We start from the raw sequence: 66773 nt of genomic DNA, 5'->3' as shown, positions 1-66773 counted from the left end.
GGGAATAATATCAAATTAAGGTAGATCCCTAATACTTTGAAACTCTAAAATACCTTTAGAAAGTCTTTAGTTTTTGTCATGGGATCAAATAGTTGATCAGTTAGAACTTCAGAGTACTGAATCTGTTCAGTTTAATATTTCAGTTAGTATTAGACCTCACTGAAACATAAAATCTACTCAACAGTATATATCACACTGTATTTTAGGACCCTGGGTTATAAATTCTTAAAATAATGGTAGAATTTGAACTGAACAGATTTTGCTGTCATTCTAGTCTGTTTCAGATTATCAGCCCAAATGAAAGGGGAACATGACAGAAATAACCAGGAAGTGACTTAGAATTAGTTCTGAGTTAATGGGGTGCTTGGAGTATGAGAATGGCTGACATTCCTGGCACTAGGAGCCTGCTCACTCAACAAGGACCAGGTGCCACTCAGCGAGGGCCTGATACCAATTGACAAGGGCCCAGTGCCACTCAACGAGGGCCTGATACCAATTGACAAGGGCCCAGTGCCACTCGGCGAGGGCCTGGTACCAATTGACAAGGGCCCGATGCCACACAACGAGGGCCTGGTACCAGCTGACAAGGGCCCGGTGCCACTTGCGAGGGCCTGGTACCACTTGACAAGGACCTGGTGCCGCTTGGCAAGGGCCTGGTACCAATTGACAAGGGCCTGGTGCCACTCGGCGAGGGCCTGGTACCAGTTGACAAGGGCCTGGTGCCACTCGGCAAGGGCCTGGTACCAGTTGACAAGGTCCTGGTGCAAGTCGGCCCGAGAAGCAGGTGCTTCCTTGTGTTTGCAGCCTCGGAACCAGGATCAAACCCTGCCCAACAGACTACACTGGATGCCCTGGGTTTTGGGCCTCTTGTGTGCTTTTACTCTCTTGTGATTTTTATAATGGATTATTTTTGTGTAAAAAGTGTTTTCTGATGGCTGCATTAGAATAAAGACGGGTATGCAGTCCTGTTTTGCTTTCTCTTGGTCTCCGCAGAGGGCATGAATGAGAACACTGCTGCCCTGCGGGGTCCTTGGGGAACCTGTGTTCTCCTACCTCTCCAGTGCTCCCTTAGCTCAATTGGGAGATAATGGAAACTTAACTGGAATCCGAAAACTCAGACTATGGGTACTATTTTTAAAATAAATACTGCTAATTAAAATATGTAGTAGTCAAAATGTGCCTTCTGAAGATGTGTTCTGAAAGAAAGGAAGCCTGTCACTGTGCTGTGGGTGTAACTTTCATAAAATAGTTCTTACAGTATTTTAAGAGTGCTGTATTAATTATTATAATGGGTAGCTTAGTAAATTACTACTGTTGTATACCCTAAAATTAAAATAGTTTGAAATATTTTTACATGTTTGAGGATGCAGTAAAATTGAATTATTTAAGATATCACAAGTCAAAATATGTTAGCTGTATTTTGTAAAGTTTCATGAGCATAATTCTCATTTAAATATTGTATTTTTAATGAGTATATTTATATTAATAAACATAGTAGACTAAGGGCAATAAAAAAGATTGTATGAAAGCTAGATTTCTCCTGGATGTATGTATATGAAATATTTAGAATGTTTGTGAGCACATAGACATTTGTAAATGGTGCCAGACCATTCTTTTCTTACTTATTAGTAGTATGGTTTAATTCTTTATAATTCCAAGAGAAAACATTGAAACTGGAACTTTTCTAATCAGAACATTTTGATTTTATGTAAGCATGTGCTGCCTTCTCCAAAATTTATCAGAAATTGAAGATTGTGGGTTTTTTGCAGACTTGAAAATAATTTAATTCACATACAAAACAGGCGAAAAAAAAACATTTTAATGGAAGGTCCTATGCTGGCATTAAAACCTTACTCAAACCGCTAGTGAATGTTCTTGAATCACATTGTGTCTTGCATCCTTTTGCAGATCCACGAAGAGACAAGGCAGTGTCTCAGGATTCAGAGGCTGCCTGCCTTTCCCGCGCTGCACAGGCAGCCCCACCCAGCACAGCAGCCCTAGGCGGGCTCCCACCCTCCCACGCCACCCTTACAGGGTGCAGGGGCCCTGTGACTAACCAGCAAATTGTAAATGTGACTTCCAGGCCTCACAGTAAAACTCACCACCACAATTCACAGTTCTCTTGACTTGCCACTTGGGTTTAAACAAAGACTTTCCCAAACAGAAGCTGCCAAGCAGTGGGCTGGCCACTGGAGAAGGCTGGCAGGAGAGGCTCCTGACCACATTGGATTGGGATATGGCGAGGCAGAGGTACTTCCTGTCAGGCACTACAATTTTGACTTTCATTGTTACTGTGGCATTGTCTGTCCTTTTCTGGGCATTATAATGTAAGTAGAAAAATACAAATTATAATAGAAGTCAAAAACTAGTAATAGTAGGCAAGATGGCAGCGGCATTTGAGGCGTTGATAAAATCTCCCCAAGTCCTCACTGAGCAACAAGGATGACAGAGCAATATAGTGACACCATCTTCACTGAAACCCGGTGACTTTCTTTGTGAGTCTTGGAATATAAGTAATTCAGGTTCAAACCATGGAGAGCAACTGCAAACTCCTAGGCACGGCAGCTGGAGGGGCCAGCAACTCTGGAGGAGTGAGCAGAGACAAGATAAGGGAGATGGGATGGTCTCAAGATCCATGAAGTGAGAATTTGGCACCATGTAATCAGCCCCAAAGCTGATGTCATGTCAGAAGTTGCCATTAAACCCAGAAAGCAGAGCCAGAGCTGAGAGGGCTAATCAGCATTCAGCTGGCAAGCGAGTGGCGGGATGTCAGGAAGGTCTGGGGGTGCTGGGCAGTCACCAGTGAGTGCACACATGGCCGTACTGTGGGACACCCTCTGAAATAGGTTGCACACCAGCAGGGGAAGGACTTGGGGTAGAAGAGAGGGCATTCAGATGTGGATAGAAGAAGGGAACAGATGGGATTATTTGAGAAGTACTAAAGGGCAGGTAACACACAAATCATGTGGCAATGCTTTGTAGTGACCACAAGAGAGAACTCTAGATCCATGAAGCTAGTAGCATGATCCTGGCCCACCTCACCTTCTACATGGCAACCTTTGATAAAACTATTGGAGGAAAAATAAAAGAAAACCCACCTTATTTAAGCATGAGTGCATCTAACCATATGCTGTAAGAGGATTACAGCCTGCATAGCTTGCCCACAGCAGGTGAAGATATCTCAGGAGCAGCTATGAAGCGGAGGAAGAGTCATCCATGTTTTCAAACATGCTGAAGAAGTTTAAGAAAGCTGTAAAAGAGATGGGCAAGTAACAGAAGGAAATAAAATGAGAGCTGACAGAGCTCAGAAGGAATAGCAGAGTTGAAAACATGTTTCCAAAATAAACTAAAAGGAACCCAAGAGCAAGCAGACAGCAAACATATTCACAAAAATCTGACAGTAAAAACATCACACTGGGTGTTAAGAAATCTAAGGTTTCAGTACATATTTTCTATCACTGCTGTGGTAAGTTACCACGCACTTGCTGGTGTACACCAACCCAAATGTTGGGATTCTTGACACAGTTCTCATGGAGCTGAACTCCATTCTTAGTGAGGCTGTGAGACCCTCTGGAAGCCACAGGTTGCAGTCCCCTTCTGCCAGCTTTTTGAGACCGCTCACTGTCGCTGCCTGCGAGGCCGGCAGCAGTGGGTGGTGTTCTATTCTGCCCGTGCTACTTGCTTTGATGCTGACTTCTGCCTCACTCTCGCACTGACCTGAGTAGCTAAGTTCTTATGATACATTCACTGGCCTCAAATATTGGGCACTCACTGTATGCCAGAGTCTCAAGAATGCAGTAGGGATACAACAGTCAGTGAATTGTGCTTTCAGTTCTTGGATTTTTCAAATACTGATGCCCTACCACACCCACCCACTCATGCTTACTCTACTATCATTAGAAAAAGAAACCATTAAATTCCTAAAAAAAAAAAAAAGACATTTTCGTATTTGACAGGCAGAGTGACAGAGAAGCAGAGAGATCTTTGATTCACTGGGTTACTACCCCAATGACTGACAGCTGAATCTGGGCCATGTCAAAGCCAGGAGTCAAGCACCCTATTAAGACAGGTTCAGTTAAAATTTTTTTGGAAAGAATATTTCATTGGTTTTGCTACATACTTCATTTTGCAGATACATCAGCAATTAAACAAAATACTTAATTTCTATTGAAAAATTCATCATGGAAGAGAAGAAAGTAACAGAATGAACAGAGAGCCATGGCAGCAGGAAGGGCACTCACAAATCATAAGCTGATGTTGTCTGTGCAGCGTGAGCTGAGAGCTCCCTCACTCCGGGGTCTCTGCCCCAACCTCATCCATGAGTTTTGCTTATTTAGCCCTTTCTAAATGATGATACGTGTTTTGATTTTCTTTTTTAATTTCTGAAGTGCACAATTAAAGGCTGTATATATTTATGATGTACAATATGATGTTTTAATTTATGTAGACATTAGAGAATGACAGTCAAGCTAGTCAACATGTGCATTATTCACAAACTTGTTTTTCTGATGAGGAAATATAAACTCTCTCAGCAATCTTCAGGCATGTTGTGTGTTACGTTAGCAGTGGCTGTCATACTAGGCTCTGTGTCCTTGAGCAGCATCGCCCCCAGGCTCTGTGGAAGCCATTGTCCTCAATGCTTTAGTGAGGTGGAATGTTTTTATACTCCAGAGCTAAAGAATTCACCTGTTTGCGTATTATCACACTTGACATACTCTCTTCCAGGTTCCTTTACATCAAAGGCAGGAATTCTTTAAAAAACAACAACAACAACAGCCGAAAAAAACTGTGTTTATTTACTTAAAAGCGGAACCATAGAGAGACAGAGATAGGATCATCCATGCACTGATTCCATCTCCACATGGCTGTGATGGCTGGGCTGAGTTGGGCTGGAGCCAGGAGCCTGGAGCTCCATTCAGATCTACGTGAGTGGCAGTGGCCCAAGTGCTTGGCCCATCTTTGGCTGCTTTTTCAGGGCATTAGCAAGGAACTGGATCGGAAGTGGAACAATTGAAACTTAAGCCGGAGCCAATGCGGGGTGGTTGGCATAACAAATGACGGCTTCATCTGATGCATCACAGTAAGTGTTTCTCCTTTTTGGTATCTCATGGTGGCTTTAGTCTTCGTTTTCCTGGTGGCAAGTCATACTGAGCATTTTTTTTTCCTGTGCTTATGGGTTTTGTATGTCTTCTTTTCAGAAAGGTCTATTCAGGTTCTTTGTCTATTCAAATTATTTGTTTAGTTACTATTGAGTTGCCATTTCTTGAACAGCTAGTAGTAATCCCTTAGCAGACATATGACTTGCAGATGGCACCTCCTCTTCTGTGGGTCGTCTCTTCATCCTGTGTGTCCCTTTTTGCACAGAAGCTTTTGGTTTAAATGTAACCCTGTTTATCTATTTTTGCTTTTGTTGTCTCTGCTTTATTATGTTCATCAGACTTACCCAGATCAATACTATGGAACTTTTCTCTGTTGTTTTCTTCCAATAGTCTGACAACTTTTCACTGTCTACCATTTTGAGTTAATTTTTATATATAATACACAATTTGGGCCTAACAGTCTTCTGCGTGTGAACATCCAGTGTTTCCATCCAGAACACCATTTATTGAAACAAGTGTCATTACCCACTGTATGTTTCTGGTCTTCTTGTCAAAAATCAGTTGACCAAAAATGCATGGATTTATCCCTGGGATCTTTAGTCTGTTTCCATGGTCCTCAAGTATGTTTTTATGCCATTTCCATGCTGTTTTGATTTTCATAATCTTGCAGTAGTGTTTGATGTCACAGATGTGGTTGATACTAAATAAGCATGAAATCTCAGAATAAAATATGTATATCACAGCAAAGTTCTATCTGACTCAGAATCGTTTGAGCATTCTTGCACTGAAGTGGGCTGTTTTAGTTTTGGCCAGTACTTCTCATTTGAAGATCCCTTCATGGAAAGTGGACCTAAGTCCTAGCTTTTAGTTCAGGTTCTTTCCATCCCTAAAGGTAAGAATCTAAGGCTTATATACAAATATAGTGCACAAATGGGAGCAGGATTTACTTAAGACGGAGACCGGCTATCCACTTATGTGAGTTAGGCTACCCCGCAAGGAATACACCTTTGATGCATGCAGCAGAGACACCTGTGAGGACAGAGTGTGTGGCAAAAGGCCAGAGAAGAACACGTATGTGTGGTTCAAAGCCCAGATGAAAGTGAAGGGCCTCTCCCACGTGCTCGGTCTATTTAATGAGATTGGGCATGGTGCCCTAAGTGAATACACAAATGGAGCAGAGTTTAGTGTCCATAAGGCTTTCTGGAAGTTTTATAGCATTTAAACTGTCCATGTAGAGTTTGACTTCCATGTGGCCATCATGGCTACTTTTTCTTCCTGGCAGCCAGAGACAAAAATGGATCATGGGAAAATGGTCATACCACATAGACAAGTAAGGGAATTGAGTAACAGTGAAGGGATGGCAGAAACTGTGACCCCAGCCACCTGCTCCTACCTAATCTTCCTGTCTCATTCCCCATAGACCAAAGCAGGAAATATATTGCAAAAACACATTCTGTAAAAAACTGATTCCTAATCAACATCATTTTATGTAGTAAATGCATTCTAACAATTTCAAAAAATATGTCAAAAGGCCCTCAAGAAAAAAGTTTTGCATTTTTATTCTTCCAAAAAGCAACGTAAATAAAGTTACCACTTGTCATTTCAAAATGCTGCAAACCTACGTGCCAAATATTGTCTATAGTCAATAAATAGTAGATATGGACAAGTCCCTTTAGAGTTTGGAATAAGAACTTGAGTTTAAATCCCGATTCTACCTCTTCTTGGAAAATGTCCGTGGACAGATCTTGCCATCTCCCATGCCAGCTCTTCCTCCCGTGTGAGAATCATGAGGTTTGCATCAGGCTGAGAGGAGGTGTGATTTGTGGAAAATGTGGCACAGTAGCTGTTGTCAAGGTGTATTGAGAGGAGGAAGGAAGGCAAACTTGCTATGTGTATGGCCTTCAAGTGTCAATTTCTAGCTTGGCTACCTTTCTTAGAGTATTTTAACACATGTGGAATCTTAAAGCTATTTTCCTGCGTTTTTACACTGTATGGGGTTAATTGGACAATCATCCAAACTTGCATCCCTGAGAAACTGTGCACCTTTTCCAAAGACAAATGCCTGGCGCCTGGGTTGACCTGGTGACGTGTTAGGCTGGCGGTAGGTACTCGTGCTTTGGTGTGTTACCTTGTGGTCTGTGTTTTTAGGCCTGAAAATTGAAAGCATGTGACTTCAAAGGCAGCAGCTCCTCTCTGTAAGCAAGGGTTTGTGCTGACTGTTCCGTTGACTCTGGAACTCTGGCCTGCTCCCCGAGCTCGGGTTCCCCCACTCCTGGCTGCCAGGGAGGTCTTGCGCCCTGCAGCAGCAGCAGCCACAGCACTGCTCTCCCTTTCACAGGAGTTGGGAAGCGTCTAAGGCTGATGGAACCAGTGTAACCGGATGCTTGTGCCCAAGGGTGGACACCACTGCTTTTTTTTTCTTTTAATCTCAGTGCGGCTTTGGAAACATTCCAGAAAGTTATCCTACCCTTCAAAGGTTTGTTTTAAATTGTAGTACTTAAAGGTAATCAGGAATTGCTTTTAAACCAAAGTGCTGGCTTAAAGCAGGGTGGCAATTGTCCTGGCATAGCTTCCAAGCAGTTTAACATCTTGCTGTCTGGCTGGCTCTCAACATGCTGCTTCGTGTCCTGAATCTTACCAACCAGCATCCCCTCTCTCTGTCTTGAGGGCAGATATGATTAAGCAGGACAAGTCCTCATGGATGTGATGGAATGAAGCTCATCATGGAATGAAGGCCTGAATAGAGGCTTGACCCATAATTTGGAGCAGGTAATTTGTGCTTCATAAGCACATATATGTACGTGTGTGTGTGTGTATACTTCCTTGGTCAACAACGCAACCAGATGTAAGTCCCTTGTTGGCCAAGTGCTCCATGTTCTCCATGCTCTGTCTCCTCTGCATCCCGGTGGCACCTGCCCCTGCTTCCTGGTCTGGGAGCAGGGGCAGGTGTGATTGCCCTTGTGATTGCTGTACTCAGCCGCCTCCATATCCCCTAACTTTTTTTGCCCTTAGGAGTGCTAAGGTCTGAATGTCTCCTCCTGTCTCCTACTCACCCCCCCCAACCAAAAAAATCTGGCCTGGAAATCTGATTGGAATTGTGACTACACTAAAAGGTGGGGCCTGTGGCTGGACTAAGAACTCTGTCCGTTCAGGCATGGGTGAATACCACTGCTGTGGGAGTGGTTTGCTATGGTGGCATGGGCCCCTGATAACAGGCTAAGCTCAGGCCCCACACATCCTGTCTCCTCTCCCAAGTCCTCGCTTGCCCTTCTGCCATATTAGGAGGCAGATGCCACCACCATGCTCCTGGACTACTTCCTCTCCTTGGGTCCACACTGCCTCCCCTGGACTTGCGGGTGGAAAGATGGAAATGGCTCTCTGCTGCCAACAGCCCTCCAGTGATGCATGAGCCCTGAGTGGTTGACCTTATCCTTGCCCATACTCTAGCAGAATAGTCTGTTCATGAAACACCCTTCAATGTCTGGGATGAAAATGCCATCTCTTCCCTGCCAGGATGCTAAGAGTCACACATGAGCTCTCATTGAATTCTTGTCATTTTCTGGAAGCAATATGTGTTAGCCCTCTTGCAGTATACCTGAGAAAGTCCCAGAGGCATCCGGAGTTGCGTGCAAGTCGGAGGGAGCACTCTGAGTCAAACCTGCTGTTCTGCCCTGGTGTCACTCAGCTGCCCTGGATCGCACTGCACGGTATACGACTCCCTCTACAATTACCAACATGGTGGCTCAGTGCCCCTTTCCTTATGAAAAATACTTTGCAGGGAGGATGTGCCCTGGTGTCATGACATAGCAGGAAAGATGCCTCTGCTGCAGGCATCCCATATAGGCTCCGGTTTAAAACCTGGATGCTCTACTTCTGATCCAGCTCCCTGCTTATGGCTTGGGAGAGCAGTGGAGGATGGCCCATCTTTGAACCCCTGTGCCCACATGGGAAACCCAGAAGAGGCTCCTGGCTCCTGGCTTCAGATTAGCTCAGCTCTGGCCAGTCTATGTATTTAGAGAGTGAACTAACAGATGGAGGATCTCTCTCTGTCAGCCCCTCTCTCTCTTCCTCCTTCCTTCTCTTTAACTCTGCCTTTCAAATCAAAAATAAATAAAAATCTTCTTAAAAATATTGTGAGAAAAAAATACTGGGAGGAGAGAAAATTATAATAATCTGAGTTGAAGATCTGCACTGGCTGTGTCTGATTCTGGAGTTGGGCAGCACTTCATTCCACAAAATAGGATCAGTGTTCCAACGAGCAGGAAGCAGGAGCTGGTTTTATAGCAGAAAAGCTCTGAAGTAAGGGAAATACACATAAAAGGTGAATCGATCCTTTCAAGGTTACTTTCCTTGTAGGGCGGAGACAAAGACAACAGTGAACGGTAAGTGGTTGGTTAACATTGGACTTGCTGTTTCTGCATGAAGATTAAGGCAGAGGGAACTTGGCGATGCCCTTGGCACCATGGCTGGGAAATCGTGATGTTTTTGGAAAGGTCAGATAAACAGACTCATTTCAGTTTGGTGACACAGAACGTGAGTGAATAGCTCCCATTTTGATCTTCAATGCAACACGACGGCCTTTTGTAATTTTCATTGTACCAGACTTTGCAAACCTCTCTGGTTCTTATAAACAAAACTCACAGATTATGTAATCTGCTGAAACACCTGATTCTAAATAAAAAGGCTGAAAAAGGAAAGAGTTATAATAAAAGACATACTTGATAGATCAATATCCCAGCATGATCACAGGGCTAAGTTAGAATGAAGCCCTTGTCAGAAACAAATCCTTACAAGGAGTACATTCGGATTTAAGGTGTGTAAGGCAAAACTATTGTTTTCTTCACATCTGACATTTTTTTGCGACCAGGGAGGGCTAAGATAGGATATTCTGGTAGAATCACTGAGCTAGATTAGACTTTTGCTAACAACCATTGCCCCACCCACATTCTGCCCTCCACCTGCTCGGAAGTGTATGCCTGCTTTTCTACCCTTTGCTTTAGGGCTTGGCCAGGTGGGCTGCTTGTGCCACTTTGGCTGAGAGCTGACAGGAAGAAAATAAGGCTTGAAATGCGGTGTCCAGTGGGACTTGCTTGTTGCTGTCTCTGCCACTATCATGAGAACTTCTTGGGGACATTCATTGCTCATTCACCGCAGGTCCCACAATGAGACATGTGGTGTAGGCTGGGCCCACCAAGCCTGGTGCCTGCCAGCTTACCATGCCCGAAGCAGCACCACCCAGCTAGCCCACTGAGGCATGATAAGAGTGGCATTTGGCCTTGGTGTGTTATGCATAGATGCAGTAGATACAGGCTGTTGGTCACGTGAATTCTTCACAATGATGAGTGATTTTTTTAAACCGAGAGAAACACAGTATAATTTCCTCTTGATAGACATGGAAGTTGCATTCCTGGGATGTTGAGATATTTAAAATACACAAGGGTACAGGGTCCCAAGGTTTTGGGCCATCCTCAACTGCTTTCCCAGGCGACAAGCCAGGGAGCTGGATGGGAAGTGGGATAGAGAAGTGGAGGGAGATAGAGTCTTCAAATGCTCTCTGGGCCATGCCAAAGCTGGGAGCTAAGGACTCCATCCAAGGCTCTCACACGAACGGTGGGAGTATAACTTCTTGAGCACTCACCTACTCTCTTCCAAGTGTACGTTAGCAGAGATGGGGTAAAAGCCAGGCACCCTGATAGGGGCTGCAGATGGCCCACTGTAAGTGTTAATTGTAAAGGTGACTGTATTCCTGGAAGTCTGGAATCTCCAAAGAGATATCTGCATCCTGTTACTAGCAAAGCTCCTGTTTCCTGAAAGACCAGGAAGCAGGCAGGAGATAGGGAGAACCTTGGTGTTTTTAAATGTACAGGAAAGACAGCTACCTTTGAGGCATGCTATTTTATTACTGTCTTCATTGAAGTGATATGATCAGGACCCCCAAACCTGTACGTTGTAAATTCCTATCACATGCTTTCTGTTTTGTGTCACTGCTAGCCCCTAATGTACTTGCTCACTGTCACTTAGCTTCTGATTTCTTACTATAAAAACACCATGATTATTTCATTCGGGGCGCTTTTTGCTTATGGCAAGAGGTTGCCCTTGGACTAGACAATAAAATCATCTCACTCGCCTTGGATTCTTGCTCGGATTCATTGAATCCCAGTACCCACTTGGGAAACTGAGGCACCCTGGTAGGGGCTGCAGATGGCCCACTTGGTTTCTTAGCCTCTGTACTACCAGCTAGACCACTGCCTGGACCAGGGTTGACCATAAGTAACTGAGCCTGAGGAAGGGGAAACCACAGAAAAAGGGGTTCTACTGCGTTTATACAAGGACCCCAATTCAACGGAGTGTCACATGGTATGATTCTAAGTAGACATGAATCTTTGAGGACATTGTTGATCCCATTACACGTGGCATTCTACTTGTCAGCAGACTCACAAGAGTATAGCAAAGGTTCGAGGAAATTTCCCATCTGGTAATCCCATCCCCCATGCAATTTCTGAAGTGCCTGCATGTTTATCTCAAGATTCCAGTTCTACATGTTTACAAGGTATAGTTACTTTCACACACATACATGTATACTCTTTCCTACACCTGTTCCTGGCTCTCACACCAGACGGTTACACTGGGCAGCAAGGAGAGCCAAGGGGCTCTTGGTCCCCAAGAGGCTGGTGTTCCCTGTCTGCAGGCCTGTAGGCCACTGTCCACCTCATTTCCGTTTCTGTGAGAAACAGTGAATCGATCTCAACAGCTTAGCAAATGGTGCCTTCAGCTTCAGGATGTTGTTGGGCCAGCGGTGTGGTCCCCCGCCCCCCGCCCCGAGGTGACACTGTGTCTAAGTCCTTCCCCAGCTGACTGTCATAGCTAGGGCTTTTCACAACTGGCTTTACTGTCAAAAGTGAAAGCTGAGGGGTGGGCATTTGGTACAGTAGTCAAGATGCATCATGGGACACCCACATCTCATATCATGGCTCCTAGTTCAAATCCTAGTTCTACTGTAGACTCAACTCCAGTTTCCTGTGACATTAACCTTGGAAGGCCAAGTGAGGGCCCAAGTAGTTCGGTCCTTGCCATCATTTTGGAGAACTCGGTGGTGTTCTAGCTTGCAGCACGGGCCTGCCCCAATCCCAGCTGCTGCAGACACTTGGAGAGTGAGCAATGGGTGAGCTCTGCTCTCTGTCTTAACTCAGCAAAAACAAATAAGCATTTTAAAGGTGAAAGAAGGATGAATGTTGAAAATGAAGGGCTTGAAAGCAGAGAGGACTATAGGGAAGTAGCATTTCTCAGTTCGTTCACACGACATTGAATGTGCATGTTAACTGTGTGTGTGCTTCGTTAACTCCTTCAATAATAGGAGATATATGATGATTTCCTCATGTAAACCACCCATGCATGTGACACAGTTTAATTACTTTGGGTAGAACAAAGTGTTGACAGTAGACTTAATTTTATTATTCTTTTTCAAGTTTATCTTAGCTCTTCCCATGCCTTCCTACCTTGCTGGAAAGTCTGCCAAGCTGTATCTACCCAACTTGTGAGGAATGGAGATTTTTACTGTTTAGTAAAAAAAAAAAAAAAAACAACAACAACCACGCTCTCTATGTTTGTGAAGATCTTTGATTTCTCTTTAGTCAGCATTCTGTAATGTTCAATTCACAGGTGCTAGATGTGGTGGTAGATTTCTTTGAGCAGCTGTCAATGGTATTTTTGCTTTAACTCTAATGTTCACATGATTATTGTCAGTATACAGAAACGCAATGCGTTTTTGCATGTTTATTTCATATCGCTCAACCTGGAGGATCTCACTTTAGACTGCAAGTTTTAAAAAAATGTAGCATCTTGAGAATTTTCTTATAGACAATTACATCATCAGTACGTAGAATGGCACTGGGGTGCTGACTTAAGTCCAGCTGCTCCACTTTTTGTTTTTATTGGAAAGTCAGATATACAGAGAGGAGGAGAGACAGAGAGGAAGATCTTTCGTGCATTGATTCATTCCCCAAGTGGCCACAATGGCTGGAGCTGTGCCGATCTGAAGTCAGGAACCTTGAGCCTCTTCCGGGTCTCCCACACGGGTGCAGGGTCCCAAGGCTTTGGGTTGTCTTCAGCTGCTTTCCTAGGCCACAAGCAGGGAGCTGGATGGGAAGTGGAGCTGCCAGGATTAGAAACGGCACCCACATGGGATCCAATGGCTGCTAGGCTAGGGCGCCGGGCCCTCATCGGCAAGTAGAAAGGCGTTCTTTCCTATGCACAAATGTCAAGGGCACAGCAATTATGTGTGTGTGCATCCTAAAACCCATGTCCAACGTTTAGAGAACACGATGGCTGTGGCTTTGACAAAAGGAGGCCGTTTCTATCATTTCAGCTATGGTGGCCGTCCCTGCATTTGTCAGCTGCTGCTGCTTGATAATGCATCCCTTTTAGATATTAATGCCCGACCCAGCATTGGTTCTGATGGGTCACGCACGCGTCCGAAACAGTGGGGCCCAACACCAGGCATCTCATCTCCCGGCTCTGACATGTGACCTGCGAGCCCAACCGCTAGGGGCCGCTGGAGAGCAGCCCCGGGAGAACGGGGTGCCGCATTTCGGGGCGTGGCCTCTGTCGCCGCGGCGGCCGGTTCCTCCGAGGCGCGCGGCGGCGCTGTGGTTCCCGCGCTGCTCCTCAGCGGCGCTCTTTCTGACCCGGCGGCGGACGGAGGCTTTCGGGACGGCGGCAGGAAAATGGCAGCCTCCAGGGACCATCTTGGGGCTTTGGAGACGCAGGGGCGCGCGGGGAGGCGAGGGGGCTCGGGAGTGGAAGTGGTGTTTCCCCCGGATCCCGCCGCCCCCGCCCCGCTGTGCCCTCACGGTGGGTCCATGTTTGGGCCCAGCCAGGCTGCCGGGCTCCAGGGCCGCGGCTGGCTTAGAAGAGTCTTGGGTTTTTAGGACTCTTGGCTTTCATCTGTCTTCCCGAGTTGTCGTGTTTTAAGTTATTTCAGAAACCCTCCGAGGGAGAGACCTTCACTGTTGGGCGTTTGGCGCCAGGGCTGTTCCCGTTGTATTTTCCGGAGACACTAGGTGGAGGATATGCAGAGATGAGGTTTTGAATGGTTACTATGGGCAGATTCTTGAGGATTTCGTTTGTTGGTTTGCTCTCTTTCTCAGTCCCTTGAGTTCTGGAGAGCGCTCCACTTTCCCGCTTGAACTGGCCGACAGAGGAGAGGGTGTGTCCGGGATGACCACGAGGGGGACGGCCAGGTGCCCGACTCTCGGGGCCCCCTTGGCCGTTTTACTGTTCACCCTCAGGTTTGTGACAGTCACTGTGTGGACACAGCTAAATCGATTGCGACAGAGCAGTTTTCAGAAATGCATGTGTGCTAAGCCGTCAACCCTGGGACCAGGAGCCAGAGGGAACGGCTAACTGACCAGAGTGTTGGCTTTGGTTACCATGCACTGTGATTTAATCCCAAGCGAATTCCACTTCAGGGCAGCGAATCCTAAGAACTTGATGCCTGTAGCTGTTCTGTTGTTTGACATGCTTTTTCCCTGTTCTGGAACTAGGACCCACTCTGCTGTTTGTCAAGGTGATTCAAGGGAAGGAGGAAACACGGAGATTTTATGCCTGCTCGGCCTGCAGAGACAGGAAAGATTGTAATTTTTTCCAGTGGGAAGATGAAAAGGTCTGTGGACTTCTTGAATCTCTGTAAATACACAGCTCTTCACGTGTGGAATAGTCTCACTGATACGGTCTCAATAAAAACATGTAGGTGGGACATTAAATGAGGGAAGTGTCCAGAACAATGACGATAGCATGGGTTCACCTTACCCGTGATGCCTCACTTGCTCTAACTTCAGGTTTCCTGAAGTGTCAGTACTGGGAGTCAGGCCCCCTGGATCTTGGCCCAGGCTGCCCTATAACAAGAATAATATAGCCAGGCCTAAACCATAGCCCTCCCGTTGATTCTGGCAGATCTTGCATCTGTTGAGAGCTTGCTTCCTTGTTTACAGATGGCTCTCTTGTTTTATCCCCATTTGGTGCAAAAAGAGAGATGAGGTTCTTTTTTTTTTTTTTTTTTTAAGATTTATTTATTTATTATTGCAAAGTCAGATATACAGAGAGGAGGAAAGACAGAGAGGAAGATCTTCCGTCTGATTATTCACTCCCCAAGTGACCGCAATGGCTGGTACTGCACCAATCCAAAGCCAGGAGCCAGGAACTTCTTTCCAGGTCTCCCACGCGGGTGCAGGGTCCCAATGTATTGGGCCATCCTCAACTGCTTTCCCAGGCCACAAGCAGGGAGCTGGATGGGAAGTGGAGCCACCGGGATTAGAACCGGCACCCATATGGGATCCTGGCGCATTCAAGGCAAGTACTCTAGCCACTAGGCCACTGCGCTGGGCCCAGAAAGACAAAGTACAAAGAGTCCCATGCACTAGGCCCTTTTCTCATGACCTAATTGCTTCTCCAAAGCCCCACTCTAGCTACAGGTTGAGTATTTCCTTAGCTGACATGCTTGGAGCGAGACATGTTTAGGTTTTGGATTTTTAGAATTTGGGGATGTTTGCATGGTCTTTGCTGGTTGAGTATCCCTTATCTAGAAGCCCACAGTGAGAAGTGTGAAAAGCTTTGGATTTAGGGTTTGGAACTTTTGAATTAGGGGTGCGCAGGCTGTACCATCAACTTGGAGGTTGTGCTTTGGCATGTTTCATTTTGGGGGTGTGCATTACTCATTTCATAGTACTGTGTGTACAAATTCCCTGTAGGTATCTCCCTCAGTAGTCTAGGTCTCAGTCATTGATGAAGTGTTAGGAAAACACACTCTTGAGGCATTTGCATTGAGCATCCTTCATCTGGCTCCTTTGGCAGTATAGCTTTCTCTAACTGCTGTCGTTACACAGCTGTATCTAGCTCCTACCGTTAGGAGCGTGATATGCCCTTGGATTCAGTTCCAGTTAGTTTCTGAAAGCTGTGATCAGAGATTTTGGGCTGTGTGCCGTTTATTATGCTACTCCTGGGAATGTCTGAAGATCGCCTTGTGGGGGTTCATCTCAGTGCTTTCATGTGTTAGGTGTTACTTGAAGTTGCCCTAGTTTTCACAGTCTTGTTTTATTTTCTCCTGAAGTGAACGTTTGCATTCAACATTGTGCTGCTTGGATTTCTAGAGCCCATTGTGAGAATGTGAGCCCAGGCTTTCTGGACGTTGAGCCCGTTCTCTAGAATACTGAGTAGATCTTGTCCTTTTTCCAGCTGTCACCTGCCCGACTTGCTGCCCGAGAAGCTCATCACCGAAGATTTCTTCCTCCTCTGTCCCGAACACAGTGTGTAGACAGGTACAGCTGGGGGCTGTTTTTCTGAATTATTTCAGCTATAATGTTTCGTTTCTTTGTTGGCGTTTCCTATGCCTTAAAGTTTGCTTTTATTTATGTGATAAAATATACATCATATAAAATCTGCCATTTTAATTATTCTTGAGTGTACATTCGGTGGTGTTAATTGCATTCACAGTGTTGTGTAACCACTATTTACTTCCAAATGTTCTTCATTATCTCAGACACCAACTACCACCGTGCGACTGGCGTTGTGTGTGGTACAGTAGGTTAAGCTACCATTAACCATGCTGGCATCCTCTAGGGGTGGATGGTTTGAGTCCTGGCTACTGCACTTGTGATCTAGCTCCCTGCCAATGTACCTGAGAACTCACCATAAGATAGACCAAATCCTTGGGCCCCTGTACTCATGAAGTTTCAGCCTAGGCCAGCCTCACTGTTGCCATCTGGGGAGTGAAGCAGCAGATGGAAGATGTTTCTCCGTCTTTCTGTGTAACTCTTGACTTTCAAATAAATAAATAATAAATAAACTGTAACGATGTAGTAAATCCCCTTCCCACATTTTTTCCTTTCTTTTTTCTTTCTTTTTATTGGAAAGGCAGGTAAGGTCAGATTTACCAAAAGAAGCAGAGACAAAGGAAAGATCTGTCTGCTGGTTCAGTCCCCAAATACTGAGCTTGTTTGAAGCTAGGAGCTTCTTCCTCCTTTCGGATCTCAAGGTTTTGGGCCATCCTCGACTGCTTTCCCAGGCCACAAGCAGGGAGCTGGATGGGAAGTGGAACAGCCAGACACAAACCTGAGCCCATATGGGATCCTGGACTTTGCAAGGTGAGGATTTAGACATTGAGCCATCACACCAGCCCCCCGCCTTTCCCACTTTTATTATAAACTCGGGTGACCTGTAGTCTACTTTTGGCTGCTATGACATTAGCCAATCCTACTGGTGTATTGAAGTTTCATTTTACAGTATTTGTGTTTCTGTGTGTGCCTAATTTCTCTTACCATAGTGTTCTCAAGGCTCCTCAGTGAGATAGCCTGTATGTCAGAACTTCCTGCCTGTTGATGGCTGACTGGTAGTCCTATGTCTAGCATTCCTTCTGCAGCACACTTTGTTGATTCACTCATCTGTTGATGGTCTCCTGTGTTGTTCACAAATTGTGGGTTTTTCTGAACACCACAATATCCAGATACAAAATATCTGAGACCCTGTTTTCCATTCTTTGAGGGATATACTGTCAGTAGGGGACTAGTGCCACTGAAGTGGAACTGCTGGCTCATACGGTGGCCTGCTTAGTTTTTTGAGGTTTCCAGCATCTCTCACAGTGGCTGCCCATCTACATTCCCAGCAGCAGTGTCCAGGCACTGCTCCACAGGTTTGCCAGCACTCAGCTTTTACTGGTTTTTACTCATAGCTTTCATAGTACTTGTAAAGTGGCATCTTGAGGTTTTGATTTCTATTTCCCTCATTACTAATGATATTGATCATCTTTTCATGTGCTTTTTGGCTATTTGTGTCTGTCTTTGAGTCCATCATCTGTTTTTGAAGAAAGGATTTCTTTATTGATATATTTGAAAGGCAACCACAGAGAGAGATGGAGAAGAGAGAGGAAGAGTAAACAAGCTTCCATCCCTAAATTTAGGCTTACTCCCTAAATTACCATAATGGCTGTGTCTGAGCCGGGCTGAAGCCAGGCCCCAGGAACTCCATCCTAGTCCCACTGAAGGCAGGCAGGCAGCCAAGCACTTGACCATCTGCTGCCTTATCAGGAAGGCAGGAAGCTGGACCGGAACCAGAGCAGCCAGCAGAGGAAGAGGGCCCATCCCCATTGAGATGAGGATGGAGTATGAGGCTCTGTCCTGGTTTTTGTAACCATTAGGGTAATGAACCAGCAAATGGAAGATGCTGAGTTATAGGAGTTCCTTTTTCCTCCTTCTCTCTCTCTTTTTTTTTTTTTAAATTTGTCATGACAGAGATTAAGATATATCTTGTACCTAGTGGTTCACATACTAGATGCCCACAATAGCTGGGGCTGGGTTTGGCCAAGCTGAAGCCAGAAGCTGAGAGCTCCAACTGAATCACCCACACAGGTGACAGTGACTTAGTCCTCTGTGCCACCACCTGCTACCTCCTTTAAGAAGCAAGTGGAGTGTGGAAGCTAGGCCGTCAACCCAGGTACTCTACAGTTGGATAAGGTCACCCCAAGTTGTCCTAACTGCTGAGCCAAATTCTCATCCCCACTGAAATGTTTGTTTTGTTTTAAAGACTTATTTATTTTTCCAGGAAAGGCAGGCTTACAGAGAGAAGGAGAGACAGAGAAAAAGATCTTCTATCCACTGGTTCACTCCCCAAATGGCCACAATGGCCAGAGCTAAGCTGATCTAAAGCCAGGAACAAGGAGCTTCTTCTGGGTCTTCCACACGGGTACAGGGTCCAAGGCTTTAGGCCAACCTCTGTTGCTTTCCCAGGCCACAGGCAGGGAGCTGGATGGGAAGTGGAGCAGCGGGACATGAACCAGCACCCATATGGAATGCTGGTGCTTACAGCAGGAGGATTAGCTAGTTGAGCCATTGCACCGCCCCCTTGAAGTTCTTTATATGTTCCAGAAATTACATCTTACTCAGGTGATTTGCAAGTATGTTCTCCCATTCTGTAGATTGTCTTTTTTCTTCCTTGGTATTTTTGGATGTGTAAGGATTTGAAATGTTCATGAAGTTCAGTTTGTCAGCTTTTTATTTTGATATCATAATTAAGAATCTGTTACCAAATCCAGTGTCATGATGACTTAATGTAAAATTTGTTTTGAAACACTAACCTCTAATTTCCAATTTTTTTAAGCTATGAAGTAGATACTTTTTATGATCTTCATTGTCAAAATGTTGTATTGGGTGGATTGGAATTGAGTCATTGATTTGCTCCTTAGCAAACTTGTAAACAGGGTTCACCCCCAACCTGTATTGTGAATATTTTGCTGTGTGCAGAAGACATTGTTAGGAAGTCCCTAGTCTGGGGCAGACCAGGCCAGGCTGGCCTAATACCCTGCTGGTTCACATAGTGCTGGGACTGAAGGTGGGCCATGCCAGGCTGTGTTGCAGCACCTGCCAGCATGTGCAAGAATTGGGGTTGGGAGTGGACCTGGTAGGGGTTCTTTGGAGTTGCCTCAGCTAGGCCACAGCATCCACCAGGGAGTGTAAGAACTTGTACTGGGGGTGGGCCAGGCTGGGCTAGGCTACAGCACTTGCTGGCAAAAAACAGACTGTCAGTGGGTTGGCCAGGCTGGACTGCAGCATCCAGCAGTGCCCACAAAAGCTGGGAACTGGCGGATACTTGGGCTGGGCCGACTAGGCTGCAACACTTACCAGCATGAGCTGGTACTGGGATGGAGGCTGGGTTATGGGTTATGTTAAGCCACTGTACCCACCAGGGTACAAAAATGCTAGGATTGGGGATGGCCTACATGGTCTGGGCTGCAGTACCTGCTGACATGTGCATGCGCAAAAGCCGGGGCTCGTGGTGGGCCTGGTAGGAGTTTTTCAGGGTTGCAACTGGGCCGTGGCACCTGCAGGCACTTGATAAGAGCCAGGCCTGGGGGTAGACTGGGCTAGGCTAGAGTACCTGCAAAATACTGTAAGTGCTGGAAGTTGGGACTAGGGACAGGACTGTCCAGGCAGATGCTCTAAGTACCTGCAAAGTACTGTAAGTGCTGGAAGTTGAGACTAGAGACAGGACTGTCCAGGCAGATGCTCTAAGTACCTGCAAAGTACTGTAAGTGCTGGAAGTTGAGACTAGGGACAGGACTGTCCAGGCAGATGCTCTAAGTACCTGCAAAGTACTGTAAGTGCTGGAAGTTGAGACTAGGGACAGGACTGTCCAGGCAGATGCTCTAAGTACCTGCAAAGTACTGTAAGTGCTGGAAGTTGAGACTAGGGACAGGACTGTCCAGGCAGATGCTCTAAGTACCTGCAAAGCACTGTAAGTGCTGGAAGTTGAGACTAGGGACAGGACTGTCCAGGCAGATGCTCCCCCACTGTATGTGCGTGCCCTAGTGCAGGGGGTGGTCTGGGCTTGACCTTACACCAGCTGTTGTGCATAAGAGTCAGGTCTGATGACCTCCCAGGTGGGGTCCTTAGAGGGCTGCCCAAGTAGACCACTGGGCTTGATCCCTGACCTCAGGGAAAATCACTTTGACATGTGTTCCAGCCCCAGAGCACATGTTCCTCTGGACCTCCTCAGTTGCTGAGTCCCGTGTATCATCTAAGCGAACGGAAGATGCAAAGAAGGCGAGGTTTTACAACAAGCATCTAGGTTTGTGGACACACTGAGGTAGACATGGTTGGCCTTAGGATTTCTCACCTGTGATACAACAAAGCCAACAACAACTCAAAACAACCAGAACCACTCAAGTAAAAGCCTTGAAACATTCCTTCCTCCATCAGGGTCTCTAGGTGACAGCAAAGTCTGCCTTGACCTCTGAAGCTGATGTAGTCTGACAGCAAGGAGTGGTGCTGTTTCACCAACCCCCTCCCTCCTCCGTGGATATAGGAGGGAAAACAAAAACATTTATCTCATTCACCCCCAACCCCGACCCCTCTATGCTAATCAGAGGCCCACATGGATCTGCTATCTCCTCACTTTTGTCATAAATAATACAATTAAATTAAATTTTAGAAATAGAAATATTAATTTAAAAAAGTCCCTAGTTTGGGTTGCTATTGAAACATAAGATTTCATTTTTTAAAAATTATTTAATTTCATTTTATTTAGAACAGAGACAGATGAAAAGAGTTCTTACATCTGCTTGTTCACTCCCCAAGTGCCAGCAGCAGCCATGGCTGCCCAGCTCTAAGCTGGAAGCCTAGAACTCAGCCTGCATCTCCTGTGTGGACAACAGGGACCCCAGTACTGGAGCCAGCACCTGCCGTCTCCCAGGGTGGACATTAGCAGGAAGTTGCATTGGAAGTGGAGCAGCTGGGACTTGAACCAGGCACTGCATATGGTCTGTGGGTTTCTTGGTTGGCAACTTAACCACTGTGTGTTGCACGCCTGCCCCAAGTTTTCACTTTATGACAATTCCTTGTGGAACAACCTAAAATACTAATAATGGAGTTGAGACGTATCTGAAGGTTATTTAGTCTGAAGCAGAATGTCCCAGGAAAGACCAGGTGCTGTGCATCAGGAGCTGCAGGCCCCATGGCTGTCAGGTGATCCGTTCTGTGGGAAGACAGGTAGAAGTTGAAGCTTTCTCAAATGCAGTGTCATTGATTTCACTGCTCACTTTGTAACTGATGCTCTTATGCTGTATTTTTTTTTGTGTGTGTGTGGAGGAGAAAGCTTGTAATCTGAGGCAGATATTTGTCCTGATAGTTAACAGAACTTAAGATGCCTGAGTCCATTTGGAGGAACCTAAAGTCAATGCCCAGCTCTGTTCCGAACTTGAGCAAATGTAGAGCCCGGAGGCAGTGGTGATGGCTCGGATACTTGAGTGTTTCCCATCTGTGTGGGGGACATGGATTGAATTCCCAGCTCCGGCCTCACATCCTGGATCAGAGCCATTGAGGCATCGGGAGGGAACCAGGGCAAGAGAGTTCTCTCTTTTGCCTCACAAAGAAAAAAAAAATTTTTTAAGTTTGAAATAAGGGGTGTGCCTTGTGGCGCACTGAGTTAGACTGCCACCTGTGATGCCAGAATACCTTGCTGGTGCCGGATGTAGTCCCGCTCGTCCCACTTCTGACCTGGCCCGATGATGGGCCTGGGAAAGCAGTGGAAAATGGCCGAGTGCTTGCACCAGGTGGGAGACCCAGAGGGAGTTCCAGGCTCCTGGCTTCTGCTTGGCCCAGTCCCAGCTGTAGAGGCCATTTGGCAAGTGAACCAGCGGACAGAAGATTGTCTTTCTCTCTTATTTTGCCTTTCAGGTAAATAATTCTTTTAACATTTTGTTAAACATTTAAATTAATAATTTCAGTGCCTTATGATAAGGGAGTTTTATTAACGTGTTGGCTTTTGTTTCTTCTTGAAAAAATGGAGCTCATTCTTTATTTTCTTAGTGGGTTTGTGGTTTAAGAATCTTTTTTTTTTTTTCCTGTTGTGGGAATGCACTCTTACCGGAGATGGCCATTGTTTTCTGTGTGGATAATTTAGCTCTGTACAACCCCTGTGTAAGTTGGCTTATTGAATAATGACTGTATTTGAAAGTAGCAAACTACATTTAAACTTTAAACCTATTCTATAACCCAAACTTCACCTCTTAATGCACAGTAACAATAGCTTTTCTTTGACTAATTTGTTCTGGAAATCTTTAGAAGGGAATGATTGTGGCTGGAAGATAAATTGTCCTTTGTTATGGGATTTTATTGTGGGCTGACAGTGCTTCACAGATTCCTACGTTTACAGAATGGGATTTGATGTTCATTTTTTTAATCTGACTCTTTGAATGATGCTTTATGTTTTAAATGTGGTGAGGTGAGAGATTTATTTTTCGTACCTGAGATTTGCTTTTTCCTGACTGTTGTTAGCTGCCTGTTAGGTTCTGGAATGTGTTATTATTCCATTATGTAGTATGTTTGCACCCTTATTGTGACCTGTGAAGTGTTAGGGAAGATATATTTGAGTGCTAAAATCAGCATTAATTTATGTGTATCCAGATAGTTTTGTTTAGTTGGAGATTTCATTTGGTTATATAATTTTTTTCCGAACTCATTTAGACGGAGATTTTCAAGGTCTGCTATTAGAGAAGTGCCATAAACATAATTTGTATACTCTAGGAAAGGCAAATGGAACATCAAATGGAGATCAATAAAAATGACATTTCAAAATGCTAGCCTGCAGTTTGTGAATCGCGCTGAGCCACACGGGGTGGAATGCATTTCTCTTCCCCCAGGGTACCTGTTGCAAGGCCCATGGAGAAGGGAGGCCCTGTAATCCCAAGTGCCTCCCGCTTCCCTGGGCTTCCCTGGGCTTCCCCCCAAACCCTTCAGAAGCCGGGCATGGGAATGCTACCACTAAAGCAAGTGCGATCGAAAGGGTTTGTGGTGATTTTGAAAAGAGGAATGTGGACATGATCTCAGCTTATTTTTTGTCAACAAAAAGGGTTATAAACTAGCAGTAAGGCCTTCTGAGGGGCAGCGGGAAAGCTGAAGGAAAAAGTGGTCGACAGGGTGCCAGACTGTATGTGTAAGTGGTGGTTCACGTAGCAGCATGATGGCGGTGGGACAGGGGATTCTCCCGTCAGCCCTCGCTGCTGTGAACTTCTTTTTCTAAAAGAATGTGATAAGGAGCCCGTTAGGCCATATGGAACTCACAGACCTGACCCCACTGCGTGTATTTGCAGGTTCTTCCTTTGGTAGGTCCTGTTCCCTGGGATGGTTGCTGTGGATTTACTTGTCTGGTGTCAGACGGGTGTCCTACTTGCTCTGTTTGCCTGCCAGTGTAGTTAGGTGCTGAGCCCAGGGCGTGGGAGTTGTCTCTCCGAGGTAGTTCGCAGTTCTGACTTGAGGACATGACAGTGTTGAGAGCTAGGGCCGAGTTTGCTCATGGACAGCCCTCCAGAAGAGTTCATGACCAGTGTCTGGCTGACAGCAGTTACGGTCAGACCTCATTGTTGTGGATGCTAGTGTGCACAAAAACAGCTGTCTTGGAAGTGACCAAATGCAGTGGTAGATTTTGTTACACCATAGCTCGGGCCCCTGTCTTTGTTTAAAACGTGCTTCTTCTAGTTTTTTTGTTCTTGTGGATGTCTTTGTGACTTTCTATGTCATTTAATCATTTTTTGGTCCTCTTTTGTCTGAAATGTGAGCCATGACAGACTTTGTGTATTTCTCTTTCCTCGATTTTTGCTTCTTCATAATCACTACCCTGTTTAGGTTGGTTGCTTCTTTGCCAGGGTGACTCTCACACCTTTGAATATCCCTCTTTTTTCATTTTCAGTTATATATTTTGACTTGAGGCTCTAAGATGGGAGAACATCGTTTTGCTCAGCGTGTTTCCGTCTGGGTCTGGCTTGTTCACCACAGGCCTGCCTGGCTCTGTGCTCGGGTGTCGCCGCTGCTTTCCCACTGCTCCTTTGCTAGCTTCCCCTCTTATCTCCTACAGGTCTGCAGGCTGTCCTTTTGCAGTTTTTATGTTTCAAAGTCTTTCATTAATGAAGATTTTAGTTAACGTCTCTATATAACTGGTATATGGTTCTCTTTACATGGAACATCCAGAATGGGCAAGTCGCTGGGGCAAGGAGCTTGTGGTTGCTAGTGGGCGCTGGTCGGGCAGTGACTGTGGACAAGTGTAAGGCTTCTTTTGGAGTGATGAGCAGGTTCTGGAATCAGATTGTGGTGATAGTGACACAGTAATAAAATCAAAACTGGAGGCACCACAATACCAGATTTCAAGATGGACTACAGGGCTGTTGTAACTGAAACTACATGATACTGACCTAAAAGTAGAACAGAATATAAACCTGAATATTGGAACCAGTGCAGTGGTATTGCAGGTTAGTCCTCTGCCGGTGGTTCTAGCATTCCATCTTGGTACTGATTCTAGTCCAAGCTGTTCCATTTTCTGTTCTAGCTCCCTGCTAATGGCCTGGGAAAGCAGTGGAAGAAGGCACAAGACATTGACCCTTTCACCCGTAGGAGACCCGGAACAAGCTCCTGGCTCCACTATTCTCATGTGCTCAGCTCTGGTCATTGTGGCCATTTGAGAAGTGAACTAGTAGATGGAAGAGCTCTCTCTCTGTTTCTCCTTCTCTCTATAATTTTGACAAATTGAATAAATATTTTACAAAAAAAAAAGAAAAGAGAAAAGAAGCCACAGAATTAAATACACATATCTACAACCAGTTTCTCTTTGGTAGATATGCTGAAAACACTGCTTGGAGAAAGGACAGTCTCTTAAATAGGGGCTTGTAAAATTGCACTTCTACATGTAGCAGATTGGAATAAAACCCCTACACTTTATACAAAAAATGTTGAGGATATATAGCCATCAGGGAAATGCAAATAGAACTGACAATTGGGTATTATCTTCTTCCATTTAGAATGGCTATTATTCATAAGTAAAAAAAATAGCAAAACTGGGAAGAAAAAAGGAACTCTAATACAGTGTTGATGAGAATGGGGATTGATACAGACACTATGGAAAACTGTGTGAAGATGCCTCAGAAAACTAAAACAGATATACCATATGACTCAGCCAACCCACTTTGGGGAATCTATCTAAAAGAAATTCGCATATGATAGAGATGTCTGAACTCCCATATTTATTGCAGCCAAATACATGGTATCAATGCAGGTGTCTGTCAGCTGAGGAATGGATAAAGATGTGGTATGTGTACATAAGAACTAATGAAATCTTGACACTTAGAAGTAATGGATAGAATTGTATTCTGGAAGGAACAAGAGTGCGGCAATGGCATGGGGAAGCAAGAAAGTGGGTAACCATAAGGGAGTGCGTAGTTGGAGAGATTAGAGGTTTATAGAAAAGGATAGATTAAAACCTAAAAAGAAAGAGGAGATCCCAGTGAGCTGAAGGAATGAGACCATATTCTGGTTGATGCCAAGGACCTAGTGAGGTCGCTCATGGATTGTCTATATGCCAGGTATGTTCCTCACATAGCTGATTGTGTGATGGAGAAGTTGGGGACTGATATTGAGTGCCACTGAAGATTGCCATGCACACACAGGAAGCTGCGTGGAGGCTTGCTTAGTATAGAGAGTGACTGACACCATGTTACATGGTGGCCAGTGTAGACCAGAAGAACCTGGAAGTTCCTGTGAGGTTCATTTCTGACCACAGATACAACACGGAGTGGAGACCAGATGATTATGGAGTCCCTGGTTCTAATCCTTCCAAGGCAGTTTTCTAGCCTGCCTTTGACCAACTCTGTAACTGTTCTGAGGCCAGGATGGTGAGCCTGGGTGGAAGTGGCACACTACACTGCATGCCCTTCATGAAGGCCAGGTGGTGACAGCATGGACTGCAGGGATTGCCCCCAAGGACTCTGTTCTTTCTGTTAGCATTTCATGGCTTAGGGGCCCTTCTCCTCTACTTAAATTTTTACTTTGAATTACTAAGAAGTTTATTTTGGGCCCAGCATGGTAGCCTGGGGCTGAAGTCCTCGCCTTGAACGCACCAGGATCCCTTATGGGTGCCAGTTCTAACCCCAGCAGCCTCACTTCCCATCCAGCTCCCTGCTTGTGGCCTGGGAAAGCAGTGGAGGGTGGCCCAAAGACTTAGGACCCTGCATCCACGTGGGAGATCCGGAAGAGGGTCGAGGTTCCTGACTTCAGATCAGCGCAGCTCCGGCCATTGCAACCACTTGAGGAGTGAATCATCGGACTGAAGATCTTCTTCCCTATCTCTCCTCCTTTCTGTATGTCTGACTTTGCAATAAAAATAAAATAAATCTTAAAAAAAAAGTTTATTCTAACATTCTCTACTTTTTCTTTCTAGACATAGATAAGGCTATCTAAAGGACAGTTATCAGAGAGATAAAATCCGTTTAAATCTCTGACGTGATAGCTTCTTTCTTGGTGCAACTGTTCAGAGTATCTGTTTATCATTGCATTGGATGCTCTGAAATAAAACTGTGCTTAGCTAGAATTGACGCTCATTTGAATTCCATGTGACACTTAGAGCTTTTACTATGCATTTCTTGAATTTAATTCTTTTCAAACTGTGTGACTCCTCTCAAATTTTAAGACTATTTTACTAGTTAACATGTTTGAATTGAGGTTTTTGGGGGTAAGATTTATTTATTTTTATTGGAAGGCAGATATACAGAGAGGAGCAGAGACAGAGGGGAAGATCTTCCATCTGCTAATTCACTCCCCAAAGCAAGTGTCTGCAACAGCTGGAGCTGAGCAGATCTGAAGCCAGGAGCCAGGAACCTCTTCCAGGTCTCTCATGCAGGTGCAGGGTCCTAAGGCTCTGGGCCGTCCTCAACTGCTTTCCCAGGCCACAAGCAGGGAGCTGGATGGGAAGTGGAGCTGCCGGGATCAGAACCAGAGCCCATATAGGGTCCTGGCGAGTGCAAGGCAAGGACTTTAGCCCTAGGCTGCTGCATGGGCCCGAACTGAGGTATTTCTGACCTTCTATAATCCTCAGTAATCTTACTTATTTTCCTTTGTTTTCCTACTCAAGGTTTCATAGCTGGTATCAAATATACAAAATCCCAGCAATTTTCGAAATATACTGAACATAATTTTTTTCTCCACAATAATCTCGAATAAAATGAAAAAAAAAGTCTTTTAAAAGCTTTGGATATTGTTTTGCTAGTTGGGGCTGTGGCTACGGTTGTCTGTTGGTATTGCTAACACAGTGGGGCCTGGCAAGAACTTCTCTTCTTTTAGGAGGTGATTTTTCTTGCTAAGTATGCCAGAAGAACTTGAAGAATGATCTTAATTTCTAATTTTAAAATGACTGTCAACTGAGCCAGGCTGTTTAACACTTCAAAGGCAGAGCATGTGGATTCGTCAATAAATTTAAACATGGTAGTAGTCACCGTTATACTAAGGTGTTTGAGTGATGTATTATATGCACATTTTAAATGGATATTGATCTTCATTCAGTGTCTAAATTAGAGCATCTCAATTCTTACGAAATTGCTGATTCTTTTTGACTTTGTTGGCATGCAGCCAGTCATAAATTCTGGCCAACATTTCGTGGCCTTTTCTTACCTTTGCTTCTTTATGGAGCATTCTTTAGGCAATTAGAGTATGTTTGGAGCGTAAAAAATTAGCAAAAAAGCTCATGTCTTTAAAGTAAACTTACCGTCTGTTTCTCTGTCCGTGCTTGTGTCCTGAAGGTACTTGAAGTTTATTGCTCTGCCCTTGACTGAGAGGAAGTTTTGTCAAAGTTGTCAGCAGCTGCTGTTACTGGAGGACTGGGATAAGCACCGTGAGCATCAGGTGCTGGGCGATATTTCTGTCTCCCAGTTACGAAGGCCCAGTCGACTCCTTTACCCACTAGAAAACAAGAAGACCAATGCCCAGTACCTGTTTGCAGAGAGGAGCTGCCAGTTCTTGGTAGACCTGCTTTCTACCCTCGGCTTCCGGAGAGTACTGTGTGTTGGAACACCCCGGTATGTCACACACTTGTTGTTCATTAAACTAAGATAATCCTATGAGGTGAGTGTGTAAACGGTGCGCCAAGCAGCCCTGAATATTCAGCGGTGGTAATGCATGGTTTGCGCCTGTGAGCTCCTTGAGAGAATTGTTTATAGATTTCCTTCTCACACATCATGGAAAATTTTTCAGTTTTATTCCTAAATTGCTTATAATTTTAGACCTCTCTGTTACTGATAAGTCATTGAAACCTTTGTTAGACTTGGTAAATTCTCTGCAGTGTTTGGTTGAATGAGAACCTTGATGAGTTTTGTTGTTTGTTTACTTTGACATTTGTAGTTTGTGATTAAACTTTGTTTCACTGATTGTTTTAGGTTGCATGAGCTGATCAGACTGACAGCATCAAGTGACAACAAGTCCAACATGAAAAGCCTTTTATTGGATATCGATTTTCGGTATGTTTTCAAAATATGATTTATTGTCCTTTATTGTCTCTCTGGTTTATTTTTAAGTATTTTTCTCTTCTTCATGGTTTATAATTTGCTCTGGTGCTTTCATTAACATTTACAAGTAGTCATGAGCTACAAGGCACCTTTTTTAGGTTTATATGTGCAGCACATCATCTGTATTCTGCACAGGGAGGCCACTAGTGTTCATTCTTGCTAATATGCATTCTAGATTTTTGTCTATGGCTATATCTAGTTGTCTTTGGATTTTTAACCTAGAGATGAATTCCTACGGAATGAAACTTCTTCTCAGAATAGTCAGATTTCCAAGACTTCGTTCCACCATCAGATATTTGATGTTTCATATGTTCATATGTTTCTTTGGCAATCTTTTGTATATGTGGTACATGTTGTCTTTCACTGGTTGTAACCTAAAGTGAAGGGATTAGATGGATCTCAAGGCAGGGGATTAGCAGGCTTTCTGGGAGAGGCTCAGGCTGAGATAGCACTGGCTGGGCGGCAGCAAACACAGGTGAGAATGATTGAGGACTGTTCTTGACTCCCATCTGGTGGTAATATAGAAGACACAGACCTTCGTTTCTAATACAGGTGGTAAAACTTGTCTGGCTGTCTCCATAATTTTGCATTTTTGAAATTCTCTTCTTAGACTTTCTAATTGTTTTAATTCCCAGAATTCAGGATATGTTTAGAGGATACTGTGTTTTTAGCATTTTTTACATGTTCTTTTTAAAAAAATATTTCTTTATTTTTATTAGAAAGGCAGATATACAGAGAGGAGAAGAGACAGAGAGGAAGATCATTCGTTCACTGATTTACTCTCCAAGTGTCCGCCAGTGTCGAAGCTGTGCCAATCTAAAGCCATGAGCATGGAGCCTCTTCAGGGTCCCCCATGTGGGTGCAGGGTCCCAAAGCTTTGGGACGTGCTCAACTGCTTTCCAAGGTCACAAGCTGGGTGCTGGATGGGAAGTGGAGCTGCCGGGATTAGAACTGACACCCATTTGGGATCCTGGCACGTTCAAGGCAAGGACCTTAATGACTAAGCTACTGCACCAGGCCCTACACGTTCTTAAATGCACGGAAGGCATCTGGATTGTGTTTCTTTTTCAATTTTTTTTTTTTTCCAGGTATTTGGAAGGTTGAGTGTTATGAAGAGATAGAAGTAGAAATACACATAAAGAAAGAATGGGAGAGAGAGAAAGAGAAATCGAGCTTCTCTTTTTTCATTCACTGCTTCATTACCAGAATAACTACAGTAGCCAGCCTGAGTCAGGCTGAAGCCAGAACCTGAACATCTATTCCATATGGTGCCAGGACCCAAGCAATTGGGCCATCATCTTCTCTCTCCCACCATGCATTAGCAAGTACCTGGGTCAGAAACAGGTAGTCAGGACTCAAACTAGGTAGTCTCAGATGGGGTGCAGGTCCTCAGCGGTGACTTAACGGCTATACCACAACACCCACCTCTGGTTTGTGTTTCTTTTTATTTGGTTCTGATAAAGTTCTGTTTGGGCAATGTTTCAATATTTGTTGGAGAAACTATTAAATAGATTAAATATGGTTTCCTTCTCCCAAAAAACAATGTAGACAGGGCAAGGGTTGTGTTCCTATTAAAATAATAGTTTATGACCTGGTGCAATGGCTCGATTGGCTTATTCTCCCCCTTCAAGTGCTAGTATATCGCATGGACACTGGTTCGTGACCCAGCTGCTCTATTTCCCATCCAGCGCCCTGTGTATGGCCTGGGAAAGCAGCAGAGGATGAGCCAAAGCCTTGGGACCCTGCACTCATGTGGGAGACCTGGAAGAAGCTCCTGGCTTTGAATTGATTCAGCTCAGCCGTTGTAGCCACTTGGAAAGTGAACCAGCAGATGGATAATCTTTCTGTCTCTCCTTTTTTTTCTAAAAATCTCCCTTTCCAATAAAAATAAATCTTTAAAAATAAAAAGCACAGCTTTTTTTTTTTCTTTTAAGATATTTATTTATTTACTTATTTATTTGAAAGTTATAGGAAAAGAAGGAGGGAGTGAGAGAGAGTATCCGTGTGCTGGTTCACTCCCCCCATGGCTGCAGTAGCTTGTACTGGGCCAGGCTGAAGCCAGGAGCTGCATTCAGATCTCCCACAGGGAGAGCAGGTTCCCAGGCATCTGGGCTGTCTTCCACTGCTTTCCTAGCCACATTAGCAAGGAGCCGAATCACTAGCGAAGCAGCTGGAACACAGACCAGCATCTATGTGGAATGTATTGCACATGACGGCTTTACCGGTTATGCCATCACATAACTGGCCCCCACAAAGCATAGCTTGTACAATTTATTTTTCTTTGGTTTTCCAAGTCAACTTGACATTGTCCAATTATAAGCCACTAGGTTTCTTAGGAATACCTTTGTTTTATCATTCATTCTTAATCACTCAATCCATATTAATAGACATTTGCTTGTTGTGATTGATTGATTCTTGGCAGATTGACAACACAAATATTGGCTACTTTTAATTTCAAGGTTTTTTTTTTAGGTGGTACTGCTCATATAACACTCACTGTATGAAAGTGAACATTTCAGTGGTTATGGGTGTGTATTCACTGTTGGATAACCGTCAGTAGTAACTGCCTCTAATATTTCCATCACACTGAAAAAACCCTGTATTCACTTCACTTGGGAACCACTTCTGTCCCCATGAGTTTCCATGTGCTGGATATTCTGTGTAAATGAATTTGTATAGTATATGACTGTTTTGTCTTTTACTTTATTTTTTTTTCCTTTTTTTTATAAAATTTATTCATTAATTACATTGTGTTGTAATTACATAGAATCTGGGATTCTCCCCCCCACCCTCCCCCCGTGGTGGGTTCCTCCACCCCGCTGCATAACCATAGTTCAAGTTTAGTTGAAGTTCCCTCCCTGCAAGAATTTGCCAAGCATAGAGTCCAACATCCCATAGTCCAGACAAGTCCATCTACTTATTGGGAAGACCCTCTCTGGTCTGAGGGCAGAGTCAGCAGAGCATCTTCCCGGTCAAATAAAAGCACTAATATACCATCTGCAACAATTAACATCATTATGGATTGAATTGACATGATATTGAGCAGTCAACATGCTAAAAATAAATGCGATTTCTTAACCACTTTCTGTGACCCCCCATTCACAGTTCAATTTTAGTTTATATACTACAAATTTGTCTTTTACTTTAGATCATGTTTTCTAAGTTCATCAGCTTCAGCATGTAACAGTGCTTCATTCATTTTATGATAGTATAATATTCTATTATTATTTTAAAATTTCTTTTTAAAAATTTTGAATTGATTTCCTAAAGTATTATTGTTAGAGTCTTGAAATTGCCTAATTTTAAAGGTATAAATTTAACTTTTGGCTTCTTATAATGTTTGTTTTAATCGCTGCTATCTAGTGTGTGCTTGTCCCTTGCCAGCCTTTTCTAAGTCATTTCTCATAGTAGCTCTACAAGATAGAGATAGTGCCATCCTTCTCATTGTGCAGATGAGAAAATTGTGGTAAAAATAACTTAAATAACCTGACTAGAGTCCAAATATGTAAGTTATCAAGCCAGGACTTCAAATCGAGATAGTTTGGCTCCAAAAATTGTTTTCCTTAGGAATTAACTTTGCAATTGGACTTGTATATAAATAAGCTTGTCTTATGGAGACAGTTTCTTTTTATTCTTCTCTTTCTCCCAATCTCTGTATCTCCCTGTCTTGGTCTGTAAAGGTTTTCAGATGAATCAATAACTAGTTCCCAGTATACTAAGGTGTTCGTATTAGGAATTTTGGGAATCTCCCAAATCCGTTCAGGTGAAACAGAATTGCCTAGTTCATCTTGTAGGGGATAGCCAGTTACAGTCTAGTTGAGTGGTTGGGCCTCATACAGTGTTAGGCTCTGCCCTTATCTTCCCACTTTATCCTGTCTTGGCTTTGTTCTGCAGGCATTTTTTTCACACTGCCAGGCACTTTGATGGCAGCGGCATCTTTAAGCCTCTGTTATTAAAACAGTCCAATGGAAAGAATCAGTCTTTTCCTGAGAGCTCCAGAAGCAAGACTCTAAAGTGTTGTTGTTGGCTTGGCTGGGACCACATACCCATCCCAGAGCAGTTACTGGGCAGGTAGAGTGCTCTGGCCAGCCCCCGACCAACCACACGGGAAAGAGCCTTCACAAGAAGAAAGCATTTGGCTGGAGGAGGGGGGGGTTGTAAGTGTTGGAAAGGTAAAGAAATTGCATGCCCCTAACTGAATTATTCAAGACAATATGTAGTTGTCAGCAATACTCAAATTCTGATCTTTGGCACTTTCTACTTATTTCAGTAAAAATGGTATAATGTTATCTTTGCAGTAGTACAGTTGTTTGAAGCTACATTAAAAGTTATATGGATGATTCCAATCTCATTAAGGAAAGATGATCTTCAAGCTGGTTGTTGTGGACTGATTTATAGAGAAGGAAACTTGAAAAATAGTGGCATCTCAAAGAACTTGTTCAAGTTGCAAGCATCCTTGGCTTGCTTACTTCTCTTTATTTGTTTGTTTTTTTTTGTTTTGTTTTGTTTTTGGAAGCAAAAATAATCTTTAATTTTGGCACCCAAAACATTCTGGATTTTTTATTTTTTTTAAAACACCGTTTTATTTCTTTTGCAAAAATTGAAATGTATTTCAAGTACATAAAATAATTATTTCAGTACAACTGAATGGTTGTACAACCATTGTCACTGCTTAATTCCAGAACATTTTTATGACCTTTGGAATAAACCGTCCCTCAGTGACAGTCACTTCCCATTTCCCCTGACCTTACTTAGCCTTTTGCAACCATTAATCTTTCTTCATACACTTGCTTAATCTGGATACTTCATGTAAGCAGCATTATATAATATGTGGCATAGTGTCTGATTTCTATGAGTATTTTCAGGGTTTATCAATCTTGTAGCATGTATTGTTTTTTTGGTTGAATAATATACATTTTGCTTTTCCATTCATTAGGTGATGTACATTTGGGTTACTGTTACTTTTGGGTTATTATGATGAGTACTACTTGTTAAAGTACCATTTGTGTTAAAGTTTTATCTGAACACAACTTTTCAGATCTCTTGGGTATTGTATTAATTTTCCAGGGCTACCCTAACAAAATACAGAAGACAGACTGACTTAAATGACAGAAACTTATTGCCTTATAGTCTGGAAGCTAGAAATCTAAGGTTAAAGTTTCTCCTGAGATCTCTTCTTGGGAGAGAATTTGGCAGTTGACCAACACATTAGTTACCATGCAACTCACAGCCACCTTGTCACTGTCTCGGCAAGTGGTCTGTTCTCTGTGTGCACGCATCCTGTCTGTCCAAATTTCCTCTTCTTGTATCAGTCACATTGGTTCAGAACCCACACTAACGGCTTTATTTTTTACTTAATGGCCGTATTCTTTGCATTCTTGAGGCCCTGCCTCTAAAAGTTCGTATTCTGAAGCGCTGGAGGGTATAACTGCAAAATAAGGATTTTGGGTGGGCTATATATAATTCAGTCCACCACAGGGTACCATCACTGGGAGTGGCATTAGCAAGTTAAAGGTTAGCACTGAACTGTTTTCTGTATTACATTCCCAACAGAAATGTGCAAGGGTTATTTCTCCACATGCTTGCTTTTGTCTTTTGGAAAGTGATTTGTAGTGACTTTGTTGCATTTCCCGAGTGGTTGTGGTGATCTTGGGCATCCTTCCATCTTCTTAAGGGCCATTTGCTTACCTTTTTAGAGAAATGTATATTCAGTTTTGACCTATCTTAATGTTGACTATCTTTTGTTATTGAAAGGAAAAAGTAAGTCTTATTACTTTTATTCTAATTTATTTCATCTTTAATGCCTTGCCTGTGGCTTTAGCTTTCTTGGATATAGCCTTCTGATAAAAGTAGGGGATGTGAACAAAGTTATTTTAAAATTCATGGAATATATTGATATTTATTATATATATACACTTCTCTATGTGCATTTGTAATTTATAGGATATATTGATGCTTATATGTGTGTATATACACACACCGATAAACTTTTTGTATATTAATAGTTATGGAATACATTGATATTTATTTGCATTTTCTATCGATTTAAAGTTCCCTGTGTGCATTGCAGACAGAGATTATTCTATTCCAGAGATTGGAGGTTTGTTTTTTGATCATCTGTTGCAGAGTCAGTTCTGTGAAAGTCAACATTAGATACGAAGATTGTTTTTCTAAAACATATTAGTTAACAGAATGAGTGTTCAGGGTGTTGTCTGTGAACTCAGTCTGGTAGGAAAAAGATTGGTTCAAATTTATTGTGAACACCACAGTTACATCAGGAAGAAGTTTGTTCATGATTGTTCATGATTGTTGCTTCTGGCCTTGACTCTGGAACCATACTGCCCCAGCGAGTTCTGTAGGAAGCCTGGAAACTGCCTCCACCACAGGGTTCCATTTGGATGTGATATAAATTTCCTTCTCAGTGGCTTAAAGATATGAAGTTAACATTTGCTAGGAGGGATTTCTGTATGCTCTGATGGTAGCATAAATATGTGAAACGATTTGGCAAATTGTTATCCTAATAGAGTTATATCAGATTTCTTAGGTTTATTTTATGAACTTATTTTATTTGGCTCTTGATTACATTTCCTGTGTGTAGGGCATGTTTCAAACCCAGTAACCAACTCTCATTTAAAGAGAATGAATGGCCAAGTTAAATGGATGTCCTTTTGAGCAGTTTTCAAGTGCCTGCATTGCTGATTAGTTTTGTTTGCTTTATTCAATAGAGAGAATAATTCTTTGCAGCCAATTTCATTTTAAGAGGGCAATCTTGGGTGACTTTTCATAATTTAAAAATATGAATAATTATGCTTCCTTGTTTGTAGTGGGTGGAAATTTAAAACTGAAGTCTTGGCTTTGTTTGCTCTCTGGCTCTGCAGGAGAGCTGCCTAGACAGGTGCACTGTGCTGAATTTTATGTACATCACATTTGTGTTTTAATTTTAGTAACTGACTGTTATGTCAAAAAGGGTTTTTACTTCCCTTTACTTACACTCACTGAGCAGTGGGAGACAGGAGAACCCATAAGTGATAGTTGACCTGTGGCTGCAATAACATTGATGTGATTTCATTAAAAATCAGACCATTGAAATTCAGTTAACTTGGAAGATGTATTTATTAATAATAACTGAGATTGTCCCCCACAGTTTTGGGGGTGTTCATTAGGTTGCACTGTATTGTTCATATTTCTTTCAGCCGTCCATGCCTGTTGTATCTCAGTGCACCTGTACATGAGTTACGAGATTGGCAGATGTGTTAACAGATCTTGAGTGATGATACAGGATGGTCTACTGAGGGTGGTGGCCAGCTGTTCTGCCAGCTCCATCTCAGAACAAGAAGAAATAGGTTAAGACTGTATTTTGGTAACCATATACACAATTCCCCTATTAGGAAATTAGGATATTAAGATACAAATCTTTATGGCTAGTATTTATTAAAATAATGATATTAAGCATTTAACACATGCTCTGTAGCCTGACATTGTATTAAGCTTTTACATGCATTATCTCATTTATTTTCACCAAATTGTTCAAGGTAGAAGATTATTATTCTCATTTTGTAGATGAAGAGACTAAAGCTGAGGAAGGTTAAGTAACATACTGAAGTTTCACAGTTATTAAGTGACTTTAGAACCCCTGCTTTTAACCACTGTGCTGTAGAAAGAGGATAAACCAGGCTATCTATTATATTAAAAGTTACTTTGGATAACTGGTTATTAACAGTTTGGTTAATTGAGGGTAGCTGTCCAAAAAAGAAGTGCCACTGTGGTGATTTGGTTCACGAAATCATTTTGTAATTATGTGTCCCTGATTTTTTCCCCCCACTCTTCTACCAGGGTGTGATTTCCTAAGAAGGGAGGTGTGATTACTCTGTTGGTTTTTTTTTTTTTTAAAGATTTATTTTTATTACAAAGTCAGATATACAGGAGAGGAGGAGAGACAGAGAGGAAGATCTTTCCGTCTGATGATTCACTCCCCAAGTGAGCCGCAACGGGCCGATGCGCGCCGATCCGATGCTGGGAACCTAGAACCTCTTCCAGGTCTCCCACGCGGGTGCAGGGTCCCAATGCATTGCTTTCCCAGGTCACAGGCAGGGAGCTGGATGGGAAGTGGAGCTGCTGGGATTAGAACAGGCGCCCATATGGGATCCCGGGGCGTTCAAGGCCGCCAGGCCTATGTTGGGTTTTCATAGTGAAATAGTCCAAGTTCAAATTTTACTCAAACAGCAAAGAGGTTTTTGTGTTGTATGAAAAACCCAGAAACCTGTAAGAAAATAATTAAGATCCATACACAGAAATGGGGAAAATATATAGATGGACAGCACAAAAAAGCAGTTAAGGAATACAGAAAACAATCTGGTAGTAATCCAGTGAATGCATATTTAAGCCATAACATACTATCTGAATTTTGCCTACTAGTACATTAACAAAAACGTGTAAGATGCTAATACCCAAAGTGGTACATTGCTTCTTTACTGATATCTCAAAGAAGTTTTGTAATCAGATATTTTTCTTTCCTGACACTAATTCAATACATAAGAAATATTCACTTTTTTCTCATACTAAGAGGTGTATTTTATTAAACTAATCTGCATTAAACTTTGTATTAAATACTTCTTTTTGATTTACTGCAGAAGAAAATAATTAAATAGCTGTTGGGCAGAAATGTTGATTTAGCGTTTTCCTTAAAATTGTTAGCCATGAGAGATGTATTTTAATTGATAGAACATTGAAAGCTTAACGTGCATAATAATATCAGTAACCTGATGGTTTATATATAATCTTCAAGTCCATGGGAATAAATGTATTTTATATACGAGTTTGTAGTTTTACCACTGGCTTATCAAAACGGGGGACATAATTGAAGTGCATTATTTATTCACTGTTGCAGATTCTCAACATTTGAGGAAGCAGGGATACTGTGATTAGGTTCGTTTGGTTAGAGATATAATTCTATAGTTTTACATTTTAGTTTGGTATATCTGCATATCTGTGACTGGGCAAGTGACTCTAGCAATAAATTATTTTACAGGTACTCACAGTTCTATATGGAAGATAGCTTTTGCCATTATAACATGTTTAATCACCATTTCTTTGATGGAAAGGTAAGAACTATGACCATTATCTCCTCTCTTGTTTTAGAAAACAGGTTCAGGAGTACCTCCCTTGTGATTTATCTACTTCTTATTGGTATTTATTTTTGTCCATTTATTGTGTGTTTACCGAACAAGAAGAAGTGACTGTGATATTCCCATGCCTTTTGGAAAAGGCCTGCATGCTTAGCCAGGCCGCTGGGCTCGTGTATTCTGAGTCTTGCTCCTTCCCCCGCCCGACCTCCCTCTGTTCTCCCCTTTGCAGTTTGTGCTTAGGGCGCAAGGTTCACATCTCCAACCCGTCTGCCCTTGTCCTGTGGGGGCCTTTGCCCAGGCTGTTCTCCCTGGCAGTGCCAGTGTCTGCTCGTCTCTCAGAGCTCTGTCCTGATTCCCTCCCACCAGTTCTCCCTGTATTCCAGCAAGGTCCTGCTCTGCTTTGTTGATTTGCTGTAGTTAGTGCATGAGGCAGCAGGGCCTCCAGGGCAGGTGTGTGGTCTGCCTTTCACTTGTGCTGTGAGCCAAAGCTCTTCAGACTGCTCCAGAAAGGCAAGACTTTGTATAAAGTACCTTTAAAACTTCCATCTTTAAATTTCATGTTAATGTTAATGATGTCACTGAGAATAAACAATATAGCAGACTTGATATTTTCTATTCCTACTCCTCAGTTGAGTTGCTTATCAGTCCTACTACAAAATACAACTTACAATGAAACCAGGTAATAATATCTAATAGGAGGTTGGTCAGAGATGTTTTGAAATTATGAAGAATGTAAGACGAAGCATACCCATAGTATTTGCATGTACAAATTTCTTTAAATTATGAACTGTGCTTCACTATATATTATGCTTTGAGGTATTTGCTAATGAAAGTGAAAACCATGTCAACTAATAAGTAAACATTCAGGAAGTGAAAACAAATAATAAGTTGTTGGTTGGGACTGAAAAATTAGCCCCTGATTTAGCATAGTCATAGCATTCATTCCATTTGATTCAGTCTAGTGTTGGGATATGTATTTTCTTTTTTAGCTGTGATAGCTATTAAAACCAAGTATTGAAATAAGCAGCAGGCAGAACTAGAGTGTTTCCCTGTTTCCCAAAGGCTTGTTGTCTGGCTGTGGTCACTCAGTTTGGAATCAGATTAGATGAGTATGAAGGTGAGCAGGGAGCTGAAACTGGGCAGTAGATCATGAGGGCATTCTCTGGCAGAGTGGTGGCAGTGAGGAAGAGAGGAGGGAATTGTACAGTTTTACAAGTCAGTTTTATTTATGATCTTAAACTTGATCTGTTATACTTGTCTCTTTTTCTTTTCCTTTTGAGATTTAGTTATTTGAAAGGCACAGTTACACAGAGAAAGGAAAAAAGAGAGATCTTCAATCCACTGGTTCACTTCCCAAAGGGCTGCAACAGCTGGTGCTGGCCAGGCCCAGTCCAGGAGCCTGGAATTCTGCCAGCATCTCCCTCATGGGTGGCAGGGCACAAGTGCTTGGGTCACCACTCACTTTCCCCTGGTGCACTAGCAGGGAGTTGGTGAAGTGGAGCAGCCGGGGACCTGAGTCAGTACAGGTGGCAGCTTACCTGACTGTGCCACGTGTTTGCTCTGTTACTTGTTTTTGGAAGTTTATAGAATTTACCTTCCAGGGTTGGAGTAAGTGGTTCCGCTGTATCGTCCCCTGAAGAAGGCAGCCATTGAACTTGGTCTTTCCTGACTGTAATTTTAACAGCAGCTTCTAGCGCCACAGCTGTAGAGATCCATCTACAGAAGACTGTTGTTCCGATGATTGCACTCCGCGCTACTCCCTGAGCGAAGTATTTTTGGAGGCATTTGCTGTGTGTTGTTCAACCAGTGACTATTTTTGTATCTTCGGGTGCCTGTGAAGCGATCTGGGACACACTGGAAGATGTGTGTTTCTGCCTCAGCGCCTGCGCTCTGTATGAGCCTGGGGTGTAAAGGCACATGTTCCCCACATGGAGTTTTCTCATAGTAAATCGTGAAGCCCTCTAGGTAATAAACAAATGTTATGTGCCTATCAGTGGGGGTTTCTGTATGTGAATGTATGGTCAGTTAAACTGTCAAGCTCTTTTCTCATGAAAACAGAAGTGAGTTCAGCTTCTGTTGACAAGCACAGACAAACCTTTGATTCCCACAGACCATAACATTAGCACCCTTGGCAATTGGTGGTATCTATTACACGCCAGTGTTTCTTACCTAAAAACAGTATTTAAAAATATATTTATTTATGGGCCTGGTGCAGTAGCTTAGTGGCTAAAGTCCTCGCCATGCGTGTGCCAGAATCCCAAATGGGCCCTGTCTCGTGTTCCAGGCGCTCCACTTCCAATCTATCTCCCTGCTTGTGGCCTAGGAAAGCAGTTGAGGATGGCGGGAGACCTGAAAGAAGCTCCTGGCTTCAGATCAGCTCAGCTGCAGCTGTTGTGGCCACTTGGGGAGTGAACCAAAGGATGAAGATCTTTCTCTCTATCCTCCTCTCTGTAAATCTAACTTTCCAAACAAATCTTAAATGATTCTCTACCTTCATGGCTGGGCCAGGCCAAAACTACAAGCCAGTAGCTTCATCTGGGTCTCCATGTGGCTGCAGGAGTCCAAGCAGTTGGCCCGTCCTCTGCTGCATTTCCAGGCCCATTAGCAGGGAGCTGGATTGGAAGTGAAGCAGATAGAACTTGAACCAGTGCCTATACGCAATGCTGGCACTTAGGTGGCCATTTTGCTAAGATCCAAATGTAATGCTCTATATAAAGCTTTTTGTTGTTGTTTATTGGAGAGGCAAACAAAGGTGCTGCAGACAGACAGAGCTCGTATCCATTGGTTCTCTCGCTGTGTGCCCGAGTGGCCCAGGCTATGGCTCTGCTGACACTGGGAGCTGGGATCTCCATCCAGGTCTCTCACGTGGGTGGTTGGGACCCAGCTGTTTGCGCCACGCCTGCAGTCTCCCCGGTCCACATTAGCAGGAAGATGCAGTTAGGATCTAGATCTCATGCAGGCAAACTCCAGCTGCCTGAGGTGACATGGGGACATCGTAGCTGCCAAGCCAGTCACCCAGCCTTGCAGTAATACATTTTAAAGTAGGAATTGAGGCATCGTTCACTTGTTTGTATATTTTATTTTTTGTACTTTATTTCTAACGGACTTGAAAGTTTTCAATATCATCATCTGTGCTTTAAGTCCTTGCTAGTGTAAGCAGGTTAAGAAAGTGCCAGGAACACTTGAAAAGTGATTAACCTTCTTGGCATGCCATCATCTGCAGTAGAGGTTCCAGTAGAGAGTTAATAAAGATGCTCTGAGGGAAAAGGGATTGGGATGTTGTCGTTTTTTCTCTCATCAGGTGGGTCTTCTAAATTGATTTAGCGGTAGAATAATATATATTTTATTATAAAGTACATACAGGCTTATTAAAGTTTAAAATGCCATTAAACTTTAAAATCTTGTGCCATTTTGTATACTGTGTTGATTTACTTTTATAGATGAATACTTGAAAACTATTTCCAAGACTGGAGATATAAGTAGAGGTGTAACTTACTAATTTCACGAAAGCAAAACATGATAAATTTCCTTGATAATGTTACCTTCGTGATGACTAAGACATGGAAACCAACCCATTGGGAAGATATGTTAATAGCGAGGGACTGGATAAGCTTTGTCAATTGTGAACACAAGAATTTTACATGGTGTGCACGTTCAAATATGTCAGTTATTTGATACCCAGAAACGTGTACGTGTTTAACTGTTAACATGTAGCTGTTTTTAACGGAATTCATCTTGATGGACAAACCAGATGAACGAAAATAGGTCTTATTCCTTTTTGTGTTCTCTGGTTTCTGTTTGTTTTGTTTCATGAATTTGATGTTTTAGATAGTTTTCATGGGTGATGAGTTTCTCGCTTTTAGCTTACTAAATTTAGTTTTTTTTTTTAATTGAATTGTTTGACATGTGTAGCCTTCTGATAGTGATGGTGTTTGCGTTTGCAATTTTAAACACCTACTTATCAAGGAACCCAATGATAACACCTTGGGAAGCTGAGAGAGGCTTTCGGATGTCACGGAGCGACCTGTGGTGGTAAGAGGAGGTCTTGGGGGAGTTTCCAGGAGCGAGCAAGCCTGAGACTGAGGAGTGGAAGGTGCTTTGCTCCAGCTAGAGCTCCCTTCTTCCAGTCACGGTGTAGAAATGGATTTTGCTTTGTTGCAGGCCGCCCTTGAAGTGTGCAGAGCCTTTTTACAGGACGATAACGGAGAAGGAGTCATTATGGTGACAGATCCGCCTTTTGGTGGCTTGGTGGAACCTCTGGCTGTTACATTCAAGAAGTTAATTGCCATGTGGAAAGAAGGTCAAAGCCAAGGTGTGTCACTTATTATTGCACAAATAAACGTGCATCTATGGATCTACTTCCTGTCAAGTATTAGTTGAGCCAGTGAGTCACAGCACTGATGGAATGCACATTTCTAGTTTGTTCTGTTTTGTTGTTCGTTTTTTTTTTTAAACAGGCATACTTTTTTATGTGGCTGGCTTCATTTTCATGATGTCCTTTGTCCTTTTCTACTTATGCATTTTTGAAATAGGCTGTAAATAGAATATTTGCTTTTGGAGGAGACAGCAGGACATTATGAAAAGTAGCAGTGAATTGCTGTCATTCACTCAGAAAACACTTATGAATGGCCACCATGTACCAGCCAGGCACCGTTTACTTATGAGTGGCCACCATGTACCAGCCAGGCACCATTTCCTTATGAGTGGCCACCTTGTGCCAGCCGGGTACCGTTTAGGCACTGAGGGTTAGATTAATGAACAGAGTAGGTGTGCTTGCATTCCCAAGCTCAGGCCCAGAGCTCTAGACTTTGCGAGGATTGGAATGTGGACATAGGAGATCTCCGAGGCTAATAGTGATTATCAATGGCGCACACACTCTCCAGCCCTCCAGATGGGTGAATAGCTGGGGTTTATTATTCAGTTTAAAGTGGCTTAAGGCTTCAAAGTGTTTTATCTAATGATCTAATTAGTTAGTGCACTCAAATTTTAGATAGTTTCTAGCTTCCAAGCTGATAAATTGTATCAGGCATGTGTGATCGAGCTTCTGCATTAATTGCACTGCATAAATAGTGTACCTTGGGAGCAGAATGCAAACAAAATCCACGGCTTGACATATTTCATTAAGTATCTCATTCGCTGGCTCTTCTTGTGTGCACTAATCGGTGGATAAAATCAGAGTTATTGGGGAAGCAATAAAGAGCTTTATGAACTTGAATTCTGATTCTGCCACTTCCTAGTGCCACGAGCCTGATGACTTGTGATCTCAGATTCCCTATCTGTAAGTAGGATTTTTAGTATCTCACTCTAGCTGGTATTATAAAGAGACAGAATATAGAAGGAATTTGGCAGGGTACTTACTCAGCCTGTGTCGCTCTCTAAATAATTGTTGTGTTCCCTGCATCTTGTGTTCCCTGTGATTTGGATAAACTTGTTTTTAAGAACCTTCAGTGATTCAGCAAGGATTGTTTCACCCCCTGAAATCCTGGACGATACATCGAGTCCGAGCCAGGATTCCCACCCCGGGCCTCTGCTGGGCCTTCCCGGGTTGCTGCATGGTGTCCCGACTGCCTTGGCCTCACAGTGGTAGTCTTCCTGTTTCCTGGCCTGTCTGTACAGTCCTAGGTTTTGTCTGGACTACAGACATAGCATATAGGTGTGATTACTTTTACGTAGTTTGTAGTTCTGTTCACCTGTGCTCTGGTAAACATTGTTTTTTGTATGGATTTAAGTGTATTGAACAATTGTTTCTGATATTGGAAGTTTTCCAGTTATGGCTGTTTTCAATTATAATGGTTTGACTTTTGTTCCTTCAATGTCAAACAATTTATGCTTTAATGTTCTTTCTCCATTTGTGTGTTTCATTAGATGACGGTTACAAAGAACTACCCATTTTCTGGATATTCCCCTATTTCTTTGAATCTCGAATTTGTCAGTTTTTCCCAAGCTTCTCCATGCTGGATTATCAGGTATAGTAAATAGTTCTGTTTTCTGACATATTTGGAGATTGAATATTCTGCTTAAATACATGGTCTGATAAGACTGCCCATTTGATTTTAGTAAATGAATATAAAATGAACTGTATTAAGCTCTAAAATTATACCATCCATAGCTTAGTTCATTGGTTCCAAAATACTCATCCCTAGAGTGATTTTATATTAAAAGCTTATTATAGGTTTTTAAGCACCAAACTAAATCCACCCAATCAAAATCAGCGGGCCACGCTTCAGGAAACAGACTTGCTATAGAGATTCAGATGTGTGGCTAGGTTTCATGCTAGCTGATTCAGTCTTTTATTCTCAGCAGCATATTCTGCAGTTCCTCTGCTACGCTGCACACTGTGAGCACATGGCTGTGTGTTCAGACACGGTCCACACCGTGAGCACGTGGCTGCGTGTTCAGACACGGTCCACACCGTGAGCACGTGGCTGCGTGTTCAGACACGGTCCACACCGTGAGCACGTGGCTGCGTGTTCAGACACGGTCCACACTGTGAGCACGTGGCTGCGTGTTCAGACACGGTCCACACCGTGAGCACGTGGCTGCGTGTTCAGACACGGTCCACACCGTGAGCACGTGGCTGCGTGTTCAGACACGGTCCACACCGTGAGCACGTGGCTGCGTGTTCAGACACGGTCCACACCGTGAGCACGTGGCTGCGTGTTCAGACACGGTCCACACCAGGAGCACGTGGCTGTGTGTTCAGACACGCTGCACACCGTGAGCGTGTGGCTGTGTGTTCAGACACGATCCATACCGTGAGCACATGGCTGTGTGTTCAGACACGCTCCACACCACGAGCATGTGATGTGTGTTCAGAGATTGCCACGCTGCACACCGTGAGCACGTGGCTGCGTGTTCAGACACGGTCCACACCGTGAGCACGTGGCTGTGTGTTCACACATGGTCCACACCAGGAGCATGTGGATGTGTGTTCAGAGGTTGTGGGCTGCCTGTTCCGGCTGTGAATGCAGGTGTGCTTCACTGTCTCTCCCACAATGCCATGGGCTCTGAGGAGAGCTGTTCCCAAGCCATGTGCCAACAAAGAGGTGGAAGTTTCTGGAGAGAGAAGACTTCTTCCTTCACAGCACTGCCTCGCCAGTTTTGTCCAGTTCCATATGAGAATAGAGACAGTATCTCCAGCAGCTTTGCTCTCTCCATTGAGGTGTTACTGCGCTTTAGTGTCTCCTTGGATTTGTTTCCTTGGCTTCTGAGTTGAGCCTGTTGTTGCATGGTTCTGTAGTCACTGCTTCCTCTTCTTGTCACGACGGTTTTCTGGAAATTAACTGGTACCTAGGTCCGGCTGTACCTCCTAGAACTGGCAGTGTCCTCACTAGTTGTTGCAAGGCAGCTCTTGGTTCTAATGTTTTCTTTTTTTCTTTTTTAAGATTTTTTTTTTGGGGGCCCAGCAGCGTGGCCTAACGGCTAAAGTCCTCACCTTGAAAGCCCCGGGATCCCATATGGGCGCCTGTTCTAATCCCGGCAGCTCCACTTCCCATCCAGCTCTCCTCCCTGCTCGTGGCCTGGGAAAGCAGTCGAGGACAGCCCAATGCATTGGGACACTGCACCCGCGTGGGAGACCTGGAAGAGGTTCCTGGTTCCCGGCATCGGATTGGCACGCATCGGCCCGTTGCGGCTCACTTGGGGAGTGAAACATCGGACGGAAGATCTTCCCCTCTGTCTCTCCTCCTCTCTGTATTTCTGACTTTGTAATAAAAATAAAATCTTTAAAAAAAAAAGATTTTTTTTTTAATTGGAAAGTCAGATATACAGAGAGGAGGATATACAGAGAGGAAGATCTTCCATCCGATGGTTTACTTCCTAAGCAGCTGCAATGGCCAGAGCTGAGCCGATCCAAAGCCAAGAGCCAGGAGCCTCCTCTGGGTCTCCCACGTGGGCGCAGGGTCCCAAGACTTTGGGCCATCCTCTACTGCTTTCCCAGGCCACAAGCAGGGAGTTGCATGGGAAGCGGGGCCACTGGGATACAAACCGGCAGCCATATGGGGTGCTGGCGCATGCAAGGTGAGGACTTTAACTACGAGGCTACTGCACTGGGCCCTCTTGGTTCTAATCTTAAAGTTATGAAAATTATTTTGAAATTCTCAGAGACAGCAATGCTAGCAGCGAAGGCACAGATCCTACCTGTGACTCCATCCAAGCAGCCAGTTTTTATACATTACACATATTCATTTTCAACATTTTTTACTTATTTGTAATTATAGATGACAATTTTGAATTCTGTCTTGAGTTCTTCTTGTTCTTATATAAGTAAACATTTTTATTTATTTATTTTTTAAAGATTTATTTATTTTATTGGAAAGGCAGATGTACAGAGAGGAGGAGAGAGAGAGGAAGGTCTTCTGTCCGATGATTCACTCCCCAAGTGACCACAAGGCTGGTGCTGCACCAATCCAAAGCCAGGAGCCAGGAACTTCTTTCCAGGTCTCCCACGCGGGTGCAGGGTCCCAAGGCTTTGGGCCATCCTCGACTGCTTTCCCAGGCCACAAGCAGGAAGCTGGATGGGAAGTGGAGCTGCCGGTATTAGAACCGGTGTCCACATGGGATCCCAGCGCACTCAAGGTGAGACCTTAACCAATATGTTATCGTGCCAGGCCCCTTATATAAGTAAACATTTTTTAAAGGAAGCTATCTCATCTTTGTGCTTTTCGTATTAAATTATTTCATTAACAGGCTATGCTGTTGTTTCCCTTTTGGATTTTAGGTTGCTTCCACCTTGAAGGTGCTGTAAAGAACACAGCCATAAACATCTCTTGTAATGTTTCCATATTTCGTATAGTGTCCTTAAGTAGACCTGTAAGACAGAAGTTACTTGATCAGACTTGGTGGATGGTTTATTCCTGCTGAGGCACTGACAGGTTCCTTTCCAAATGTGTGGAGCAGCAGTCATCTTACCCTTGGCGTCTCGAGCTCCACCTCAGGCAGCTAACATCACAATTTCTCTCAAATTGTTTCCTCTCCTCACAGTTTCCTCTCCTTGTTAGGGCGTCCAGTTTTCTGGATGCTTATAGTATTGGCATTTGCAATGGACAGAGAGCTGATGGATCCTAATGATGGTACCCAACGACACTGCTTCCATTTTCCAGCAGCATTGCTGCCCTTGGCTTCACTTGCCGCTTAGTGTAACCCTTGGCATGCAAGAGGTGCTTCAGACATGTCAAATGAATAATTGGATGGCAAAAAATGTGAACTCTGGCATGGGCTTTGGGCCTGGTTCTGCTGTTTGACTTCTTGGAAGATCATACAGCTGACCAGTGAGTACAGGAATAATAAATGTCTCATGAGGTTCTAAGGATTTTTATAAGCTGACCCGTAAAAATGCTTAGCGCAGCCCTTAATGTTACAGTTACCATAAAGGTGATTACCAGATAGTACCAAGGTGGGGGAGAAACTTTTCCTCAGGTACTGTTTTTATGCAACTTCTGAAACATTAAAACTGTATAACACAAACTCCCTCAGAAACATTGCACCCCAATTTAGAGAAGAGTAGTTCCACTGTGGCCAAGAATTTGGGCTAGTGACAGGGCTCAAGAGGGCACCGTAGAATACCGCCGCTGAGAGAGGTGAATGTGGAGTGACGAGTCATCACTAGTTTAGATGGCCTGTGTTACTAGGAAAGAAGATTTAGAAGTGTTACAGTTGTAGTTGTTTTTATTTCATTTCATTATTTTATGTGAAAGGCAGAGAGAGATGAAGGCCGTCTTCCAGCCTCTGGTTCACTCCTGCAGCAGTTAGGGCTGGGCCAGGTTGAAGTCTGGAGACCAGAACTCCACCCAGATCTCCCACATGCGTGGCAGGGAACCAGATACCTCTGATGACGTCTTCCTAGGTTTCACATTAGCAGGAAACTGGATCAGAAGTAGACATGGGACTCGATCCTCCTCATTTTATATAGGATGTGGGTGTGTCAAGCCATGGCTCAGTGCACCACAGCGCAAGTCCAGCCCTGGAAGCAGTTGCCAACTCTAAGCTTATCAAAAATAATTTTTCAGTTCAGTGTGTTGGAAAAAGTTCTGATTGGGTAGGATGAAAGCTTTTTTCAGTAAAATGAAAACCATCCTCTGAAAAGAAAAAGAATAAAATCCATAATAAAGACAAGTTTTTCATGATTGTTAATAAAAGTAAGAATGACACTGCCCATTGTATGGTCATGCTGTAGAAGCTGATTTTGTCACATACTCATCATGTATGTAAAAGTATTATTTGTTTTAACACCTCTTTGGTGACTTTTCTACTCTGAAATTTTAAAAAAATTTCTCTGAACCTACTCTTGTTCTTCACTGAGCCTTTTGTCTTCTTTTTCTTCCTTGTGTTATTTTAATCTCTTTCTTTTTTTTTTCTTTTACATTCACCTTCTTCATCAAATGAAGCTCTGGAGAGCTCCTGCCTCCTTCACAGCCGTTTCACACAGACCTTGATTGGGCTTTCTCTCCGACCTTGCCTATGATGATTATAAACCCCCAAGCCACAATGCAGTCAGAAGCCCCAAATCACTGAGTTTCTTTTGGAAATACTTTTCAAGGAAAAGGATGGTGGAAATGCTGGAAATTTTCTTAGCATATAAATTATGTAGGCTGTTCAGTGATAAAGCACTTGATGAATGCAGGATAAAGTGATTATCAAAGGCCTAGGAAACCCAGAGCTTTATTAAGGGCAGATTAGAAGGGATGTGATAAAGATGGGGAGTTCTGAACTCTGCCTCTTAGAGGATGTTTAATCTAGAAGGAGGTTGCTTTATCTTCCCAGTTCTCAGTCTCCATGCCTATATAAAATCAGCTGACTGAACTAGAGAGGGAGTGGACAAAAAGTTTCACTTTTAGTACTAAGCCTGATAAATTGGTAGTGGCTTCCTGGAGAATTTGTTGAGAATACTAGATTTGGTGACAAAGAGTAACATGATTGATTAGTGATGTCTGCTCGGGGAGCAGGATGGCAGAATGGTGGCCTAGTATTTATCATATCTTAATGAGATGATCTCAGTCCCTGACATTGTATTCTTCCTTCTTTCTGTGTGAATGTGGGACAGTTCTCATGTTAAGGCAGACCTTTTGTTTTTATCAAACTGTTCTTTGGCAAATTCAGCATCTATAAGAAGCTGTGTTTTTCAAGGTTACTTTCAAAGTCATAAATGAAGATATTTTGCTAGGATTTTCTAGAAAATTATTGCAGATTAGGAGCTAGCAGGATGGTACAATTGGCTGGTTCTCTGCCTGCACGCACCACCATCCCATGTGGGTGTTGGCCTGTGTCCCAGCTGCTCCATTTTCCATCCAGCTCCTGCTTATAGCCTGGGAAAACTGTGGAGGATGGTCCAAAGCCTTGGACCCCTGCACCCAAGTGTTAGACCCAGAGGTAGCTCCTGGCTCCTGGCTTGGGATGAGTTCAGCTCTAGCTATTGCAGCCATTTGGGCAATGAACCAGTGAATGGAAGACCTTTGTCCCTCTATCTCTCTGTAAATCTGCCTTTCCAATAAAAATAAATAAATCTTAAAGAAGAAGAAAGTTGTTGTAGATCAAAAGATGGCAAGGAAAATTCAGGGAACTCAGTCTATACAGTAAAGGGTCTGTGTGAAGAGGAGGAAGCCATAACACAACACTTTTAAATAGGTGATATGGAGGATTGGGAATCTGACTTAAAGCCTTATGGCCGTGGTACCAGTTGAGTGATGGAACCAGCAGTACAGTTACTGACATCAAAGGGAGCACAGTCTGTAGGGAGTTGTGAAAATGCCAGTGCTCTTGTCTTATTTTATCTTTGTTTCCTGGCAGGATGCCTGGAACATAGTAGGTGCAAAATAAATGTTTGTTGAACTTGAATGTCTTGGTTCTCCACTTAACACGGTTCCGTCTCCTGTTACGGAAGATATTTGCATACAGATAAAAGTTAGAAATTGCCAAGATTTTGTACTTTCCCTCATTTCTATACAGTACTTCATCACATTAATCAGTTCCATGGGAGAGATTTTCTATTTGGAAATGCCTCTCATCATCATTGTGAGTAAAATGTCAGAGATAATGATGGGAAAATGGTGTATCAGCCCTACCACTAGTGATAAGCAATTTGCAAAATTGTGTTTGCTTTATAGCACTTCCATTGGAGGTTTATTTGTGTGGATGAAACTATGAAATATGGATGTATGTTAGAGGTACATTAATTTATCCCAGCAGCATGTATTTTACATACCATATGTTTATAGTTAATTAGCACAACAAACCCGAATTTAAAAATAATAATAATCTCAATTAGGTTATGCAAAATCATGCAAGCTCTCTTCCTGATATATACATTTTCTGACTCCTTGGGTAACTGTAAAGAAATCCTTGTTTCTCTCCCTCCCCATCTACCATCTGCTGTCTGTTACGTTGCGTGAAATAGCCCATGCACTAGAGACCTTTCTAAAAATATCACTTTGCAACATTGGATAATCTTACTAAGATTGTCTTGGGAAGGATTTTCCCCCTATCTTGTGACATTCAAATCTTGAAAATATCTTTATTGACTTTGATAAGGAGCCACCTATTTGTTGAGTGCACAAAAGAGTACATGAGGAAAAATTTAGGAATTCAAATAAATATAAAGGAAAACTACTAAAAGCACTATTTTAAAGTGATTTTGAAGTGAAATTTGTTTTTTGTGTCTTAGTCTCTAGTAGGATGGCCTAGTTTTAGAATTTTGCAAGGTTGCAAGAAGTGTGGAGGCCCTCCCTGGCTGGCTCGCCCTGGTGGGCAGGCGTCCTCCAGGTGGGCCAACAGACGGCTCGCCTTGCTTGAACACCATCACTGAGCAGAGCCCTGCGGCCTTGCAAGGCAACTCCATTTACCTAATGTTTTTATTTTGTAGGAATTTTTCTCATCTTGAGATCAATTATGTTCCCCCATTAACCTTTAACCATTGGTCCTAGTTTTGTTCTCTGAGGCAACACAGGAGAAGTCTGACTTCTGTTCCTTGTGACACCCTTTCAGGTACAAAATAGCTGTCAGCTCCTCCTGGCCTTCTCTGAATAAACAGCCTCAATTTGCAAAAGATTAACTTTTTGTCATTCCCACTACTAGCAGTAGATGTGAACCAGTTTAGTATAATGTCTTATAAACATGGCGAGTGAATGCACAATGCAGCGGGGGGCCTCACCCTACTGCTCTCCTGGGGCCAGCTGTGAGCCCCAGCTGCCTGCCACACGGCCACATGGGCTGTGGGCTCACAGGCTAACAGGCAGCCCAAATTCTAGAGAGGTGTTCACACTGTCCTGGGCTTTGGTCATCCTAGGCTTGGTTCTTCCCACTGCTGAAGCGTTCCAATGAGCATTACAAAGCAGGATGTAACCTAACCGTTAGGGTTAAATTAGGCAGTGCCACAGAGACAGGCCTAGGAATCTGCCACGAAAGGCCTCTGTTTTCCTTGTCATCAATTCCTTGCCCCCTTTAGATGATTTGATTATTAACTAGCTGACCTGGGAGCCAGTGTGTTATAAGTAAGTGTATTCCCATTTAGAATCTGAAACAGTTCATTACCACTTATCCCAGCTGGAATGTGCCTGAGTTGACATCATAAAAATCTCATGTCTTCTTTTTTTATGTTTATTTTTGTTTATTTTCATCTACTTGAAAGAGAGATAGGAATAGAGAGAAGTATCTTACATCCACTGGTTATTTCCCAAATGCCTTTGGCATCCATGGCCAGGTCAGGCAGAAGCCAAGAGGACCAGGACTCTTGCTGGGAATCTGTATGGCTGCCAAGGGTCCGAGCATTTGAACCATGCTGTGCTGCCTGTCAAGGTTCACTTTAGCAGAGTAGCTGGGACTTGAACTAGCACTCCAGTTGGGCATCCCAGACTGGCTTAACTCACTATACCACTGTGGGAGTGGGGTGCTGAAGCCGCTCCAGGATTGATAGGGGCCATTGCAAGATGGCGGCTGGCCCAGGGCCAGGAGGCGGAGGCAGTCTCGCCAGCAGGTAAACAGGAAGTCACAGGGATAGGCTAATGCCCTCGCTGTGATCACTGGCCTATCATGTAGTGCCAAGTGGACCCACGGGGAGAAATGATTGGACGAGAACGATTTAAAAGTAGCCAGTAAAAGCTAGACGACGATGGAATGGGATGAAGATGACAGACGGACGGATGGTGGATGGAGAAAGATGGGACGAGGGAGAAGGAGGACGGGAGGGAGGAAGGGTGCCAGAGAGAAGAAGTGGGGAGGAAAGCTTAGACCAGTGGGGACTGGAGCAGTGGAGAGAAGGTTTTAAACGCAACCACTTTTGGCAGTGAGGGGTCTGGTTGCGGTTCCGGCCTTTCCTAGACCGCTGCTAGGCCGTGGCGACATACCACTGTGCCTCCCCTTGCGTGTGCTTGTGAATTGTCTAAAACACTGGTTCTCAAGCTTGAGCATGCCAGAGGACAGGTTAAAACACAGATTGCTGGTCCTACTCCCAAGTTTCTGTTCTTACTGGGATAAGAATTTGCATTTCTTTTTTTTTTTTTTAGGATTTATTTATTTTTATTACAAAGTCAGATATACAGAGAGGAGGAGAGGTAGAGAGGAAGATCTTCCATCCAATGATTCACTCCCCAAGTGACTGCAACGGCCGGTGCTGTGCCAATCCGATGCCAGGAACCAGGAACCTCTTCCAGGTCTCCCACATGGGCGCAGGGTCCCAAGGCTTTGGGCCGTCCTGGACTGCTTTCCCAGGCCACAAGCAGGGAGCTGGATGGGAAGTGGAGCTGCCGGGATTAGAACCGGCGCCCATATGGGATCCCAGGGCGTTCAAGGTGAGGACTTTGGCCGCTAGGCCACGGTGCTGGGCGCAGAATTTGCATTTCTAAGAAAGGTTCCTGGTGATGCTGATGTTGCTGATCAGGTGCCACACCTAGAGAATTACTGATCTAAACAAAGATGGATTTAGTGGCCAGGTGGGTTCACAGCAGGCTGGAAGCCCAACTGAGCATGTGCAGATAATAGATTGGAGGAATTGTTTATTTTCTGCTGAAACTGAAGGTTGAATGAGGGATCTTGAGGAGAGGACTAAATGATTGAAATGGTCTTGGAGGAAGTCAGCAGCCTCGTGCCCCTCTTCCTGCTTTATGTCAGGCCCTGAACTAAGAGTTTTACATACTCATGCTTTATGTCGTTTTAGGCTTCACAGACAATTTTAAGTGTCAGTCACCCTTTTTAATAGATAAAACACAAGTATATAAACTTGCCTGAGGTCATATAACAAATGGTAGAGACCCTTGCTCCCCAGACCTGTGCTCCCCTGAGTGTGAGAGGACAGTGAGTGGCGGAGGACCAAACTGAAACTGCTGAGTTGTGCTGAGCTGAAAACTAAGAGTTGGGTGAACTTCACACACAAAGATACAAACCCTCTGTCAAGCTAGCACACACCTCAGGGACAGAATTGTTTTATTAACACAGAAAGCTGAATGCTGTCTCTTACAAAAAGATTATGTATTTGAAAGTCAGAAAGAGAGACCTTGCATCTCTGATTCACTCTCCAAATGGCCACAACAACTGGAGCTGAGCTGATCTGGAGTCCAGAACCAGGAGCTTCCTCTTGGTCTCCCATATGGGTATAGGGTCCCAAGGACTTGGGCCATCCTCGACTGCCTTCCCAGGCCATGTTTAGGAGCTGGATCTTGAATGGAACAGCCGAGACATGAACAAGTATCCATACGGGACACGGGCGCCACAGATGGAGCTTCAGCCTACTATACCATGATGCCATTCTCAAGAATTTCCTTTTTTAAAGACATTTTTATTTATTTGAAAGGCACTTTTACAGAGGGAGACATATTCCACACCCTGGTTCACTCCCCAGATGGAAAAAGGGTTAGGACTGGGCCAGAGCAAAGCCAGGAGCCAGGAGCTCCTGGGTTTCCCATGTAGGTTAAGGGATGAAGCACTTTGACTGTCCGCTACTGCTTTTCTAAGGGCCTTGGCAGGAAGCTGGGTCCTAAGTGGAGCAGCCTGGACTTGGACTGGCACTTGTATGGGATCATCACAAGCTGTGCCTTTACTTGCTGCACTACAAGGCCAGCCCCGAAGATTACCTTGTGAAAGCTTTAGTTTAAGTTGTATTTTGATGTCAGTTTGTTGGTTGGTTGGTTAAGGAATCCTAACGAATGTTGAATCGTTTCAGTAAGTTTTCCTTGTGCTTTAATTTTTTACACCTTCTAGGTAGACTATGACAATCATGCACTTTATAAACATGGAAAAACGGGTCGAAAGCAGTCTCCTGTGCGGATTTTCACCAACATCCCCCCCAGCAAAATCATCCTTCCCACAGAAGAGGGGTACAGGTAAGGTCACAGTGGGACTGGATCGGATCATGACAGGAAATTTGCTTAGAGGTATAGCTAAGAGTAAAATGCTTGCAGTGTGGAGGCATACAGTTCTCATTTAATTTAGTTCATATTTTCAAAGTGAATTGGATACTGAGTATTGTCAAATTTGTGTAGGCTTGAAGGCTTTTATTTTGTGGATCTTGGTGAATACAGTCAGCTGACTTATGTTTCTTTCCTCTTTAGATTTTGTCCTCTGTGTCAACGATATGTTTCTGTTGAGAATCAGCACTGTGAACACTGTAATTCTTGCCCATCCAAGGTGTGCTCTTCTTATAGAATGCATTTTTAATTTAAATATGTGTTTTCAGCTTTAGTTTACTAATTTCAGTTGTTTTTTAATTATCCTTTTGTCAGTATTACAGTTTGCATTGGTATGTATTATTTTAGTAATTTCATTTCAGTGCAATACTGTACCTTGTTTCTAATCATAGAGTACAGCAGGTTTTTCAAAGTATGCTTGCTGGGGCCAACATTGCAGCACAGTGAGTTAGGCTGCTGCCTGTGAATGCCAGCATCCCATGTGAATGCTGGCTTGAGTCCCAGCTGCTTCTCTGCTGATCCAGCTCCCTGCTAATGCTCCTGAGAAAGCAGAGGAAGGTGGTTTGTTTTTGGGTCCCTGAGAGCCACATGGGAAACCTGGATGGAGTTCCAGGCTCTTGGCTTTAGCAGATGCAGCCCTGCCCATTGCAGCCATTTTTAGATTGAACCAGTGAATGGAAGATCTCTGTCTGTAACCCTGCCTTTCCAGTAAATAAATATTTTAAAAGTACACTTGCTTGCCTTCATCATCAGTTGCTTGAATTCGTTTTCAGATGGTGCTATACAACCCTGAAAATGAGATTTATATGTATGGTGAAGGCAGAATTATGAAGTTTCCAATAGGGCTTTGAACTATGAGATACTATCACCATTCTGATGAAATAATAATTAATAACTATGCTGTGTACTTTGTATGTGCCAGCCTCTATCCTAAGAGCTTTATGGGGATTAACTCACTTAATCTTCCAACAGGCTTATTAAGTGGAGACTGCTAGTTGCTGCTTTTCTACACGTGTGGAAGCCCTACCCGATTCATCACTGCTGTTTCCTGTTTCTGTTTATCTAGCCACCATTTTTCCTTAATAGGCTTTATTTTTCCAGGGCCATTTTAGAGCCACAGCAGAATTGAGCAGACGGTGCAGATTTTTCCAACTCATTGTCCCAGCACACAGCTATCTTCCCTGCTTGTCCACCTGCCCACCAGAGTACATTTTGTTGCAGTTGATGAACGCACAGTGCCTCGTGAAACACCCAGAGTCTATTGATTATGTCTGGGTTTTCCTTTTGCTGCCGTGAGTTCCATGAGCTGGGACAAATGTGGGATAATGTGAGGCTTTCCCTGTGCTCCCCGACACCCTGTCCTCCAGCTTTACACTCCCCTCCCTGTAACTTCTCACAGCTGCTCATCTTTGGCTGTCTCCATAGCTGCCCCTTCCAGAAGTATGGTTGGGAGCCTACAGCTTGTAGCCTTTTCAGATTGATTCCGTTACGTTAGTAAGGGGCATTCCTGACTCCTCCGTGTCTTTCCATCATTTCTTGGTAGTGTTAAATAATACTCCCTGAGGGCATATCCCACAGTTGGTTTGCTATTCATGCATTGGAAGGATGTCTCCTTGTTTCCGGGTTTTGACAATGTGAATAACCCTCCTATTTATTTCCTAGGATGGCCTTTAAGTTGCTATTTTAATGCATTTATTTTCATTATATTTGAAAGGCAAAAAGCTAGAGAGAGAGAGAGAGAGAGAGAGACCTTGCATCTGCTGATTTCACTCCTTGGATGCTAACAGCCAGGAGTGGGTCAGGCTGAAGGCAGGCTTCCACAGCTCTGTCCAGCTCTCTGAGTAGACAGCAGGGAGCCAAGGACTTGTGCCAGCACCTTCTGCCTCCAGGATGCTTACACAGCTCCCCACTGTGTGACACAGGCATCCCAACGGCTGGACGAAGCCTGCCCCTCATTTCTGTTTAACTAACTCTGGTCAGAAGGAGGCTGTAACATTTACTTTGGCCTTAAGCATGAATTATTTGTCAAAGAAATGGCTATATTTATGTAAATACTTGAAAGGACATTTTTCATAGTTCTGTAACTTTATTACTGGCTTATTCATTTAAAATTTTTTTTTGTATTTTATTTGAAAGAGTTACATAGAGCGATCTTCCATCCATTGGTTCACTCCCCGCATGGCTGCTACCATCGGAGTTGGGCTGGTCTTAAGCCAGCAGCCAAGAGCTTCCTCTGGGTCTCCAGTGTGAGTAAAATGGTCCAAGCATGTGGGCCATCCTCTGCTGCTTCCCCAGACTGTTAGGGAGCTGCGCAGGAAGTGGAGCAGCTGGGACATGAACCAGCACTTGTAAGGAATGCTGGCACCTAAGGCAGAGGACTGTTTGCTACACCTCTGCACCGGCCCTGGATTACACGTGTTTCTAGCTTTGGTGACACATTTGATTGTATCTATAAGAAGTCTTTAAAAATCTGTGGAGAATGTATATTATGGGGAAATTATGCATGAATCTTTTTGGCACAAAAATCAATATGTCTTAATTTAGTATTTTCATGGACATTTTGAATCTGTTTCATATTTCCAGTTACTTTAGAAATGACATGTAATAAGTATTTTTAAAAAAAAATATGACTGTTTATAATGTACAAAATGATGCTTTATTATTTAGAGCTGCAAAGGCAGATGGGTGTTAGGGGCTTCTGGCACTGGTGCCCCTCGGCTTGTTGGCCTGCTGGGTTTCATTAGGCAGTGTTCACTTTATCATCTGCATTCAATTGGACAGAGATGTTTTATGCACTTTTCTTGGTGTGTTTTATTTCACTATTTTAAAAGTACTCAATCAGTAACCTGTAATTTATCTTCCTAAATTACGTAAAATTCTCAAGTATGAATTTCATTAAGGGTTAAGCAGTATAGACACATAAAATTATGAATCATTAATTCTCTTGAAATTTTCATTTGAGTCCTTCTTTGTGCAGATGAACTGAGTGGATGTTCAAGATCATTTAGATAAAATCTGGTTTTACAGTTAAGAAAATTGAGGCCCATCAAGGAGGCATTTGAGCCAAGTAGAGAAATGCATAAATTAAAATCAAAGTATTTAATTGTGAAGCTTGGGAAAGGAAGAAATAAAGAATGAATAATTTATGCAGGTTTTAATAAGACATTTTAATTTTTAATTGTGGGACTTGATTTTTAATAACAAATTAAACATAATTTAAAAATTGTTTTTGTAGGATGGCAGGAAATGGAACCATTGCTTTCTCTGCAACAAGTGTGTGAAGCCTTGTAAGTGTTGAGACGGAGAGCCTGGGAACAGGTTGTGGAGTGTTTTATTTAATTACAGAGAAAACTGACTCCTGGAGAGACAGGCAGTAATTGGGATCTGATGTGCGCATGTCTCCGTCAGGAGCGGTGGCTGCTGACCTGCTCTGGTTTGGCATTGGACTTGGCTTATCTGAGTGGGCACTGGACCACTCAGCCGGCCTCGGCGTGGTGGCTGTCAGCTCATGACTCTTTGGGGAAGGGCTGGATTTGTTGCCAAGTAGCAGAATTAGGTTCATTGGTTTATGTGGCGTTCCAGCCTCTTCAGCTAGGTCTCTTTAGCCAAATTCAAATGAGATAAAAAACACGATCCTGCGTCCTGCCTGGAATGTTAATAAATGAAACCATGTTTAAGTGAACTTCTCTGAAGCTTGTTTTTTATTTTTAGCCTGGATCCACTGCAGCACTTGCAGTCACTGTGCTGTTCCAGATCATTCCTGCGAGGGCCCTAAAGTCGGCTGCTTTATTTGCGGTGAATTAGATCACAAACGTAGTAATTGTCCTAATATCTCGGCATCCAAGAGGGCTAACAAGTTAGTATATCTCTTTAATGTACTAGAAAAAAAATGTCCGTGTGTGCTTCCTATGGTGCGGTCTACAAAACAGTGTAGAATTCAGAGGAGTCAGAAGTGCCACATTAATGACTGTAATTATGATATAGCGTTTGCATGGGGAGAAGTTCCCAGTTTCACAAATTTGACATGAAAACAGCCCGCATATGAGATAGAAAATGGTGAACTTTACATCTCTGGTTCATGTGAAATTACAGTTTGAGGGCTGGCAGTTGAGGCCGTACTGAAGGGTGTGGTATTTCGGTTAGGACTGGTGGCATACAGCAGAGAAGTCTGGAGAGGGTATCTGGGATTGAATGTCATGCATTTCCACAGCGGACAAATTGTTGGATGAGCTCATTTTTTGTAATCAGATTTTATACACACACACACACACACACACACACACACACACACACACGCTATTGATTTTTTTTCTTACGAAGATTTTATTTGTTTATTTATATTGGAATGGCAGATAGAGAGAAGGAGAGCCAGAGAGAAAGATCTTTTGTCCACAGGTTCACTCCCCAAGTGGCCGCAATGGCCAGAGCTGAGTCCTTCTGAAGCCAGGAGCCAGGAGCTTCTTCTGGGTCTCCCACACAGGTGCCTGATCCCAGGTTCTTGGGCCATCCTCGACTGCTTTTCCAGGCCGCAAGCGGGGAGCAGGATGGGAAGCAGAGGAGTCTGGACATGAACCAGCGCCTCTATTGAGATCCTGGCAGATGCAAGGCGAGGACTTTAGTCGCTAGGCTATCATACCAGGCCCCAAAATTGATATCTTAATACATATATATATATAATGTTTCTATTACTATTTTATCCTATGATTATCTTTGCCTTTTCCCATCAGTATTTGTTACTAATCAGGACTCAGACTGATGTTAGATCAATAACAATGGTATACAAAAATATTTTTCATTCAACTGGGCTAATTTGAATAATTTTTTTTAGAAAAACTAAAAGATGATAGTATTCTTTTTAATTGCATATTACTAGGTAACCAAAGGTAACTACATGGAAATTGATATTAGGATTAAACACTTAGACTATCATACGATTTGGGATGGAAAAATAGTGATTGGTATTAAAAGTATTTGATGATATTTATCTGATGAAGTAATTTATTGTGATTATATGAGAATATTTTCCATTTGCTTATTTTTGTCTTTTGGTCAGTGAAAATTTTTTCCCCTTAAAGGTCTAGCTGCTTAAATTCTGCCTACTTTGAAAACTGTCGATTTACTCTTATTTTACAGCAGTAGTCTAGTCTAGAAGTATTATTCAAAAATCTTATTGAAAAATCTGTTGTTTTTCCTTAGAAACCTTTAGAAATAGAATATACTGTAACAAACTCAGGACCCTAAATAAATCAGTATATATTTTAAAAAGTACTTTTACTAGCTTTTTGGGCATAAAAGTAATAAAAACTCTCCATCTTACGCTCCTGCCGCTGTCTTTATATTCATTTGTTTTTCCTTTAGTTGTGAACTAGAATGATGTTGGCTCCCTCTTGTGGTCAGAGCTTGTTTTCTCAGTTACATAAATCCCATCATTTAGAGGACAAGTACTAGATCAATTTACCTTTTAAAAATTTATAGATTTATTTATTCATTTATTTATTTGAAGAAGTGACAGAGAAGGGGAAGAGCCCGAGCTCATCCACTCACTGGTTTACCCCCGGAATACTCTCACAGCCTGGGAGAGGCTAGGCTAACAGCAGAGCTGTCATGCGGGTGGCAGGAACTAGTGCTTGGGCCGTCATCTGCTGCCCCCTAGCTGCTTTAGCAGGGAGCTGGACTCCACCCAGACGCTCCATGGGCTGTGGCTTAGCTGGCTGTAGCTGGATGGCTGCTCCCAATTTACTCTTAAGGCTATACAAAAACAAGTAATTTGTATTCAGTGAGTTCATCACAGTTCAAAGACTTTGTGTCTGCAATGCTTCGTTTACATCTCAACATATTAAATCTCTTCCTTCTGGTTTTGTTTACTGTGTCCCCTAATGAATCTTGGTCATGTTTTAGGCCTGCTTGGGGGGGGGGACGTCAGAGAAAAGTTGCTTTAAATTTGCATACAGGCACCCATGGCCTCATTGACTTTTTCCATATTATACTTCATTCACTTGATGTGCTAACTCTTCTAGTGACGATTAGTAGGAAATTATCCTACTTTTAAGAAATTGCTGGAGAAGAGATTTCTATAATAACCACAACCTGATATAAAGGTAACACTCAGGTGTGCTGTGACACGGGGGTAAACGACTTGGGATGCATCCTGTATCAGCCTCCTGCTGATGTGCCTGGGAGGCAGCAGGTGCACCCCGTGGAAGACCTGGATGGAGCTCCTGGCTTGTGGTTTAATTCCATCCCAGCCTTGACTGCTGTGGGCATTTGAAGAGTGAACCCGCAGATGGAAGTTCTCTCCTTCCCTGACTCTCTTCCTCTCTCTCTCTCTCTCTCTCTGTATCTCTCATACTTTCAAATAGATAAATACATTCTAAAATATTTATTTGAAAGTTGGAGTTGCAGAAGGAAGAACACTTACAGACAGACCGGGCCAGGCCAAAGCCAGGAGCTTCTTCCTGTCTCCCACGCGGGTACAGGGGCTTAAGCATTTGGGCCATCTTCTGCTTTCCCAGGCACGTTGTCAGGAAGCTAGATTGAAGTCAAGCTGCTGCCACTTGAACCACTGCTCATATGGATGAGTTGCTGTGGGGTGACTTAACCTGCACTAGGAGGTTAATAACACTCTCATTGTGCCAGCCCCAATAAATAATTTCAAAAAAATAAAAGATAACTTTAAATCCACGTATAAAAAATGTAAAATTATCAGGAAAATTTATGTGTAATCATGTGGAACTACTGTTAATATTATTTATGGAGTTGTTGCTTTATGCTTAGTATATTACATACCTGCATAATTTGCAGTTGAGTATATAGATCTGGGTAAATGAAGGTACAGGCTGTAGAATCAAGTTGGAGCCTAGGATTTCATAACCTCAACTTCTTCACCTAAAAAAAGTTGAAGATGGGGCCCGGCGGCGTGGTCTAGCGGCTAAAGTCCTCGCCTTGAAAGCCCCGGGATCCCATATGGGCGCCGGTTCTAATCCCGGCAGCTCCACTTCCCATCCAGCTCCCTGCTTGTGGCCTGGGAAAGCAGTTGAGGACGGCCCAATGCTTTGGGACACTGCACCCGCGTGGGAGACCTGGAGGAGGTTCCAGGTTCCCGGCATCGGATCGGCGCGCATCGGCCCGTTGCGGCTCACTTGGGGAGTGAATCATCGGACGGAAGATCTTCCTCTCTGTCTCTCCTCCTCTGTGTATATCTGGCTGTAATAAAATGAATAAATCTTTAAAAAAAAAAAAAAAAAAAAAAAAAAAAGTTGAAGATGAACGACTCTTGCCTTGTCTTACTCAGTTTTCCAGCTTCCTGAAGTCAAAGATTATACGCATTGGTTTTTGTACTTTGAGCTTGCAACTTCAGCTAACTATGCTGAGTGAACAAAGAGTTTAACCCATTGTAGGGTTGTATACCATCTTTGAAACTCTTTTCCCAGGTTTTATCCTGCAAAGATCAAGAATAAACTTTATTTCTGGGAAGCTGCTCATTGCTTATGAGAGCTGACTCTTAGCAAGCGGTGCAGCTGGAGAAGCAGAGAAGTTGCCATGTGTGCCAATAGAGCTGCCCCAGCCATTCCATAGTTTGTGATCGAGTAAATGGCGAGCTAGCCTGCAGACAGTGAAGGAAGGAACTGTGACCTTTCTCGGCCACAGATGGCTGCACCTCAGTGCAGAGGGCACCAGAACCAAAGCTTCTGTTTGTCTGCTTTGGTGTTTTTTGAGGGTGAAATTCTAGCTTGTTTTATTTTGAAGTTAGTCTTCAAGAAAATAAGTACCACAAAACATGCTCATCGTGTGTGGAACTTCTGAGGGACACTTAGGTCCACTCAGGGAGGGAGATTAGCTGTTGGACTTAGAGATGAGACCTCTCAACTACTGCCAGTTATTTAGATTGGGCTGTTTCGTTTTTCTAGCTCTGCTAACAGATGTCAGTGCTTTTCCTAAAAAATATAATTCAGGTGTTTGAAGATAGAAGTGCTGAGTTGAACAATACAGATGTACCAAAAAAAAAAAAGATACATTAAAGCAAAAACAAAACCAACCAGACTCATTGGCTTAGCTCTTTACCTCGAGGTAAGTTTGTCCTGAATAGCTTGTTCTAAATCCATTACCCATCTTGCAAAGAAATTTCTTTTCCGAAACATTTTGCTTGGTCAGGCCTTTGACTGTTTCCTTGTTGTTATGGATAGGATGCTGAGGATTTATGCTTACAATACAGTAAATTCTTTGCCTTCTGTTTTCTATTTTGTTGGCTAGTTAATTAAACTTCAACATAATTACATAATTCACTGTGTTCATTCTATAAAATAATTTAGCATCTTGTTTTTCAGAGCTGTCAGAAAGCAGAAGCAAAGAAAAAGTAATAAGATGAAAATGGAGACCACTAAAGGACAGACCATGAATCATACATCTGTTACAAGGAAAAAGAAAAGTGGGGAGAGAACCCATCAATATCTTTGCTCTTAAATGTCCAGTGACTTGAGAATAAGGAAGATTTATAGTCCAACCTTTGACGCCATTTTCTGAAAGTGCCACCCTGGACTTCTATGCAATCGCTTTGAAAAGGTATACACCTTTTGAGCTAGAAAACAGGTTGGTGGCATTTGCTAATTTAGCATCTGTCCCCTCACCTGCTGGTCTGGAGACCTGGGGGGCCTGCTGTGTCATGAGCTGCTGCACTAGCACCCTCTACTTGTTCTTCAGCCTCTTCTGTCTGAGGAATGGGCACACAGTGTTCTTTCTGTAGACTACATCAGAAGAAAATGGAAGTGATAACCTTGAAGTTTTGTTTATATTAAACAAAGTCTATCAATTTAGATACACAAGCATTTTATGTTAACTATTAAATCATGATTTAAACCACATTATAAAGAAAGCTACAATCTACAGTTATTTTGAGACTGAATCTGAAGATGTCAGGAAGAATTTTTACAAAAGTATTCTGAAGATGTAAAGGTGATGATGGTAATGGCTGTTGTTACATATTTATTAAGTACTTTTGGATGGTATGAAATCAATTAAATGTTGGATGAGACATTGAGAATTATGACTGGCTCTGTCATCTCAGTGTGTGATTATTTGTTTTCACTTCATTGGAAAGGCTGAGAGAAAAAGTGAAATCTTTCATCCTGTGATTCACTCCACACACAGCCAGGGCTGGGACAGCCTGGAGTCAGGGACCTGGACCTTGGCGCAGGGCTCCCACACGGTTGGTGGGACCGATGCTCTCTGAACCGTCATCCGCTGCCTCCCAGGGAACGTGTTAGCAGGAAGCTGGATAGGAAGCATAGGCGTTGGCACTTGAGCCAGGCAATCTAAAATGGGATGTGGGTGTCCCAGGTGGCAGCTTAATCACTGTGCCCAGCATCTACTCCCATTTCAATTTGTTAATGCAGTGAAAGAAGCTGGTAGTTTGGTTAAGTCTCTCATGTCTGTGCTGACACTTCCTGATGTGTGGCCTTGACCAACAGTCACTCTCGAGAGGTCCAGGTTTCTTCATTACTGTAACAGGGAGAATGACAGCTCTGCCTGAGTTTGTGTTCAAGGTTAAAGTATATGAGAGCCCTGAACCTGGCCCTTGGTTCTCCTCTGATGTCAGTGAGTTTTGCTAATGAATGAAGACTGTCCCTGTGGCCCAGCAGTGAGCGCTCCTTGGCCCAGTAGCAGAGCACTGAAGAGTGTAGGGTTAGCTCTGGGAACGAGCAGTTCCTCTCCCCCTTCTCTACCAGACCTCTGATGTCATGTCACGAAGCTTGAAAAGCCTCAAAGGACTTTGATAATGACTTCTGTCTTCTTCCTGACCAACTGCTTTGGAGCCAACTTCGAGGCATCTTCGCTTGGGGTTACCTACAGTCCTGTGAGTACTGCACCCCATATCTGGAATTTAAAGTCCACTGAAAACTGATGCCTGTTGTGAAATGTAACACGTGGCCCAGGTGATGGTGGTGGTGGGGCACGTCAGATGGCACTGTGCTCCCAGGCTTAGGAAGTGTGAGAAAATCTTTTCCTCTGTTACAGGGATTGCTGTGATCATAGGAGTGACAGATTTAGAGGTGATTGAGTGAGATGTGAACTCTGTTTCATATGTGCAGAGAGAGATGACCTCAATTATGGTGTCTGCCAAGTCTTCCACAAGGATGCGATGAACTTGGCTATTTGAGCCATCACTGCTGTATCCTAGTGTGTGCATCAGGAGCCCTAGGTGCATTTCAAACCTAGATACTCCAGTGCAGGACATGGGCATCACAACTAAATCTTAGCTGCCTGGGTAAACATCCATGAAAATGTGTTTAAGACATAATTACAGCTAAATTTCGGAATTGTAGACCCTTAATGATTTGGTTTTCTTTCTTTCCTTTGTTTTTTGTTGTTGTTGTTTTGGTTTTTTTGGTTAGTTTGTTTTTTTAAGGATTTTGTTATTTTTTTTAAAAGGTAGAGTTACAGAGAAGCATATGTATTGAGATAGAACTTTCATGCACTGGTTCACTCCCCAAACGTCCACAACGACTGGAGTGGAGTGGGCTGAAACCAGGAGCTAGGAGCTGGGAGCTTCTTCTGTATCTCCCATGTGGGCTCAGGGGCCCAAGCACTGGGGCCATCTTCCATTGCTTTTCCAGACCATTGGCAGGGAGCTGGATAGGAAGTGGAGCAACCAGGACATGAACTAGTGCCCATATGGGATGCTGGCATCACAGGTGGAAGCTTTACTTACCACACCACAATTTTGTTCCCAGTTTTTTAAACATTGGTTTGATGTTTAACTTTATTTCTCTATGCTGCATTTTTTCCATCCTGCACTGTTCCTCTTGGAATGCGTGCCTCCACCTGACTGTGCTGACATCCTGTGGGACCTTCCTGCTCTCCTCGACTCCATTTAGGAAGTCTTCCACAAGTTCCTGATAGCTGCCAGCACCTTCTGGGAACCCTTTGTCTTCTGTACTGTGCCTGGGACTCTTCCATATATTATACTCAGATAACTACAGATTTTTGTTCTCCAAAAGACTCAAATTTCTTGACGACCCATTTTTTCTACATCTTTCTCTCTTATGCCTTGCAGGTGTTCAATAAAAATTTGATGAAAAATGTCCAGAGGTTTTGACATGCATGGTAGTGTGCCTGAGAGATGGATTGGGTTTGTGCTTTTCTATTTCTGAAAAGAAGAAAGCAGATTGAGTATTAGGAGAGATTGAGAGTGAGTACCAGGGCTGTCCTGCCTCCCAAGGTCCTGAATGTGCTGAGTGAGGAAGACTGGCAGCTTTATCTAGAAATCTATTATTTACACTTAGAGTAATTCAGCTTTTGGAATTAAATGAAAAAAAAAAAAACTTCTGAGTTGGTATTTGACCCCATGTATGCAATCTATCAAATATTAGGAATTTAAGAGAAGCTAGGATAATTTTTCTTAAGATTTACTTATTTTTATTGCAAAGTCAGATATATATAGAGGAGGAGAGACAGAAAGATTGTTCTTCTGAAGATTCACTCCCCAAGTGACCTCAGTGGCCGGAGCAGCGTCAATCAGGTGCCAAGAGCTCTTCCGGGTCTCCCATGCAGGTGCAGGGTCCCAAGGCTTTGAGCCGTCCTCAACAGGTGAGTGGTCCCAGGCCACAAGCAGGGAGCTGGATGGGAAGCAGGGCCGCTGGGATTAGAACCGGCACCCATATGGGATCCTGGCGCAATCAAGGTGAGGACTTTAGCTGCTAGCCCATGGCACCAGGCCTGAAGCTAGTATAATTTCAAAATATATATCTACAGCGCCAGTGCAGTGGCATACATCTAATCCTCTGAGGTGCTGGCGTCCCATTTGGGTACAGGTTCAATCCCAGCTGCTCCACTTCCGATCCAACACTCTGATAATGGCCTGGGAAGGCAGCAGAGGATGACTAAAGTTTTTGGCCCCTGCACCCACATGGGAAATCCAGAAAAAGCTCCTGGCTCCTTTCTTCTGGCTTCAGATTGGCTCAGCTCCACCACTGCAGATACTGGGGGAGTGAATCAATGGATGGAAGATCTCTCTTTGTCTAATTCTCTCTGTAAAGCTGCCTTTCCAATAGAAATAAATATATCTTTCAGTATACAAATCCACAATGTACAGAGGATTCCTGTCTGCTGTCATTTTCTTCCAGATACCCTTGTTAGTTTCCCCAGGAAGCAGTGTTTCTGGCCAGTGAAATGAAATGTTGTGGGCATGTGTTTTGGTTTATCCTTTTTTGTTGTTAAAGATTTACTTTATTTGGAAAGGCAGATTTACAGAAAGAGAGATAGAAAGATCTTCCATTGCTGGTTCACTCCCCAAATAGCC

The 66773-nt window shown here is 43.3% G+C and overlaps 1 protein-coding gene across 9 annotated transcripts; it reads left to right on the top strand.

The window, feature by feature from the left end:
- Positions 1-13762: 13762 nt before the first annotated feature.
- Positions 13763-65774, top strand: ZCCHC4 (zinc finger CCHC-type containing 4). Of its 9 annotated transcripts, XR_009246311.1 has the most exons (15): positions 13765-13949; positions 14642-14760; positions 16329-16411; positions 28201-28476; positions 28834-28914; positions 37991-38063; positions 42249-42399; positions 43953-44053; positions 54273-54394; positions 54623-54698; positions 57714-57765; positions 58190-58334; positions 62803-63037; positions 64201-64328; positions 65529-65774. XR_009246311.1 is itself a non-coding variant. In XM_004579169.3 (13 exons), the coding sequence occupies exons 1-13, from the start codon at positions 13823-13825 to the stop codon at positions 62936-62938; spliced, it is 1542 nt and encodes a 513-aa protein (XP_004579226.2). In that variant the 5' UTR covers positions 13765-13822; the 3' UTR covers positions 62939-63518. The 9 variants fall into 9 exon arrangements, 7 of the variants coding, with proteins under 7 accessions (XP_058526234.1, XP_058526232.1, XP_004579226.2 ...); XR_009246310.1 differs by lacking the exon at positions 65529-65774 and having other exon boundaries at positions 64201-64398; XM_004579169.3 differs by lacking the exons at positions 64201-64328; positions 65529-65774 and having other exon boundaries at positions 62803-63518.
- The last annotated feature ends 999 nt before the right edge of the window (positions 65775-66773 follow it).

The sequence above is a fragment of the Ochotona princeps genome, chromosome 11 (genome assembly GCF_030435755.1).
Source record: "Ochotona princeps isolate mOchPri1 chromosome 11, mOchPri1.hap1, whole genome shotgun sequence".
Classification (NCBI taxonomy): domain Eukaryota; kingdom Metazoa; phylum Chordata; class Mammalia; order Lagomorpha; family Ochotonidae; genus Ochotona; species Ochotona princeps.
This window is presented reverse-complemented; position numbering and strand designations above follow the sequence as displayed.

Bases quoted from the DNA above. Each gene is read 5' to 3' on its own strand.
- ZCCHC4 (XM_004579169.3), top strand. From the start codon at position 13,823: ATGGCAGCCTCCAGGGACCATCTTGGGGCTTTGGAGACGCAGGGGCGC. The intron at 38,064-42,248 runs GTAAGAACTATG...GCTTTGTTGCAG, and splicing joins ACCATTTCTTTGATGGAAAG to GCCGCCCTTGAAGTGTGCAG. The intron at 42,400-43,952 runs GTGTGTCACTTA...GTGTTTCATTAG, and splicing joins GAAAGAAGGTCAAAGCCAAG to ATGACGGTTACAAAGAACTA.